This window comes from Pristiophorus japonicus, chromosome 9, assembly GCF_044704955.1.
Source record: "Pristiophorus japonicus isolate sPriJap1 chromosome 9, sPriJap1.hap1, whole genome shotgun sequence".
In the NCBI taxonomy this organism is placed as follows: Eukaryota; Metazoa; Chordata; class Chondrichthyes; family Pristiophoridae; genus Pristiophorus; species Pristiophorus japonicus.
In genome coordinates, this window is record NC_091985.1 from 193,155,596 (window position 1) to 193,227,684 (window position 72,089).

General features: G+C 51.7%; 1 long non-coding RNA gene across 1 annotated transcript; it reads right to left on the reverse strand.

Moving 5' to 3' along the window:
* Positions 1-12,764: 12,764 nt before the first annotated feature.
* On the reverse strand, positions 12,765-27,392 carry LOC139272805 (uncharacterized). The gene is made up of 3 exons (XR_011594967.1): positions 27,271-27,392; positions 14,827-14,916; positions 12,765-12,782 (listed from the first exon to the last, which is right to left on the reverse strand). It is a non-coding gene; the product is annotated as an uncharacterized lncRNA (long non-coding RNA).
* Between the last annotated feature and the right edge of the window lie 44,697 nt (positions 27,393-72,089).

The window sequence follows — 72,089 nt, forward strand, 5'->3', positions numbered from 1 at the left end:
TTAAAAAGTGGGGTTACATTGGCTACCCTCCACTCGATAGGAACTGATCCAGAGTCAATGGAATGTTGGAAAATGACTGTCAATGCATCCGCTATTTCCAAGGCCACCTCCTTAAGTACTCTGGGATGCAGTCCATCAGGCCCTGGGGATTTATCGGCCTTCAATCCCATCAATTTCCCCAACACAATTTCCTGACTAATAAGGATTTCCCTCAGTTCCTCTTCCTTACTAGACCCTCTGACCCCTTTTATATCCGGAAGGTTGCTTGTGTCCTCCTTAGTGAATACCGAACCAAAGTACTTGTTCAATTGGTCCGCCTTTTCTTTGTTCCCTGTTATGACTTCCCCTGATTCTGACTGCAGGGGACCTACGTTTGTCTTTACTAACCTTTTTGTCTTTACATACCTATAGAAACTTTTGCAATCTGTCTTAATGTTCCCTGCAAGCTTCTTCTCGTACTCTATTTTCCCTGCCGTAATCAAACCCTTTGTCCTCCTCTGCTGAGTTCTAAATTTCTCCCAGTCTCCGGGTTCACTGCTATTTCTGGCCAATTTGTATGCCACTTCCTTGGCTTTAATACTATCCCTGATTTCCCTTGATAGCCACGGTTGAGCCACCTTCCCTTTTTTATTTTTACGCCAGACAGGAATGTCCAATTGTTGTAGTTCATCCATGCGGTCTCTAAATGTCTGCCATTGCCCATCCACAGTCAACCCCTTAAGTATCATTCGCCAATCTATCCTAGCCAATATTAGTTAGACACAAAATAAAACAGACCCGTTTCTTGTTGAGATTTACGTGGATGTTGCCTGGACTGGAGAATTTTAGCTATGAGGACAGATGGGATAGGCTGGGTCTGTTTTCTTTGGAACAGAGGAGGCTGAGTGGAGACCTGATTGAGGTGTATAAAATGATGAGGGGCCTGGATCGAGTGGATAGGAAGGACCTGTTTCCCTTGGCGGAGGGGTCAATAACCAGAGGTCATAGATTTAAAGTAATTGGGGGAAGGTTTAGAGAGGATTTGAGGGGAAATGTCTTTACCCAGAGGGGGTCTGAAACTCAGTGCCTGAAAGGGTGGTAGAGGCAGAAACCCTCACCACATTTAAACAGTACTTGGATGTACACTTGAAGTGCTGTAACCGACAGGGCTACGGACCCAGAGCTGGAAAGTGGGATTAGGCTGGGTAGCTCTTGGTCGGCCGGCACGGACACGATGGGGCCGAAATGGCCTCCTTCCCCGCTGTCAACTTCTCTGATCCCATGATTCTAAAGCTAAAAAGTACGAGATTGTCTGTGTCGAAGAACTCGGAGAAAAACGGCTCCTTCGACAAAAAAGGGAGCCGAGCATGGTAACAGTTGACTGAGCTGTTGAAGGTTGGGAGGTGTTTGAGTTAAGAACAAGAGTATTGCAATGACATGCGAAGCTCAAACAGCTGCCAGCTATCACAGCATTTGAAAGGGAAGAAAAGGTATGAGAGAAGAGCTATTGAACCCTGAAGGCGGCGTGAACACGGAGGAAGACTGGGAGAGAACGAGAGTGAATGAAAGACAGCAAGAGACCATGCCAGTCACTCAGAGGGCTTCTGCTGAAGTTTCAAGGACCAGCTGTCGACTATCGCCTTAGTATTATTTTTTTGCACTGGAAGTAAACCACTTAATAAAATCTGATGTGCTTACAAACAATATCATCAACAAAGGCAATGCCTCGGAATCGAGGAAGACTTGCTTCCACTCTAAAAGTGAGTTCTCAGGTGACTGTACAGTCCAATGTGGGAATTACAGTCTCTGTCACAGGTGGGACAGACAGTGGTTGAGGGAAACGATGGGTGGGGAGTCTGTTTTGCCGCACGCTCCTTCCGCTGTCAGCGCTTGATTTCTGCATGCTCTCGGCGTGGAGACTCGAGGTGCTCAGCGACCTCCCGGATGCACTTCCTCCGCTTAGGGTAGTCTTTGGCCAGGGACTCCCAGGTGTCGGTGGGGGATGTTGCATTTTATCAGGGAGGCTTTGAGGGTGTCCTTGTAACGTTTCCTCTGTCCACATTTGGCTTGTTGGCCGTGAAGGAGTTCCGAGTAGAGCGCTTGCTTTGGGAGTCTTGTATCGGGCATGCGGACAATGTGGCCTGCCCAGCGGGGCTGATCGAGTGTGGTCAGTGCTTCAATGCTGGGGATGTTGGCCTGGTCGAGGACGCTGACGTTGGTGTGTCTGTCCTCCCAAGGAATTTGCAGGATCTTGCGGAGACATCGCTGGTGGTATTTCTCCAGCGACTTGAGGTGTCTCCTCTATATGGTCCACGTCTCTGATCCATACAGGAGGGCGGGTATTACTACAGCCCTGTAGACCATGAGCCTGGTGGTAGCTTTGAGGGCCTGATCTTCGAACACTCTCGTTCTCAGGTGACCGAAGGCTGCGCTGGCGCTCTGGAGGTGGTGTTGGATCTCGTCGTCAATGCCTGCCCTTGTTGATAGGAGGCTCCCGAGGTATGGAAAGTGGTTCACGTTGTCCAGGGCAGCGCCGTGGATTTTGATGAGCTGTGGGGAGCAGTGCTAAACAATACACCTTAGCATGGTTTGTTGTGGTCACGGAATGTCTGCTCTGTCAGACCTTACAGTGTAATATTACATGCGCAGCACAGATAGATTGTGGAGTATCGTATTATCTAAGCTGTGACTGATACTAACCAGGCCCGTGCTCTATCTCAGTACCTGGTATTGCTGGCTGCGTATCTTTCTGATTTCCACCCTCCACATTCTCATACTCCTCAACCGGCAGTGTACTTGCAGAACTCTGTAATTCATTCAGCAGCGGAACAGCTGAAAAAAAAGAGTTGTGAAAATAAGCCTCAGGGTCAGCAGCATGACTGAAATCTATTCCCTTCCCCCAGCACCCTGTGTTACTGACTGTATCTGTACTGATGTTAATCCAGCTCCCTCACACTGTCACTCACTAACCCCTCTCCCCCAGCACCCTGTGTCACTGACTGTATCTGTACTGATGTTAATCCAGCTCCCTCATACTGTCACTCAGTAACCCCTCTCCCCCAGTGCCCTGTGTTACTGACTGTATCCCTACTGATGTTAATCCAGCTCCCTCACACTGTCACTCAGTAACCCCTCTCCCCCAGCGCCCTGTGTCACTGACTGTATCCCTACTGATGTTAATCCAGCTCCCTCACACTGTCACTCAGTAACCCCTCTCCCCCAGCACCCTGTGTCACTGACTGTATCCCTACTGATGTTAATCCAGCTCCCTCACACTGTCACTCAGTAACCCCTCTCCCCCAGCACCCTGTGTCACTGACTGTATCCCTACTGATGTTAATCCAGCTCCCTCACACTGTCACTCAGTAACCCCTCTCCCCCAGCACCCTGTGTCACTGACTGTATCTGTACTGATGTTAATCCAGCTCCCTCACACTGTCACTCAGTAACCCCTCACCCCAGCGCCCTGTGTTACTGACTGTATCTGTACTGATGTTAATCCAGCTCCCTCACACTGTCACTCAGTAACCCCTCTCCCCCCAGCACCCTGTGTCACTGACTGTATCTGTACTGATGTTAATCCAGCTCCCTCACACTGTCACTCAGTAACCCCTCTCCCCCAGCTCCTTCACAGTATCAGGTAGGTATGAGTCTCTGTGCCCCTACTGTTTACAGTTTTGGTCTCCATACCTAAGGAAGGACACACAACGAAGGTTCACCAGACTGATTCCTGGGATGGGGGATTGTCCTATGAGGAGAGATTGAGCAGACTAGTCCTATATTCTCTAGAGTTTAGAAAAATGAGAGGTGATCTCACTGAAACATACAAAATTCTCACTGTGCTTGACAGGGTAGATGCAGGGAGGATGTTTCCCCCGGGCTGGGGAGTCTAGAACCAGGGGTCATATTCTCAGGATAAGGGGTCGGCCATTTAGGACTGAGATGAGGAGAAATTTCTTCACTCAGAGGGTGGTGAATCTCTGGAAATCTCTACCCCAGAGGGCTGTGGAGGCTCAGTGTTCAGTATATTCAAGGTTGAGATCAATAGATTTTTGAATATTAAGGGAATCAAGGGAGATGGGGATAGTGCAGGAAAGTGGAGTTGAGCTGAAAGATCAGTCATGATCTCATTGAATGATGGAGCAGGCTCGAGGGGCCGAAGGACCTACCCCTGCTCCTGTGTGTTATGTTACCCAGTAGAAGAGACTCTCTCTGTCTCCCTTACCCAGTAGGAGTGACTCTCTCTGTCTCCCTTACCCAGTAGGAGTGACTCTCTCTGTCTCCCTTACCCAGTAGGAGTGACTCTCTCTGTCTCCCTTACCCAGTAGGAGTGACTCTCTCTCTGTCTCCCTTACCCAGTAGGAGTGACTCTCTCTCTCTCTCCCTTACCCAGTAGGAGTGACTCTCTCTGTCTCCCTTACCCAGTAGGAGTGACTCTCTCTCTGTCTCCCTTACCCAGTAGGAGTGACTCTCTCTCTCTCTCCCTTACCCAGTAGGAGTGACTCTCTCTCTCTCTCCCTTACCCAGTCGGAGTGACTCCCTCTGTATCCCTTACCCAGTAGGAGAGACTCTCTCTCTGTCTCCCTTACCCAATAGGAGTGACTCTCTCTCTGTTTCCCTTACCCAGTAGGAGTGACTCTCTCTCTCTCTCTCTGTCTCCCTTACCCAATAGGAGTGACTCTCTCTCTCTCTCTCCCTTACCCAGTAGGAGTGACTCTCTCTGTCTCCCTTACCCAGTAGGAGTGACTCTCTGTCTCCCTTACCCAGTAGGAGTGACTCTCTGACCCAGTAGGAGTGACTCTCTGCCTGTCTCCCTTACCCAGTAGGAGTGACTGTCTCTCTCTCCCTTACCCAGTAGGAGAGACTCCCTCTGTATCCCTTACCCAGTAGGAGTGACTCTCTCTCCCTTACCCAGTTGGAGTGACCCCCTCTGTCTCCCTTACCCAGTAGGAGTGACTCTGTCTCCCTTACCCAGGAGGAGTGACTTGCTGTCTCCCTTACCCAGTAGGAGTGACTCTCTCTCTGTCTCCCTTACCCAGTAGGAGTGACTCTCTCTCTGTCTCCCTTACCCAGTAGGAGTGACTCTCTCTCTGTCTCCCTTACCCAGTAGGAGTGACTCTCTCTCTGTCTCCCTTACCCAGTAGGAGTGACGCTCTCTCTGTCTCCCTTACCCAGTAGGAGTGACTCTCTCTGTCTCCCTTACCCAGTAGGAGTGACTCTCTCTGTCTCCCTTACCCAGTAGGAGTGACTCTCTCTGTCTCCCTTACCCAGTAGGAGTGACTCTCTCTGTCTCCCTTACCCAGTAGGAGTGACTCTCTCTGTCTCCCTTACCCAGTAGGAGTGACTCTCTCTGTCTCCCTTACCCAGTAGGAGTGACTCTCTCTGTCTCCCTTACCCAGTAGGAGTGACTCTCTCTCTCCCTTACCAAGTAGGAGTGACTCTCTCTGTCTCCCTTACCCAGTAGGAGTGACTCTCTCTGTCTCCCTTACCCAGTAGGAGTGACTCTCTCTGTCTCCCTTACCCAGTAGGAGTGACTCTCTCTCTCCCTTACCAAGTAAGAGTGACTCTCTCTGTCTCCCTTACCTAGTAGGAGTGACTCTCTCTCTCCCTTACCCAGTAGGAGTGACTCTCTCTCTCTCCCTTACCCAGTAGGAGTGACTCTCTCTCTCTCCCTTACCCAGTTGGAGTGACTCTCTCTGTCTCCCTTACCCAGTAGGAGAGACTCCCTCTGTGACTCCCTTACCAGTAGGAGTGACTCTCTCTCTCTCTCCCTTACCCAGTTGAAGTGACTCCCTCTGTCTCCCTTACCCAGTAGGAGTGACTCTGTCTCCCTTACCCAGTAGGAGTGGCTCTCTCTCTGTCTCCCTTACCCAGTAGGAGTGACTCCCTCTCTCTCCCTTACCCAGTAGGAGTGACACTCTGTCTCCCTTACCTAGTAGGAGAGACTCTCTCACTCTCTCTCCCCCTTACCCAGTCGGAGTGACTCCCTCTGTATCCCTTACCCAGTAGGAGTGACTCTCTCTCTGTCTCCCTTACCCAGTAGGAGTGACTCTCTCTCTGTCTCCCTTACCCAGTAGGAGTGACTCTCCCTCTCTCTCCCTTACCCAGTAGGAGTGACACTCTGTCCCCCTTACCCAGTAGGAGAGACTCTCTCGCTCTCTCTCCCCCTTACCCAGTAGGAGTGACTCTCTCTCTGTATCCCTTACCCAGTAGGCGTGACTCTCTCTCTGTCTCCCTTACCCAGTAGGAGTGACTCTCTCTGTCTCCCTTACCCAGTAGGAGTGACTCTCTCTGTCTCCCTTACCCAGTAGGAGTGACTCTCTCTGTCTCCCTTACCCAGTAGGAGTGACTCTCTCTCTCTCTCTCCCTTACCCAATAGGAGGGACTCTCTCCGTCTCTCTTACCCAGTAGTTGTGTCTCTATCTGTGGTTGTTGTCCGAACTGCTTGGTGTTCTCGTACCACTCACAGGAAGACGTACTCGAGCTCTCTACTGATTTCTTGTACAAGGGATGTCGCCTCCACCCTGGAAAAAAAGCGATAGTTTATGGCAGAGCCAGGATCGTTCTGCTGGCACATGAGTCTCTGTTACCCGTCAATCACTGTGACAGTCCAGAGACTAGTGGGGGGGGCTTTACTGTCTGGGACCAGCCGTCACCTGCACACTAACATGATTTTACTTGAACGCAGTGGGTATGATTAAGAAGTTTGCGGATGAAACAAAAACCGGCTGTGTGGTTGATAATGATTGGAGTTTATAAGAATGAGAGGTGATCTTATTGAAATGTATAAGATTCTGAGGAGGCTGACAGGGTAGATGCAGAGAGAGGGAATCTAGAACTAAGGGGCATAGTTGCAGAATAAGGGATCACCCATTTAAAACTGAGATGAGGAGGAATTTCTTCTCTCAGAGGGTTGTAAATCTGTGGAATTCTCTGCCCCAGAGAGCTGTGGAGGCTGGGTCATTGAATATATTTAAGGTGGAGATAGACAGATTTTTGAGCGATAAGGAAGTGAAGGGTTATGGGAAGTGGAACTGAGTCCATGATTAGATCAGCCATGGTCTTATTGAATGGCGGAGATGGCTCGAGGGGCCGAATGGCCGACTCCCGCTTCTATTTCTTATGTTCTTATGTTAAAAATAAAAACAGAACAAGCGACTGTGAGGGAGACAGAAGGAGTCTGAGACAGAGGAGAGAATGAAAGAGATATGGAGATCGGTCTCTGGCTCAAAAGGGTGTGCACTCGAGTACAATCTGACTCCTTTAATTATGCTTGAACTGTATAAAACACTGGTTCGACCACAGCTAGAGTACTGCGTGCAGTTCTGGTCACCACATTACAGGAAAGATGTGATTGCACTGGAGAGGGTACAGAGGTGATTTACCAGAATGTTGCCCAGACAGGAGTATTTTGGCCATGAGGACAGATTGGAGTTGCTGGGTCTAGTTTTCTTTATAACAGAGGAGGCTGAGGAGAGACCTGATAGAAGTGTATATAGTTATGAGGCCGAGATCATCATAGGCAGTCCCTCGAAACGAGGATGACTTGCTTCCACGCCAAATAAGGACGAGTTCACAGGTGTTTCGGATGAAGGACCCGAACTATATATTGAAGGGTGGAAGATGCCTGTGCGTGGGTTTTTTTTAACGTGGGGTGACCGTTGCACACCAGACACCACACGGGGCTTGACAGAGCTGGGTCTTGGTCCAGTGGCAAGGGTTAACCAAGACGACTGGAGACCAGCTCTGCTGCACGGACATAGTGCGCCCACACGTATCGCAGTGTGGGCTGGGCCCGTGCTGACCCCTCTGGGCCCCTCGGCTCTTCTGGGCCCCGAACTCGCGCCTCTCCTGGGCCCCCGGCCACGTCCCTCTACAATCTCTCGCCGCTCCTTCGCCCCGACCTCGCCGCTCCTGCTGTACCTGCCCACGCTCCGATCACCGCCCCGGACCTTGGTGATGCCCCCCTTCGCTGCCGTCGCCCTCCTGCGGCAGCTCGCGCTGCTCCCTGGAGTAGTAGGCCGCCACGCTGCACCGTTTATGGCCCCGACCTGCCGCTGGTCGAGTGGCGGTAAAACCAGGCCGGCGGCTGGAAGGATGGAAGCCAAATCATTGCTGAAACAAAACATCAATTGGAGCTCGTGCACACGTTGTCATTCTGATGACACTTGACCGTAAAAAGAATCTCTGATACTCACAAGAGCGGTAAATGAAGATTGGAAAATCACCTCCAATATCGTTTATTTACTGGAATATCATGCCCAATTCTAAATTATCCACAGTACAATTACAACATTCCCAATCCAAAATCATTGTTATAAACTTGCATTTGGCTAGTGCCTCTCATGGCCTCAGGGTCTCCCAGTGCGCATGACAGCCAATGAAGTACTTTTGAAGATGTTACGGAGGAACGACAGAAAATGCTGCAAAACACTCGGCAGGTCAGGCAGCATCTGTAGCGAGAGGCCTAGGAGTGGATAGGAAGGGCCTGTTTCCCTCGGCAGAGGGGTCAACAACCAGGGGGCTTAGATTTAAAGTAATTGAGGGAAGGTTTAGAGGGGATTTGAGGGGAAATGTCTTCACCCAGAGGGTGGTGGGGGTCTGGGGCGGAGCTCACTGCCTGAAAGGGTGGTAGAGGCAGAAACTCTCACCACATTTAAACAGTACTTGGATGTGCACTTGAAGTGCTGTAACCTACAGGGCTACGGACCCAGAGCTGGAAAGTGGGATTAGGCTGGGTAGCTCTTGGTCGGGCGGCGCGGACACGATGGGCCGAAATGGCCGCCTTCCGTGCTGTAAATTTCTGCGATTCTACTCTAACCTGCACGGGTCTAGCTTGAGGAGATTGCCGAATCTATGTCGCTCTCCACAATCATCCCCTCTGCCTCAACCTGGAATTGAGCCCATCTCCATTCTGGTCTACCCCAGAGTTTCTCAACCTCACGTTAACAAACTATAGGCTGATTGGTCAAAAAGAGACCAACACCTTTCATTTTTACAGCGCCTTTAATGTAGTAAAATTGCCCAAAAGCGTTTCACAGGTGTGTAATTCAAGAATTGGCACGGAGCCACAGCAGTACATGTCAGGACAGGTGACCAAAAGCTTGGTCAAACATGTAGCATTTAAGGAGCGCCTTAAAGGAGGAATGAGAGAGGTGGAGAGGTTTAGGGACCGAATTCCAGCACTTAGGGCCAATGCCACTGAAGGCAAAGCGATGGATCGAAGGATGTTAAAGAGGCCAGAATTGGTGGGGCAGAGATCTTGGAGGGTTGTGGGGACAGCAGATGGTTACAGAGATAGGGAGGGTTGTAGGGGTTGGAGGAGGTTACAGAGATAGGGAGGGTTGTAGGACTGGAGGAGGTTACAGAGATAGAGAAGGTTGTAGGGGCTGGAGGTGGATACAGAGATAGGGAGGGGTGTAGGAGGTTACAGAGATAGGGAGGGTTGTAGGGCTGGAGAATGTTACAGAGATAGGAAGGGTTGTAGGGGCTGGAGGAGGTTATAGAGATAGGGAGGATTGTAGGGGCTGGAGATGGATAAAGAGATAGGGAGTGTTGTAGGGGCTGGAGGAGGTTACAGAGATAGGGAGGGTTGTAGGGACTGGAGGAGGTTACAGAGATAGGGAGTGTTGTAGGGGCTGGAGGAGGTTACAGAGATAGGGAGGGTTGTAGGGGCTGGAGATGGATAAAGAGATAGGGAGTGTTGTAGGGGCTGGAGGAGGTTACAGAGATAGGGAGGGTTGTAGGGGCTGGAGATGGATAAAGAGATAGGGAGTGTTGTCGGGGCTGGAGGAGGTTACAGAGATAGGGAGTGTTGTAGGGGTTGGAGGAGGTTACAGAGATAGGGAGTGTTGTAGGGGCTGGAGGAGGTTACAGAGATAGGGAGGGTTGTAGGGGCTGGAGATGGATAAAGAGATAGGGAGGGTTGTGGGGCCTGGAGGAGGTTACAAAGATAGGGAGGGATGTAGGGGCTGGAGGAGGTTACAGAGATAGGGAGGGTTGTGGGCCCTGGAGGAGGTTACAGAGATAGGGAGGGTTGTAGGGTCTGGAGGAGGTTACAGAGATAGGGAGGGTTGTAGGGTCTGGAGGAGGTTACAGAGATAGGGAGTGTTGTAGGGGCTGGAGGAGGTTACAGAGATAGGGAGGGTTGTAGGAGCTGCAGGAGGTTACAGAGATAGAGAGGGGTGTAGGGGCTGGAGGAGGTTACAGAGATAGGGAGGGTTGTAGGGGCTGGAGGAGGTTACAGAGCTAGGGAGGGTTGTAGGGCTGGAGGAGGTTACAGAGATAGGGAGAGTTGTAGGGGCTGGAGGAGGTTACAGAGATAGGGAGAGTTGTAGGGGCTGGAGGAGGTTACAGAGATAGGGAGGGTTGTAGGGTCTGGAAGAGGTTACAGAGATAGGGAGGGTTGTAGGGGCTGGAGGAGGTTACAGAGATAGGGAGGGTTGTAGGGCTGGAGGAGGTTACAGAGATAGGGAGGGTTGAAGCGCTGGAGGAGGTTACAGAGCTAGGGAGGGTTGTAGGGCTGGAGGAGGTTACAGAGATAGGGAGGGGTGTACGAGCTGTAGGAGATTACAGAGATAGGGAGGGGTGTAGGGGCTGGAGGAGATTACAGAGATAGGGAGGGGTGTAGGGGCTGGAGGAGATTACAGAGATAGGGAGGGGTGTAGGGTCTGGAGGAGGTTACAGAGATAGGGAGGGGTGTAGGGGCTGGAGGAGGTTACAGAGATAGGGAGGGTTGTAGGGGCTGGAGGAGATTACAGAGATAGGGAGGGGTGTAGGGTCTGGAGGGGGTTACAGAGATAGGGAGTGTTGTAGAGGCTGGAGGAGGTTACAGAGATAGGGAGGGTTGTAGGGGCTGGAGGAGGTTACAGAGATAGGGAGGGTTGTAGGGGCTGGAGATGGATAAAGAGATAGGGAGGGTTGTGGGGCCTGGAGGAGGTTACAAAGATAGGGAGGGATGTAGGGGCTGGAGGAGGTTACAGAGATAGGGAGGGTTGTAGGGGCTGGAGGAAGTTACAGAGATAGAGAGGGTTGTAGGGGCTGGAAGAGGTTACAGAGCTAGGGAGGGTTGTTGGGGCTGGGGCAGGTTACAGAGATAGGGAGGGTTGTCGGGTCTGGAGGAGGTTACAGAGATAGGGAGGGTTGTAGGGTCTGGAGGAGAATACAGAGATAGGGAGGGTTGTAGGTCTGGAGGAGGTTACAGAGATAGGGAGCGGTGTAGGGTCTGGAGGAGGTTACAGAGATAGGGAGGGGTGTAGGAGCTGGAGGAGGTTACAGAGATAGGGAGGGGTGTAGGAGCTGGAGGAGGTTACAGAGATAGGGAGGGGTGTAGAGGCTGGAGGAGATTACAGAGATAGGGAGGGTTGTAGGGTCTGGAGGAGATTACAGAGATAGGGAGGGGTGTAGGGTCTGGAGGAGGTTACAGAGATAGGGAGGGGTGTAGGGGCTGGAGGAGGTTACAGAGATAGGGAGGGTTGTAGGGGCTGGAGGAGGTTACAGAGATAGGGAGGGTAGTAGGGTCTGGAGGAGGTTCCAGAGATAGGGAGGGGTGTAGGGTCTGGAGGAGGTTACAGAGATAGGGAGGAGTGTAGGGTCTGGAGGAGGTTACAGAGATAGGGAGGGGTGTAGGGTCTGGAGGAGGTTACAGAGATAGGGAGGGGTGTAGCGTCTGGAGGAGGTTACAGAGATAGGGAGGGGTGTAGCGTCTGGAGGAGGTTACAGAGATAGGGAGGGGTGTAGCGTCTGGAGGAGGTTACAGAGATAGGGAGGGGTGTAGCGTCTGGAGGAGGTTACAGAGATAGGGAGGGGTGTAGCGTCTGGAGGAGGTTACATAGATAGGGAGGGGTGTAGCGTCTGGAGGAGGTTACAGAGATAGGGAGGAGTGTAGGGTCTGGAGGAGGTTACAGAGATAGGGAGGAGTGTAGGAGCTGGAGGAGGTTACAGAGATAGGGAGGGGTGTAGAGGCTGGAGGAGATTACAGAGATAGGGAGGGTTGTAGGGTCTGGAGGAGATTACAGAGATAGGGAGGGGTGTAGGGTCTGGAGGAGGTTACAGAGATAGGGAGGGGTGTAGGGTCTGGAGGAGGTTACAGAGATAGGGAGGGGTGTAGCGTCTGGAGGAGGTTACAGAGATAGAGAGGGGTGTAGCGTCTGGAGGAGGTTACAGAGATAGGGAGGGGTGTAGCGTCTGGAGGAGGTTACAGAGATAGGGAGGGGTGTAGCGTCTGGAGGAGGTTACAGAGATAGGGAGGGGTGTAGCGTCTGGAGGAGGTTACATAGATAGGGAGGGGTGTAGCGTCTGGAGGAGGTTACAGAGATAGGGAGGAGTGTAAGGTCTGGAGGAGGTTACAGAGATAGGGAGGGGTGTAGGGTCTGGAGGAGGTTACAGAGATAGGGAGGGGGGAACGAGGCCATGGCGGGATTGAAAATTGGTTCGCTGCCAGACAGGGAGGCTATGTGGGTGGAGAGAGAGAGGTGGGCTGTGGGGTGGGCGGGGGGGGAGTTGATGGGAGAACAGGACTGGGTGCGGGTCAGATTCTGGAGCTAGCGGAGATTTGGATGAGCTCTGACATGCAGCGATTGGCGTGCGAGCGGAAGGTGGGGAGATTCTTGGCCTGAGAGGAATGGAAAGTGTGTTCTCCCCCTCGGCCGCTCCGCGCCGCGACACGAAGGGAGCGCGCTCACGTTGCGAGCCGGGTTTCGCCGTCCCACGTCCTCCCCAGGCGCTGGTGGTCGCCGCATCCTCCTCCCCGGAAGAGCTGACGTTGTCCTCCGGGCTCCTGTGGCGGGCGTCCGACCTTCGACCTGCGGCGGGAAAGAGGTAGTGAGGCGGGGGCTTCGTGCCGAGATCGCGTCCCGGGGCGGCCGGTCAATGGGGAACGGGGGGAAAACGGCCGTCAGAACGAGGGCTCGAGGGCAAGGATGCCATTAGCGTACAAAGACCTGGAAACCACGGCGCAGGAACAGGCTGTCCCGGTGTTTCTGCTTCGCACGGGCATGAACCCACCCTCATTACCCAATCACCGATAGGACTTGATTTACCCACACTGAGTCCCGTTCAGTCATAACCCCCACTGTGCTACACCCCTCCCTATCTCTGCAGCCTCCTCCAGCCTCCACAACCCTCCCTATCTCTGTAACCTCCTCCAGCCCCTACACCCCTCCCTATCTCTGCAGCCTCCTCCAGCCTCCACAACCCTCCCTATCTCTGTAACCTCCTCCAGCCCCTACACCCCTCCCTATCTCTGTAATCTCCTCCAGCCTCTACACCCTCCCTATCTCTGTAACCTCCTCCAGCCCCTACACCCCTCCCTATCTCTGTAATCTCCTCCAGCCTCTACACCCTCCCTATCTCTGTAACCTCCTCCAGCCCCGACAACACTCCCTATCTCTGTAATCTCCTCCAGCCTCTACACCCTCCCTATCTCTGTAACCTCCTCCAGCCCCGACAACACTCCCTATCTCTGTAACCTCCCCCAGCACCTACAATCTTCCCTATCTCTGGAACCTCCTCAAGCCCCTACATCCTGCCTATCTCTGGAACCTCCTCAAGCCCCTAAATCCTGCCTATCTCTGTAACCTCCTCAAGCCCCTACATCCTGCCTATCCCTGTAACCTCCTCAAGCCCCTACATCCTGCCTATCTCTGGAACCTCCTCAAGCCCCTACATCCTGCCTATCTCTGTAACCTCCTCAAGCCCCTACATCCTGCCTATCTCTGAAACCTCCTCAAGCCCCGACAACCCTCCCTATCTCTGTAACCTCCTCCAACCCCTACAACCCTGCCTATCTCTGTAACCTCCTCAAGCCCCTACATCCTGCCTATCTCTGAAACCTCCTCAAGCCCCTACATCCTGCCTATCTCTGTAACCTCCTCAAGCCCCTACATCCTGCCTATCTCTGTAACCTCCTCAAGCCCCTACATCCTGCCTATCTCTGAAACCTCCTCAAGCCCCTACATCCTGCCTATCTCTGTAACCTCCTCACGCCCCGACAACCCTCCCTGTCTCTGTAACCTCCTCCAACCCCTACAACCCTGTCTATCTCTGTAACCTCCTCCAGCCCCTACATCCTGCCTATCTCTGAAACCTCCTCAAGCCCCTACATCCTGCCTATCTCTGTAACCTCCTCAAGCCCCTACATCCTGCCTATCTCTGTAACCTCCTCAAGCCCCTACATCCTGCCTATCTCTGAAACCTCCTCACGCCCCGACAACCCTCCCTGTCTCTGTAACCTCCTCCAACCCCTACAACCCTGTCTATCTCTGTAACCTCCTCCAGCCCCTACATCCTGCCTATCTCTGAAACCTCCTCACGCCCCGACAACCCTCCCTATCTCTGTAACCTCCTCCAGCCCCACAACCCTGCCATCTCTGTAACCTCCTCCAGCCCCTACCACCCTCCCTATCTCTGTAACCTCCTGTAGGGCTGGAGGTTAAGAGATAGGGAGGGGAGTAGGGGCTGGAGGAGGTTACAAAGATAGGAAGGAGTGGGTGACGCTATGGAGGGATTTGAACACGAGGCAGGGCGTTTTAAATTCGCTTCATCCACGAAATCACAGGGCAACATTAAAGGACCGGTGATCCGGGTCTCCGCCCCTTTCTACCTGACCTTTGCTGTCTCCGCCCCTTTCTGCCTGACCTTTTCTGTCTCCGCCCCTTTCTGCCTGACCTTTTCTGTCTCCGCCCCTTTCTGCCTGACCTTTTCTGTCTCCGCCCCTTTCTGCCTGACCTTTGCTGCGTGCATCCCTTTCTCCCTGACCTGTGAGCCAGGAGGAACTGAGCACTTCCAGGGGAACCCTGGGGGGGAGTTTGGAGCGAAAGCGGACCCCTTCACTGTCCCGAAGCCTACCTGTATTGTTTCCATCCCTCTGAGCCTCTGGGAACGTCTCTGGGGCATTGCTGGGGGGATTCCTCCTCTGCGATTGGTTGCGGACAGAAGCTGGAAGCAAACAACAGACAGCAAAAAGACATGAAGGAAAGAGAGAGCAAACTTTGATTTCTATAGCATCTTTCACACCCTCAGGACATCCCAAAGTGCTTTACAGCCAATGTGGGAGGAGATTCATTGGGTGGGTAGAGTCAGTGATAGGGGGGAGTGTACATGGCTAGTGGGAGGGCTGGACTGATGATCCAGACACCCGGGTTTAAATCCCACCATGGCATTAACCGAGGCCACACCTAGAGTTCTGCGTGCAGTTTTGGTTTTCATATTTACAAAAGGATATACTTGCTTTGGAGGCAGTTCAGAGAAGGTTCACTCAGTTGATTCCGGGGATGAGGGGGTTGACTTATGAGGAAAGTTTGAGGAGGTTGGACCTCTACTCATTGGAATTCAGAAGATTGAGAGGTAATCTTATCGAAACGTATAAGATTATGAGGGGGCTTGAGAAGGTGGATGCAGAGAGGATGTTTCCACTGGTGGGGGAGACTAGAACTATAGAGGGCATGATCTTAGAATAAGGGGCCGCCCATTTAAAACTGAGATGAGGAGAAATTTCTTCTCTCAGAGGTTGTGAATCTGTGGAATTTGCTGCTTTAGAGAGCAGTGGAAGCTGGGACATTGACTAAATTTAAGACAGAAATAGACAGTTTCTTAAATGATAAGGGGATAAGGGGTTATGGGGAGTGGGCGGGGAAGTGGAGCTGAGTCCACGATCAGATCAGCCATGATCTTATTGAATGGCGGAGCAGGCTCAAGGGGCCCAATGGCCTACTCTTGTTCAATTTCTTATGTTGTTATTAAATGGGTGGGTAGTCCATGATAGGGGAATGTGTACATGGGGAGTGGGAGAGGATTGAATGGGTGGGTGGTCCATGATATGGCAGCAACATAGTAACATCAGGGGCAGGAGGAAGCCACTTTGACCCTCGAGCCTGTTCCACCTTCAGATTGAGCATGATTGAACTGTATCTCAATTCCATTACCCCGCTTTGCTGCATTTCCCCCAATACCCTTATCCAACAAAATTCTACCGATCTGTCTTGAAATTTCTAATTGTTTCCCCCAGCACTTGCCGCCTTTTTGGGGGAGGGAGTTCCAGATTCCCACCGCCCTTTGTGTGAAGAAATGCTTCCTGACATCAGCCCTGAACGGCCTGGCTCTAATCTTAAGGTGATGTCCCCTTGGTCTGGTCTCCCCCCACCAGAGGAAATGGTTTTACATAAGAACATAAGAAATAGGAGCAGGAGTCGGCCATTCGGCCCCTCGAGCCTGCTCCGCCATTCAATAAGATCATGGCTGATCTGATCATGGACTCAGCTCCACTTCCCTGCCCGATCCCCATAACCCTTCACTCCCTTATCGTTCAAAAATCTGTCTTTCTCCACCTTAAATATATTCAATGACCCAGCCTCCACAGCTCTCTGGGGCAGAGAATTCCACAGATTTACAACCCACTGAGAGAAGGAATTCCTCCTCATCTCAGTTTTAAATGGGCGGCCCCTTATTCTGAAACGATGCCCCCTCGTTATAAATTCCCCATCAAGGGGAAACATCCTCTCTGCATCCACCCTGTCCAGCCCCCTCAGAATCTTATGTTTCAATAAGATCACCTCTCATTCTTCTAAACTCCAATGAGTATAGGCCCAACCTGCTCAACCTTTCTTCATACGACAACCCCTTCATTTCAGGAATCAACTGCTATGAATGGAGAAAGAGTCAGACTGAACACTGTGAGCTCAAAGTAAAGTGTGACCTTAGTCTTTTATTGCAGGTCTCCAGTGTACCTCTCCAACCTGTGAGGCCTCCTTAAATATCTGTGCTCCCATGGGATTGTGGGATCCCTTGGGACTCCAGGGGATGAGCCCTCTGGTGGCTGTACAGAGTAAATACAAGTTTACATATATAACATCAATCTCTTGAACCTTATCTGAACAGCCTCCAATGCAAGCATATCCCTCCTTAAATAAGAAGACCAAAACTGTACGCAGTACTCCAGGTGTGGCCTCACCAATACCCTGTACAGGTGTAGCAGGACTTCTCTGCTTTTATACTCTATCCCCCTTGCAATAAAGGCCAACATTCCATTTACCTTCCTGATCACTTGCTGTATATGTTTTGTCCCTTATCTATTCAATCAAATCATTTCAACATTTTAAACACCACAATTAGATGGACCCTAAGTCTTCTCTATTCAAAGGAATGCAAGCTTAGTTGATGCAACCTGGCCATATAAGTTAAGCCTTCTATCCCCGGTATCGATCTGGTAAATCTGCGCTGCTCCCCCATCACAGCCAATATATCCTTCCTCAGGTGCTTTGCCGCCGAGAACTGCACTGAACGCAGCGCTCCAGATAGGGTCAGACATAACATCCACCCTTTGCATTCCAGCCCTCTTGATATAAAGGCCAACGTTCCACTCGCCTTTTTGATTGCTTTTTGTACCCGCCCATGAGCTTTTAGTGAGCTGTGAACTTGAGGTTAAGATCGGAGGAGCGGCGAGAGGTCGTGGTGGAGGAGCGGCGAGAGATCGTGGCGGAGGAGCGGCGAGAGATCGTGGCGGAGGATCGGCGAGAGATCGTGGCGGAGGAGCGGCGAGAGATCGTGGTGGAGGAGCGGTGAGAGATCGGGACGGAGGAGCGGCGAGAGATCGTGGCGGAGGAGCGGCGAGAGATCGTGGTGGAGGTTTGGCGAGAGATCGTGGTGGAGGAGCGGCGAGAGATCGTGGTGGAGGTTTGGCGAGAGATCGTGGTGGAGGAGCGGCGAGAGATCGTGGAGGAGGAGCGGCGAGAGATCGTGGAGGTGGAGCGGCGAGAGATCGTGGCGGAGGAGCGGCGAGAGATCGTGGCGGAGGAGCGGCGAGAGATCGTGGTGGAGGAGCGGCGAGAGATCGGGACGGAGGAGCGGCGAGAGATCGGGACGGAGGAGCGGCGAGAGATCGTGGCGGAGGAGCGGCGAGAGATCGTGGTGGAGGAGCGGCGAGAGATCGGGACGGAGGAGCGGCGAGAGATCGTGGCGAAGGAGTGGAGAGAGATCGGGACGGAGGAGCGGCGAGAGATCGTGGCGGAGGAGCGGCGAGAGATCGTGGCGGAGGAGCGGCGAGAGATCGGGACGGAGGAGCGGCGAGAGGTCGTGGTGGAGGAGCGGCGAGAGATCGGGACGGAGGAACGGCGAGAGATCGTGGCGGAGGAGCGGTGAGAGATCGTGGCGGAGGAGCAGCGAGAGATCGGGACGGAGGAGCGGTGAGAGATCGGGACGGAGGAGCGGCGAGAGATCGTGGAGTAGGAGCGGCGAGAGATCGTGGCGAAGGAGCGGCGAGAGATCGGAACGGAGGAGCGGCGAGAGATCGGGACGGAGGAGCGGCGAGAGATCGGGACGGAGGAGCGGCGATAGATCGTGGCGGAGGAGCGGCGAGAAATCGTGGCGGAGGAGCGGCGAGAGATCGTGGCGGAGGAGCGGCGAGAGATCGGGACGGAGGAGCGGCGAGAGATCGTGGCGGAGGAGCGGCGAGAGATCGTGGCGGAGGAGCGGCGAGAGATCGTGGCGGAGGAGCGGCGAGAGATCGGGACGGAGGAGCGGCGAGAGATCGTGGCGGAGGAGCGGCGAGAGATCGTGGCGGAGGAGCGGCGAGAGATCGGGACGGAGGAGCGGCGAGAGATCGGGACGGAGGAACGGCGAGAGATCGTGGCGGAGGAGCGGTGAGAGATCGTGGCGGAGGAGCAGCGAGAGATCGGGACGGAGGAGCGGTGAGAGATCGGGACGGAGGAGCGGCGAGAGATCGTGGAGGAGGAGCGGCGAGAGATCGTGGAGGAGGAGCGGCGAGAGATCGTGGAGGAGGAGCGGCGAGAGATCGTGGCGGAGGAGCGGCGAGAGATCGTGGCGGAGGAGCGGCGAGAGATCGTGGTGGAGGAGCGGCGAGAGATCGGGACGGAGGAGCGGCGAGAGATCGGGACGGAGGAGCGGCGAGAGATCGTGGCGGAGGAGCGGCGAGAGATCGTGGTGGAGGAGCGGCGAGAGATCGGGACGGAGGAGCGGCGAGAGATCGTGGCGAAGGAGTGGAGAGAGATCGGGACGGAGGAGCGGCGAGAGATCGTGGCGGAGGAGCGGCGAGAGATCGTGGCGGAGGAGCGGCGAGAGATCGGGACGGAGGAGCGGCGAGAGATCGGGACGGAGGAGCGGCGATAGATCGTGGCGGAGGAGCGGCGAGAAATCGTGGCGGAGGAGCGGTGAGAGATCGTGGTGGAGGAGCGGCGAGAGATCGGGACGGAGGAGCGGCGAGAGATCGGGACGGAGGAGCGGCGAGAGATCGGGACGGAGGAGCGGCGAGAGATCGGGACGGAGGAGCGGCGATAGATCGTGGCGGAGGAGCGGCGAGAAATCGTGGCGGAGGAGCGGCGAGAGATCGTGGCGGAGGAGCAGCGAGAGATCGTGGCGAAGGAGCGGCGAGAGATCGGAACGGAGGAGCGGCGAGAGATCGGGACGGAGGAGCGGCGAGAGATCGGGACGGAGGAGCGGCGATAGATCGTGGCGGAGGAGCGGCGAGAAATCGTGGCGGAGGAGCGGCGAGAGATCGTGGCGGAGGAGCGGCGAGAGATCGGGACGGAGGAGCGGCGAGAGATCGTGGCGGAGGAGCGGCGAGAAATCGTGGCGGAGGAGCGGCGAGAGATCGTGGCGGAGGAGCGGCGAGAGATCGGGACGGAGAAGCGGCGAGAGATCGTGGCGGAGGAGCGGCGAGAGATCGTGGCGGAGGAGCGGCGAGAGATCGTGGCGGAGGAGCGGCGAGAGATCGGGACGGAGGAGCGGCGAGAGATCGTGGAGTAGGAGCGGCGAGAGATCGTGGCGAAGGAGCGGCGAGAGATCGGAACGGAGGAGCGGCGAGAGATCGGGACGGAGGAGCGGCGAGAGATCGGGACGGAGGAGCGGCGATAGATCGTGGCGGAGGAGCGGCGAGAAATCGTGGCGGAGGAGCGGCGAGAGATCGTGGCGGAGGAGCGGCGAGAGATCGGGACGGAGGAGCGGCGAGAGATCGTGGCGGAGGAGCGGCGAGAGATCGTGGCGGAGGAGCGGCGAGAGATCGTGGCGGAGGAGCGGCGAGAGATCGGGACGGAGGAGCGGCGAGAGATCGTGGCGGAGGAGCGGCGAGAGATCGTGGCGGAGGAGCGGCGAGAGATCGGGACGGAGGAGCGGCGAGAGATCGGGACGGAGGAACGGCGAGAGATCGTGGCGGAGGAGCGGTGAGAGATCGGGACGGAGGAGCGGCGAGAGATCGGGACGGAGGAGCGGCGAGAGATCGTGGCGGAGGAGCGGCGAGAGATCGGGACGGAGGAGCGGCGAGAGATCGGGACGGAGGAGCGGCGAGAGATCGGGACGGAGGAGCGGCGAGAGATCGGGACGGAGGAGCGGCGAGAGATCGGGACGGAGGAGCGGAGAGAGATCGTGGCGGAGGAGCGGCGAGAGATCGGGACGGAGGAGCGGCGAGAGATCGGGACGGAGGAACGGCGAGAGATCGTGGCGGAGGAGCGGTGAGAGATCGGGACGGAGGAGCGGCGAGAGATCGGGACGGAGGAGCGGCGAGAGATCGTGGCGGAGGAGCGGCGAGAGATCGTGGCGGAGGAGCGGCGAGAGATCGGGACGGAGGAGCGGCGAGAGATCGGGACGGAGGAACGGCGAGAGATCGTGGCGGAGGAGCGGCGAGAGATCGTGGCGGAGGAACGGCGAGAGATCGAGGCGGAGGAACGGCGAGAGATCGTGGCGGAGGAGCGGCGAGAGATCGTGGCGGAGGAGCGGCGAGAGATCGTGGCGGAGGAACGGCGAGAGATCGTGGCGGAGGAGCGGCGAGAGATCGTGGCGGAGGAGCGGCGAGAGATCGTGGCGGAGGAACGGCGAGAGATCGGGACGGAGGAACGGCGAGAGATCGTGGCGGAGGAGCGGTGAGAGATCGTGGCGGAGGTGCCACGAATGAGGGTTCGGGGCCCAGAAGAGCCGAGGGCCCAGGGGCAGCACAGGCCCAGCCCACACTGCGATATGTGAGCGCACTAGATCTGTGCAGCAGAGCTGGTCTCCAGTCGTCCTGGTTCAACCCTTGCCACTAGACCAAGACCTAGCTCTGTTGAGCCCGTGTGGTGGCTGGTGTGTAATGGCCACCACAGGTTAAAACAATTCACGCACAGGCATCTTCCACCCCCTCAACTGGAGTTCAGGACTGGAACATCGGGTCATTCATTGAAACATTTGCGAACTCATGTGGAATCAAGTCATCCTCATTCCAGGGACCGCCTATGATGATGAAGATCGTGAATCAAAGGAACATAGGAAATTAGGAACAGGAGGAGGCCACCCAGTCCCTCAAGCCTGTTCTGCCCTTCAATGAGATCATAGAATTAGGGCTCATGGGATTGGCTCATGGGATATTAGGCTCAGGCCTCAGGAAGATGCCAGATTCTGGAGACTAAATCTTAAAGCACAACCAACCACGGTTTGGAATTGATGAAGGTCATTGATACGGGACATTGGGATGTTTTGAAGCTTTTCTGATTGACTATGAAAAGGAGCATTCGTGGAAATATGTGGCCTGGAATCTTGTGCAAGCCTCGATTTATTTCGATGGGAGAAATTAGCATTTGGACAATGCTCTCGGTTTCACTCAAACAACGGGGTCTGATTTACTTCATGGCCTGAATCAGAAAAACGTTTATCTGCGAGCCTACAACCAGAAACACCTATCGACAGTGAGAGGAAACCACATTCAATGTGTATTTCAGGGAGTGGGAAAGAAAGAGGGGTCATCTTCAATCTCGCAGACTCTGCTTAATAAGAACATAAGAACATAAGAAATAGGAGGAGTCGGCCATTTGGCCCCTCGAGCCTGCTCCACCATTTAATAAGATCATGGCTGATCTGATCATGGACTCAGCTCCACTTCCCCGCCCGCTCCCCATAACCCCTTATCGGTTAAGAAACTGTCTATTTCGGTCTTAAATTTATTCAATGTCCTATTTTCCACAGCTCTCTGAGGCAGCGAATTCCACAGATTTACAACTCTCAGAGAAGAAATTTCTCCTCATCTCAGTTTTCAATGGGCGGCCCCTTATTCTAAGATCATGCCCTCTATAGTTCTAGTCTCCCCCATCAGTGGAAATATCCTCTCTGCATCCACCTTGTCAAGCCCCCTCATAATCTTATACGTTTCGATAAGATCACCTCTCATTCTTCTGAATTCCAATGAGTAGAGAGGCCCAACCTACTCAACCTTTCCTCATAAGTCAACCCTCTCATCCCCGGAATCAACCGAGTGAACCTTCTCTGAACTGCCTCCAAAGCAAGTATATCCTTTCGTAAATATGGAAACCAAAACTGCACGCAGTATTCCAGGTGTGGCCTCACCAATACCCTGTATAACTGTAGCAAGACTTCCCTGCTTTTATACTCAATCTCCTTTGCAATAAAGGCCAAGATACCATTGGCCTTCCTGATCACTTGCTGTACCTGCAGACTATCCTTTTGTGTTTCATGCGCAAATACCCCAAGGTCCCGCAGTACTGCAACACTTTGCAATCTTTCTCCATTTAAATAATAACTTGCTCTTTGTGTGAATGGCAGCCATTCAGAAGACCAGCAACTGAACTGCGGTTGGGGAAGGGCTTTGTGACAAAGAGACTTTAAGACGGAAGGACATGGACAGTGAAACACACAAGAAGACACTCTCTCACTCTCGAGGACTGCGGCAGTCAGGTGGAGACGGATTGGGACCACTCATTCCCAGCTCCAGGGACCACAATCCACATCGGTGACCACCAGCCCGATTAGCTGATTGTATATTTCAACCAAATCTCGCTGTGTGTTGCTGGTTTTAATAAACTAATAGTTTTGGGTTGTGCCTAAACCTGCGTGTCATGTATATTTTGTTCCTGTGAATCCCAGAGTCAAAGAACTGTAGTAAGGACAAGGAAAGCAAAAACCTTACATTGGACTGAGGCTTGGTTAACGGACAGAAAACAGAGAGTAGGAATAAACAGATCATTTTGGGGTTGGCAGGCTGTGACTAGTGGGGTACCGCAAGGCTCAGTGCTTGGGCCTCAGCTATTCACAATATAGGTCAATGATTTGGATGAGGGGACCAAATGTAGTATATCCAAGTTTGCTGATGACACAAAGCTAGGTGGGAATGTAAGTTGTGAGGAGGCAGCAAAGAGGCTTCAAGGGGATATAGACAGGCTAAGTGAGTGGGCAAGAACATGGCAAATGGAATATAATGGATTTCCAGGAGACAGTCGATAAGGTACCACATAAAAAGTTACTGCACAAGATAAGAGCTCACGGGGTTGGGGGTAATATATTACCTTGGATAGAGGATTGGCTGACTAACAGAAAACAGAGAGTCGGGATAAATAAGTCATTTTCAGGTGGGCAAACGATAACTAGTGGGGTGCTGCAGGGATCAGTGCTGGGGCCTCAACTATTTACAATCTGTATTAATAACTTGAATGAAGGGACCGAGTGTAATGTTGCCAAGTTTGCTGATGATACAAAGATGGGTGGGAAATTGTGGGGATGACACAAAAAATCTGCAAAGGGATATAGACAGGCTAAGTGAGTGGGCAAACATTTGGCAGATGGAGTATAAAGTGCGAAAATGTGAGGTTATCCACTTGGTAGGAAACATAAAAAAGGAAGTTATTATTTAAATGGAGAGAGACTACAAAACACTGCAGTACAGAGGGACCTGGGGGTCCTTGTGCATGAAACACAAAAAGTTAGTATGCAGGTACAGCAAGTGATCAGGAAGGTAAATGGAATGTTGGCCTTTATTGCAAGGGGGATAGAGTATAAAAGCAGAGAAGTCCTGCTACACCTGTACAGGGTATTGGTGAGGCCACACCTGGAGTACTGCGTACAGTTTTGGTCTCCGTATTTAAGGAAGGATATACTTGCATTGGAGGCTGTTCAGAGAAGGTTCACGAGGTTGATTCCTGAGATGAAGGGGTTGACTTATGAAGAAAGGTTGAGCAGGTTGGGCCTCTACTCATTGGAGTTTAGAAGAATGAGAGGTGATCTTATTGAAATGTATAAGATACTGAGGAGGCTGGACAGGGTAGATGCAGAGAGGATGTTTCCCCTCGTGGGGGAATCTAGAACTAGGGGGCATAGTTTCAGAATAAGGGGCCGCCCATTTAGAACTGAGATGAGGAGGAATTTCTTCTCTCAGAGGGTTGTAAATCTGTGGAATTCTCTGCCCCAGAGAGCTGTGGAGGCTGGGTCATTGAATATATTTAAGACGGAGATCGACAGATTTTTGAGCGATAAGGGAGTGAAGGGTTATGGGGAGCGGGCTGGGAAGTGGATCTGAGTCCATGATCAGATTAGCCATGATCCTACTGAATGGTGGAGCAGGCTCGAGGGACCAGGAGGCCGACTCCTGCTCCAATTTCTTATATTCTTATGTGAGGAAATATGATGTCATCCGCTTCAGTAGGAAAAATAGAAAAGCAGATTATTTTTTAAATGGTGAGAGATTGAGAAATGTTGGCGTTCCGAGGGACCTGGGTGTCCTTGGACACAAATCACTGAAAGTTAACATACAGATACAGCAAGTGATTAGGAAAGCAAATGGCATGTTGGCCTTTATTACAAGAGGGTTTGAGTATAAAAGTAAAGATGTCTTACTGCAATTATACAGGGCCCTGGTGAGACCACACCTGGAGTACTATGTGCAGTTTTGGTCTCCTTACCTAAGGAAGGATATACTTGCCATAGAGGGAGTGCAAAAAAGGTTCACCAGACTGATTCCTGGGATGGGGGGATTGTCCTATGAGGAGAGATTGAGTAGACTAGGCCTATATTCTCTAGAGTTTAGAAGAATGAGAGGTGATCTCATTGAAACATACAGAATTCTTACAGGGCTTGAAAGGTAGATGCAGGGAGGATGTTTTCCCCCGGGTTGGGGAGTCTAGAACCAGGGGTCATATTCTCAGGATAAAGGGTCGGCCATTTAGGACTGAGATGAGGAGAAATTTCTTCACTCAGAGAGTGGTGAATCTTTGGAATTCTCTACCCCAGAGGGCTGTGGAGGCTCACTGACTATATCCAAGGCAGAGATCAATAGATTTTTGGATGTTAAGAGAATCGAGGGATACGGGGATTGGGTGGGGGGGGTGGGGGAAGCTGGAGTTGAGGTAGAAGATCAGCCGTGATCTTAATGGCCTACTCCTGTTCCTATTTCTTATGTTCTTATGGCTGATCTGTTACCGAACTCTACAGGCACACATTTGCCCCGTACTCTTCAATAACCTTGGTTATCAAAAATCTATCGATTTTAAAATCAGCTGCCGTTTGCAGAAGAGAGTTCCAAACTTCTAGCGGTCCTTTGTGTTTGGAACTGTTTCCTAACTTCAGTCCTGAAAGGCCTGGTTCTAATTTACAGGCTCTGCCCCTTAGTCCTAGTCTCTCCAACCAGCAGCAATAGTCTCTCTGGCAGTTCCACTTGATATCTTGAAAACTTCCATCAAATCACCCCTTTATCTGTCAATCTATCAATCAATCAGCAGGCCGGGGCCATTGGAGGGAGCAGTGCGGGCAGGCACAGCAGGAGGGGCGAAGGAGCGGCGAGAGTCTGTAGAGGGACATGACCGGGGCCCAGGAGAGGCGTGAGTCTGGGGCCCAGAAGAGGCGAGGGCCAAGGGTCAGCACAGACCAGCCCACACTGCGATATGTGAGCGCGCTAGGTCCATGCAGCAGAGCTGGTCTCCAGTCGTCCTGGTTAACCCTTGCCACTGGACCAAGACCTAGCTCTGTCAAGCCCCGTGTGGTGGCTGGTGTGCAATGGTCACCCCACGTTAAAAAAATCCACGCACAGGCATCTTCCACCCTTCAGGGTATAGTTCGGGATCTGGAATATTAGGTCCTTCATCGAAACATCTGTGAACTCATCCCTTAGTGGCGTGGATACGAGAGACTGCCTATGATGATGATGATGGTTATTATTTTTTAAATTCTGGGGAATACAAAACCTAGTTTGTGCACCAGGGATGTGGGACCTCAGTTACATGGAGAGACTGGTGAAGCTGGGGTTGTTCTCCTTAGAGCAGAGAAGGTTAAGGGGAGATTGACCAGAATGGTACCGGGGATGTGGGACCTCAGTTACATGGAGAGACTGGAGAAGCTGGGATTGTTCTCCTTAGAGCAGAGAAGGTTAAGGGGAGATTGACCAGAATGGTACCAGGGATGTGGGACTTCAGTTACATGGAGAGACTGGAGAAGCTGGGATTGTTCTCCTTAGAGCAGAGAAGGTTAAGGGGAGATTGACCCAGAATGGTACCAGGGATGTGGGGACCTCAGTTACATGGAGAGACTGGAGAAGCTGGGGTTGTTCTCCTTGGATCAGAGAAGGTTAAGGGGAGATTTAATCGAGGTGTTCAAATCATGCAGGGTTGTGATAGGAGAAACCGATTCCAGTTGCAAAAGAATTAGTAACCAGAGGACACTGCTTTTGAAGCAGTAATCGACTGACACTGCCAAAGATGCAAATCCCTTCAGATTTTGGCAGATGGCATGATAATATGCTATAGTAATACTAAACCATAGACCAATATGGCCACTGTATCACACTCCCACCAGTGAAATGCCCTTCGCCCGGAGTATAACTCTGTAACATCGCCTGCCTCTGCCCCGTGCCTCAGCTCATTTGCTGCTGAAGCCCTCGTCCATGCCTTTGTTACCTCCTAGACTTGACTATTCCAACTCACTCCTGGCTGGCCTCCCACATTCTACCCTCCGTGATCCAAAACCCGGCTACCCCCGTGTCCTAACTCGCACCGAGTCCCGCTCACCCATCACCCGCTGCGCTCGCTGACCTACGTTGGCTACCGGTTAAGCAACGCCTCGATGTCAAAAATTCTCATCCTTGTTTACAAATCCCTCCGTGGCCCTCGCCCCTCCCTATCTCTGTAATCTCCTCCAGCCCCACAAACCCCTCCCGAGATGTCTGCGCTCCTCTAATTCTGCCCTCCTGACCATCCCTGATTATAATCGCTCCACCATTGATGGCCATGCCTTCTGTTGCCTGGGACCCAAGCTCTGGAACTCCCTCCCTAAACCGCTCCGCCTCTCTACCTCTCTTTCCTACTTCAAGACGCTCCTTAAAACCGACCTCTTTGACCCAGCTTTTGGTCAACTGCGCTAATTTCTCCTTATGCGGCTCGGTATCAAATTTTTTAAATCTCACAATGGTCCTGTGAAGCGCCTTGAGACGTTTCACTACGTTAAAGGCGCTATATAAATACGAGCTCTTATTGTTGTTGTTACTGACCATTGGCTGTTGTCACCAGACTCGTGCCTTGCACAATAACCAATGCTTACATTTGAAGGTGGAGAAGTTGAGAGCGGGGTTGGGTGCAAAAGTGTCATAGTCTTCATAATCATCTTCAAAGGAATCTGAGTCTTCATTAATCCGGACTGCGGCCAGGCCAACTGGAACAGAAAGCGGGTACACAACAGATTGGTAGATGCAAATCCCTCTGGGAGGACAGACGCACCAACGCCAGTGTTCTCGCTCAGGCCAACATCCCCAGCATTGAAGCACTGACCACACTCGACCAGCTCCGCTGGGCAGGCCACATAGTTTGCATGCCCCCGACACGAGACTCCCAAAGCAAGCGCTCTACTCGGAACTCCTTCACGGCAAACGAGCCAAAGGTGGACAGAGGAAACGTGACAAGGGACACCCTCAAAGCCTCCCTGATAAAGTGCAACATCCCCCACCGACACCTGGGAGTCCCTGGCCCAAAACTGCCCTGAGTGGAGGAAGTGCATCCGGGAGGGCGCCGAGCGCCTCGAGTCTCCTCGCCGGGAGCACGCGGAAGCCAAGCGCAAACAGCGGAAGGAGCGCATGACAAACCGAGGCACCTCACCCACCCGTCCCTCCAACCACCCTCCTCCGCCTGTGATAGACTGTAGTTCCCGCATTGGACTGTTCAGTCATCTGAGAACTCATGTCAATGTGGGAGCAAGTCGCCCTCGACCCCGAGGGACTGGCTCAGAAGAAGAAGATGCGAATGCTATGGATATGAGGTTACTCCAGGTAAACATGGGTACATAGAGAATGCGACATGTAAATGCTACAGATAGAGATTGGTCTCTGCACGCTGGGTATAGATAAAAGATTCGTTAGATCTCTGCTGGAGTATTGTGTCCAATTCTGGGCACCACACTTTAGGCAGGATGTGAAGGCCTGGGAGAGGGTGCAGAGGGATATTGACCCAGAATGGTACCGGTGATGTGGGACTTCAGTTACATGGAGAGACTGGAGAAGCTGGGATTGTTCTCCTTAGAGCAGAGAAGGTTAAGAGGAGATTGACCAGAATGGTACCGGGGATGTGGGACTTCAGTTACATGGGGAGACTGGAGAAGCTGGGATTGTTCTCCTTAGAGCAGAGAAGGTTAAGAGGAGATTGACCAGAATGGTACCCGGGATGTGGGACTTCAGTTACATGGGGAGACTGGAGAAGCTGGGATTGTTCTCCTTAGAGCAGAGAAGGTTAAGAGGAGATTGACCAGAATGGTACCGGGAATGTGGGACCTCAGTTACATGGAGAGACTGGAGAAGCTGGGATTGTTCTCCTTAGAGCAGAGAAGGTTAAGGGGAGATTGACCAGAATGGTACCAGGGATGTGGGACTTCAGTTACATGGAGAGACTGGAGAAGCTGGGATTGTTCTCCTTAGAGCAGAGAAGGTTAAGGGGAGATTGACCAGAATGGTACCAGGGATGTGGGACTTCAGTTACATGGAGAGACTGGAGAAGCTGGGGTTGTTCTCCTTGGAGCAGAGAAGGTTAAGGGGAGATTGACCAGAATGGTACCAGGGATGTGGGACTTCAGTTACATGGAGAGACTGGAGAAGCTGGGATTGTTCTCCTTAGAGCAGAGAAGGTTAAGGGGAGATTGACTCAGAATGGTACCGGGGATGTGGGACTTCAGTTACATGGAGAGACTGGAGAAGCTGGGGTTGTTCTCCTTAGAGCAGAGAAGGTTAAGGGGAGATTTGATTGAGATGTTGAAAACCATCAAGGGTTTTGATCGAGTAAATAAGGAGGAACAGTTTCCTGTGTCGGGAGGGTGGGTAACCAGAGAACACAGATTGAAGGTAATTGGGAAAAGACCCAGAGGGGGAGATGGGGAGAGATGTGTTGACGCAGCGAGTTGTGATCGGGAACGCGCTGCCTGAAAGGACGGTGGGAGCAGGTTCAATAGTGACTTTCAAAAGGGGGTTTGGATAAATAATAGAAGGAGGAAAATTCACAGGGCTACGGGGAAAGGGCAGGGGGCAGTGGGACTAACTGGAGAGCTCTTTCAAAGGTCTGGCACAGGCACGATGGGCCGAATGGCCTCTTTCTGTGCTGTATCAGTCGATGATTCCAAGCAAACTCGGTACACAAAGATTGCTGCATGCAAATGGTATCGATTAGAGATTGGTACATGCAAACTGGATACAATAGGGATTGGTGAAGACGTAACCAATATGAAAGAGATTGGGCGTTTCTTCACTATACAGAGGGTTACAGCATGTAAGGAGGCCATTGGGCCCATCGAGCCCGTGCCGGCTCTCTGCAAGAGCAAGTCAGCCAGTCCCATTCCCCCGCCCTGTCTGTCACTCTCAATTTTTTCCCTTCAGGTACTTATCCAACTCCCTTTTGAAGGCCACCATTGAATCGGCCTCCATCACCCTCTCAGGCCGCGCATTCCAGATCCTAACCACTCGCTGCGTAAAATAGTTTTCCTCATCTCGCCTTTGGTTCTTCTGCCAATCACCTTAAATCTGTGTCCTCTGGTTCTCGACCCTTCCACCAATGGGAACACCTTCTCTCTATCCATATTAAAACCCTTCATGATTTTGAACACTTCTATTAAATCTGCCCTTAACCTTCTCTGCTCTAAGGAGAACAACCCCAGCTTCTCCAGTCTCTCCATGTAACTGAAGTCCCACATCCCCGGTACCATTCTGGTCAATCTCCCCTTAACCTTCTCTGCTCTAAGGAGAACAATCCCAGCTTCTCCAGTCTCTCCATGTAACTGAAGTCCCACATCTCCGGTACCATTCTGGGCAATCTCCCCTTAACCTTCTCTGCTCTAAGGAGAACAATCCCAGCTTCTCCAGTCTCCCCATGTAACTGAAGTCCCACATCTCCGGTACCATTCTGGGCAATCTCCCCTTAACCTTCTCTGCTCTAAGGAGAATAATCCCAGCTTCTCCAGTCTCTCCATGTAACTGAAGTCCCACATCCCTGGTACCATTCTGGTCAATCTCCCTCTACACCCTCTCCAAGGCCTTCACATCTTGCCTAAAGTGTGGTGCCCAGAACTGGACACAATACTCCAGTTGAGGCCAAGCCAGTGCCTTATAAAGGTTTATCATAATTTCCAAGCGTCTGTACTCTTATACCTCCATTTTGATGAAAGTGTTAATCCCCTTGGCTGGAATAGGCGATCCAAATGCCTGACTGTAAGCAGGAGTCAGTCCGAGCCCGGTGGTTTCCATGGAGCCATGGACGATGCATGGTGGTGCAACTCAACATTCAGACTTGGGCTGACAAGTGGCAAGTAACATTCACGTCACACAAGTGGCAGGCAATGACCATCTCCAACAAGCGAGAGTCTAGCCACTGCCCCTTGATATTCAGTGACATTACCATCGCCAAATCCCCCACCATCAACATCCTGGGGGTCACCATTGACCAGAAACTTAACTGGACCAGCCACATAAATACTGTGACCACAAGAGCGGGTCAGAGGCTGGGTATTCTGTGTCGAGTGTCTCACCTCCTGACTCCCCAAAGCCTTTCCACCATCTACACGGCACAAGTCAGGAGTGTGATGGAATACTCTCCACTTGCCTGGATGAGTTGCAGCTCCAACAACACTCGAGAAGCTCGACACCATCCAGGACAAAGCAGCCCGCTGGATTGTCACCCCATCCACTACCTTCAACATTCACTCCCTCCACCACCGGCGCACCGTGGCTGCAGTGTGTACCATCTACAAGATGCACTGCAGCAACTCGCCAAGGCTTCTTCGGCAGCACCTCCCAAACCCACGACCTCCACCAGCTAGAAGGACAAGGGCAGCAGGCGCATGGGAAGACCACCACCTCCACGTTCCCCTCCGAGTCACACACACCATCCTGACTTGGAAATATATCGGCCATTCCTTCATTGCTGGGTCAACATCCTGGAACTCCCTCCCTAACAGCACTGTGGGAGCACCTTTTTATGGCCGTGACATGTCGCTGATGATTCCTCGCAGGTCGGGGCCATAAAAGGGGAGCGGCGAGAGGCCCTGGAACCAGGGTGCGGCGTACCACTTCAGGGAACAGCACGAGCTGGTGCAGGAGAGCGACGTCCTGGAGGAGGGGACTGGATTGGACGTCACCAAGGTCCAGGGCGGTGATTGGAGCGTGGGCAGGTACAGCAGGAGCGGCGAGGTCGGGGCGAAGGAGCGGCGAGAGATTGTACAGCGAAGTGACCGGGGGCCAGGAGAGGCGTGAGTTCGGGGCCTAGAAGAGTCGAGGGACACAAAGATTAGTGGGAAAGCGGGTTGTGTAGAGGACACAGGGAGGCTGCAGAGAGATTTGGATAGGTTAAGCGAACGGGTTAAGGTTTGGCAGATTGAATATAAAGTCGGAAAGTGTGAGGTCATCCACCTTGGGAAAAAAAAACAGTAAAAGGGAATATTATTTGAATGGGGAGAAATTACAACATGCTGCGGTGCAGAGGGACCTGGGGGTCCTTGTGCATGAATCCCAAAAAGTTAGTTTGCAGGTGCAGCAGGTAATCAGGAAGGCGAATGGGATGTTGGCCTTCATTGCGAGAGGGATGGAGTACAAAAGCAGGGAGGTCCTTCTGCAACTGTATAAGGTATTGGTGAGGCCGCACCTGGAGTACTGCGTGCAGTTTTGGTCACCTTACTTAAGGAAGGATATACTGGCTTGGGAGGGGGTACAGAGACGATTCACTAGGCTGATTCCGGAGATGAGGGGGTTACCTTATGATGATAGATTGAGTAGACTGGGTCTTTACTCGTTGGAGTTCAGAAGGATGAGGGGTGATCTTATAGAAACATTTAAAATAATGAAAGGGATAGACAAGATAGAGGCAGAGAGGTTGTTTGCACTGGTCGGGGAGACTAGAACTAGGGGGCACAGCCTCAAAATACGGGGGAGCCAATTTAAAAGCGAGTTGAGAAGGAATTTCTTCTCCCAGAGGGTTGTGAATCTGTGGAATTCTCTGCCCAAGAAAGCAGTTGAGGCTAGCTCATTGAATGTATTCAAGTCACAGATAGATAGATTTTTAACCAATAAGGGAATTAAGGGTTATGGGGAGCGGGCGGGTAAGTGGAGCTGAGTCCACGGCCAGATCAGCCATGATCTTGTTGAATGGCGGAGCAGGCTCGAGGGGATAGATGGCCTACTCCTGTTCCTAATTCTTATGTTCTTATGGGCAGCACGGGCCCAGCCCACACTGCGATATGTGTGCGCACTAGGCCCGTGCAGCAGAGCTGGTCTCCAGTCGTCTTGGTTAACCCTTGCCACTGGACCAAGACCTAGCTCTGTCAAGCCCGTGTGGTGGCTGGTGTGCAACGGCCACCCCACGTTAAAAAAATCCACGCACAGGCATCTTCCACCCCTGGAGTTCAAGACTGGAATATTGAGTCCTCCATTGAAACATCTATGAACTCATCCCTTTGGTGTGGAACCAAGTCATCCTCGTTCGAGGGGCCGCCAATGAGGATGATGAAAACTTTTAATCTGAGGGGACAGGGTTCAAGACCTTGTTTTATGCTACTTTCAAATCGTCATTTCCAATTCCCGCTTTCAGGAAGCACCATGAAACATGCACAATTCTCTGTGATCGTTCCTGCTGTCTCAAAAGAGCCCATAGAATAGATGTCGTTAACTTGCATCGAATCTGAAACTTTCTCAGTCCTGAATGGTTCAAGTGTCCGACTTTCCAGAGTCGTTTTGAGGACTGAGTTCCAATTTCCGATGACCCATCTGGTGACACATTACTTCAGCTCGGCTGGGCAGGCCACATTGTCTGCATGCCAGACACGAGACTCCCAAAGCAAGCGCGCTGCTCGGAACTCGTCCACGGTAAACGAGCCAAAGGCGGGCAGAGGAAACGTTACAAGGGCCTCCCTGATAAAGTGCGACATCCCCACTGACACCTGGGAGTCGCTGCCATAGACCACCCTAAGTGGAGGAAGTGTATCCGGGAGGGAGGTGAGCACCTCGAGTCTCGTCGCCAACAGCATGCAGAAATCAAGCGCAGGCAGCGGAAGGAGCATGCGGCAAACCTGTCCCACCCTCCCTTTCCTTCAACCACTGTCTGTCCCGCCTTTGACAGAGACTGTGGTTCTCATATTGGACTCTTCGGTCACCTAAGAACTCATGCTAAGAGTGGAAGCAAGTCTTCCTCGATTCCAAGGGAGTGCCTATGAATGAATGAACTTCATGAATTCGCCCCTCAATGTCCCTTTTTAGATTTTAAGATAATTTCCCCTTGTTTTTGTGAAAACATCTATAGTATGAGGCAGTCTCTCGTATCGAGGATGAATTGCTTCCACACCAAACAGGGATGAGTTCACAGGCGTTTCAATGAGGGACCTGACAATCGAGGTCCCGATCTACATACCAAAGGTTGGAAGATGCCTGTGGGTGGATTTTTTTAACGTGGGGTGACCGTTGTACACCAGCCACCACACGGGGCTTGACAGAGCTTGGTCTTGGTCCAGTGGCAAGGATTAACCAAGATGACTGGAGACCAGCTCTGCTGCATGGACCTATTGCGCCCTCACATATCGCAGTGTGGGCTGGTCCGTGCTGCCCCTGGGCCCTCGCCTCTCCTGGGCCCCGAATCCTCGCCTCTCCTGAGCCCCGATCACGATGCTCCTGGGCCCCAAACTGCTGAAACACCAGCGAGTTCACACTGGGGAGAGGCCGTTCACCTGCTCTGAGTGTGGGAAGGGATTCACTTGGTCATCTAACCTGCTGAAACACCAGCGAGTTCACACTGGGGAGAGGCCGTTCACCTGCTCTGAGTGTGGGAAGGGATTCACTCGGTCATCCACCCTGCTGAAACACCAGCGAGTTCACACCGGGGAGAGACTGTTCACCTGCTCTGAGTGTGGGAAGGGATTCACCCGATCATCCACCCTGCTGAAACACCAGCGAGTTCACACTGGGGAGAGGCCGTTCACCTGCTCTGAGTGTGCGGAGAGATTCACTCGGTCATTCAACCTGCTGAGACACCAGCGAGTTCACAAGTGCCTGCAGGGTTTGGATTCTGCTGTTGTTGCTGCTGTTATTCACATCCTACTGAATCGTGTTCATTCTGTTAGTTGCCGTTTGTTTCTGCTGATGTTAATGACCCTTCAACTGGGCTGGAGTTTAATATTTTGATATTTCAAAGAACAGCGTGTCGATATTTGATGTCTCAAGATAAGAGGAGACCAATTGATGCCCTGTTACTGACTGCTCCATTTTTGATCGGGGCGGGGGAGCAGTGTGAAAACTTCTGCAGCCTCATTGAGAATAGGTGTGGAGATTTCCCAATACACTTTGTGTATTGAACAATGCTTCCAAATTTCGCCCCCGAATGGCGTCGATCCATGTTTGATAGCTTCTCTGTTTGCACCCGATCAAATCGTTTTAACGTTTTAACCGGCTTGATCAGATCACCACTCAATCTTATATATTCAAGCGAATACCAGCATCTTCCATCCACCCTTCAACAAGAGGTTCGGGACCTGGAACACTAGGTCCCTCATTGAAACACCCGTGAACTCGTCAAACTCGTCCCTTTCTGGTGTGGAAGCAAGTCTTCCTCGATTCCGAGGGACTGCCTATGATGATTGTTGTAGAGAGTCGAAAGATATATATAGACTTAGGCATTAGGCACCTGCTGGATATTTAGAACTCACATAAGCTTAAATGGACACACACATAAAATGGCTGCCCAGGCATTATGGGAAATCAGGTAGTCAAACTGTGAACTGTTGAACGTTCACTGACCGAGCAATAACCCTGTGAGGCCCACTGTAGGAATGCCTGGGAAGACAGAGATAAGAAGGAAACCATCTCCTGTGAACAAGGCCATGAAACCAATTATTTCAGGAAGAAAGATAAGAGGGAAACCATTTGCTGTAAACAAGGCTATATACCAATTATTTCTCCCAGATGAAAGAACTAGGGAGAGAACCTATAAAGCCATCAATCAGCCCAAGCTGACAAAAGACGAACACATGGTTCCTGAGACATAAGGGGAATTCTATTGGGTTAAAATAACCTATATGTAATCTATAATCATTGTGATTGGCTTGTGTCCAGCCGTGATGGGCTGTGTAACTGTAGTAAACTGTTTTGTAACTGTTGTGAAACATATAAAGGTGCATGTAACCCTTTGTTCTGTGAAGAGAAACCTGGATACGGTCCTGAGTTTTTCCTTCCCGCTGAGCGTAATAAAAGCTGCTTCAGCATTGGAACCGACCCTGAGTGTTGAGTGATTCTTCTAAGAAAACACTAACGCTAACAATGATGATTGTAAAGTCCTGTCCCCTCAGTACAGATTCACACGAGGCACGGAGTGAAGTCAAGGCCACTCTGGACCTGCACCTTTTATTTCACAGCTCTGGAATGCTGCACTTGCCTGAGACTTGTCCTTATATACCTGTCTCTTGCAAGTGCACCCCCGGTGGTAAGGTATGCTGGTGGTTACAGGTCATATCGCATTACAGTCATGTATAGCATGTCGGGATACAGTTATGTATAATAATGTCAGATACATGAGCACACGGACTGCAGCGGTTCAAGAAGGAGGCTCATAGCCACCTTCTCGAGGGCATTGAGGGATGGGCAACAAACGGCGGCCTTGCCAGCGACGCCCACATCCCGCGAACGTAAAAAAGAAACAAACGCCACACGTACCGTTCCGCGAGGGGGGCTTGACGTGATTGGTTGCTGGCGTGGCAGACACCTCCCTGTATTCGTTGGTTGAGACGATGGAGTCGTTGTGCACAGGATGGGCGAGGTGCATCACTGCAACCAGAGAATCAGTCACGATTAAAGAGGACATTTCAAGCGCTCAACCCCTCAACCCCTCCCCACCCCAAAACCCCCACCCTCCATCATCATCCGTTGATTGACGAAGGTATTTACATCCTCGCTTTGAAGTTTTGGGAGGACGGAACACGTAACGATCAGCATGTTGCCCTCACGGGGCCCTCACGAGCACCACGAACAACTGGTGACAGCCACGCCTCACTGCGTAGCTCACTCGCCTCTGAGTCAAAAGGTAGTGGGGGTTCAACTCCCACTCCACAGACACGAGCCCTCGAGCCCAGGCTGACACTCCCCACTGCCAGTACTGAGGGATCGCTACACCGTCGGAGGGGCAGTACTGAGGGAGCGCTGCACTGTCGGAGGGGCAGTACTGAGGGATCGCTACACCGTCGGAGGGGCAGTACTGAGGGAGTGCTGCACTGTCGGAGGGGCAGTACTGAGGGAGCGCTGCACTGTCGGAGGGGCAGTACTGAGGGAGTGCTTCACTGTCGGAGGGGCAGTACTGAGGGAGTGCTGCACTGTCGGAGGGGCAGTACTGAGGGAGTGCTTCACTGTCGGAGGGGCAGTACTGAGGGAGTGCTGCACTGTCGGAGGGGCAGTACTGAGGGAGTGCTGCACTGTCGGAGGGGCAGTACTGAGGGAACACCGTACTGTCGGAGAGGCAGTACTGAGGGAGTGCTGCACTGTCGGAGGGGCGGTACTGAGGGAACACCGCACTGTCGGAGGGGCACTACTGAGGGAGCATTGCACTGTCGGAGGGGCAGTACGGAGGGAACACCGCACTGTCGGAGGGGCGGTACTGAGGGAACACCGCACTGTCGGAGGGGCACTACTGAGGGAGCATTGCACTGTCGGAGGGGCAGTGCTGAGGGAGCACCGCACTGTCGGAGGGGCAGTGCTGAGAGAACACCGCACTGTCGGAGGGGCAGTACTGAGGGAGCACCTCACTGTCGGAGGAGCAGTACTGAGGGAGCACCTCACTGTCGGAGGAGCAGTACTGAGGGAGCACCACACTGTCGGAGGGGCACTACTGAGGGAGCATTGCACTGTCGGAGGGGCAGTACTGAGGGAGCACCGCATTGTCGGAGGGGCAGTGCTGAGGGAACACCGCACTGTCGGAGAGGCAGTACTGAGGGAACACCGCACTGTCGGAGGGGCAGTGCTGAGGGAACACCGCACTGTCGGAGAGGCAGTACTGAGGGAGTGCTGCACTGTCGGAGGGGCAGTACTGAGGGAGTGCTGCACTGTCGGAGGGGCAGTACTGAGGGAGTGCTGCACTGTCGGAGGGGCAGTACTGAGGGAGTGCTGCACTGTCGGAGGGGCAGTACTGAGGGAGTGCTGCACTGTCGGAGGGGCAGTACTGAGGGAGTGCTGCACTGTCGGAGGGGCAGTACTGAGGGAGCGCTCTGCTCTCACTGCCTCGGATCCTAAGCTCTGAAAATTCCTTTCTGCACCTCGCCGCACTCCCTCCTCGTTGAAGGCACTGCTCAAAAAGCACCTCTCTGACCAAACTCCTGGTCACTTGTCCCTACCATCTCCTTATGGCGCTTGGTGTCACAATCGTGTTTGTTTAGTGCTCCTGTGAAGCGCGCTGGGACATTTTACTGCATTAAAGGCGCTATTTAAATGTAAATAGTTGTTGTTCAGATGGTGGGTTGACGGGGGCGGTGGGGTTGGCGGCGAGGCAATGGAGGGGTCGGAACGGGAGTTTGAGACTTTTACAATTGGGGCGGACACACAGCGGGGTTTTGATATCGGGTTTGGAAGGGCATTAGACGGACTGATACGCACCCATCCTCCGTTTCATCTTGAAGTCGTTAACTACGAACAGGACGCAGACAATCACCAGCAGGAACACCAGCAGGCCGATGATGAGCAGCAAGAAGTCGTCACTGTGGGGTGGGGGCCCTTTAGCTCCCACTGGCATGGAAGGAAAATCACGACAGAATTATTCAGTGGGACACACACAACCGTGAGCCTGCCTTCGTATTTCCATGCTCCCCGCTCCTGCAGTTCCTGATCCTTCTGCTGGCTCCCGTCCCATAGTTCCCAACACCTCTGCACTAACTGACAAGTTGTCGGTGGCATATTCGACTATGAAGGCATCGCCGGCCAGCACAATTCTGACCTCTTCCGACATCTGCGCACGCACTATCTGGCAGGGGTCACTGGTCACTGATCAGGAGCAGGAACCCTGGCTGATTTCCCCCTCTCTCTCACTCAGGGGTCACTGGGCAGTGATCAGGAGCAAGAACCTTGGCTGATTTCCCCTCTCTCTCACTCAGGGGTCACTGGGCAGTGATCAGGAGCAGGAACCCTGGCTATTTTCCCCTCTCTCTCTAACCCAGGGGTCACTGGACAGTGATCAGGAGCAAGAACCTTGGCTGATTTCCCCTCTCTCTAACCCAGGGTTCACTGGACAATGATCAGGAGCAGGAACCCTGGCTATTTTCCCCTCTCTCTAACCCAGGGGTCACTGGAGAGTGATCAGGAGCAAGAACCCTGGCTGATTTCCCTTCTCTCTAACCCAGGGGTCACTGGACAGTGATCAGGAGCAGAAACCCTGGCTGATTTCCCCCTCTCTCTCACTCAGGGGTCACTGGGCAGTGATCAGGAGCAGGAACCCTGGCTATTTTCCCCTCTCTCTAACCCAGGGGTCACTGGACAGTGATCAGGAGCAAGAACCTTGGCTGATTTCCCCTCTCTCTAACCCAGGGTTCACTGGACAATGATCAGGAGCAGGAACCCTGGCTATTTTCCCCTCTCTCTAACCCAGGGGTCACTGGACAGTGATCAGGAGCAAGAACCTTGGCTGATTTCCCCCTCTCTCTCACTCAGGGGTCACTGGGCAGTGATCAGGAGCAGGAACCTTGGCTGATTTCCCCCTCTCTCTAACCCAGGGATCACTGGACAGTGATCAGGAGCAAGAACCTTGGCTGATTTCCCCTCTCTCTAACCCAGGGGTCACTGGACAGTGATCAGGAGCAAGAACCTTGGCTGATTTCCCCTCTCTCTAACCCAGGGGTCACTGGACAGTGATCAGGAGCAAGAACCTTGGCTGATTTCCCCCTCTCTCTCACTCAGGGGTCACTGGGCAGTGATCAGGAGCAGGAACCCTGGCTTTTTTCCCCTCTCTCGAACCCAGGGGTCACTGGACAGTGATCAGGTGCAAGAACCTTGGCTGATTTCCCTTCTCTCAAACCCAGGTGTCCCTGGACAGTGATCAGGAGCAGGAACCCTGGCTGATTTCCTCTCTCTCTAACCCACGGGTCACTCATCATCATAGGCAGTCCCTCGGAATCGAGGAAGACTTGCTTCCCGTCTGAAAATGAGTCCTTAGGTGGCTGAACAGTCCAATACGAGAGCCACAGTCTCTGTCACAGGTGGGACAGACCGTGGTTGGAGGAAGGGGTGGGTGGGACAGGTTTGCCGCACGCTCCTTCCGCTGCCTGCGCTTGATTTCTGTATGCTCTCGGCAACGAGACTCGAGGTGCTCAGCGCCCTCCCGGATGCACTTCCTCCACTTAGGGCGGTCTTTGGCCAGGGACTCCCAGGTGTAGGTAGGGCTGCTGCACTTTATCAGGGAGGTTTTGAGGGTGCCCTTGCAACGTTTCCTCTGCCCACCTTTAGCTCGTTTGCCGTGTAGGAGTTCCGAGTAGAGAGCTTGCTTTGGGAGTCTCGTGTCTGGCATGCAGGACAATGTGGCCTGCCCAGCGGAACTGATCAAGTGTGGTCAGTGCGTCAATGCTGTGGAGTGATCAGGAGCAGGAATTGTGGCTGATTTCCCCACACTCTAAGCCAAGGTGATGTTGCCAAATGTAATTTGTGCAACCAGCCCGCTATAACCAGCTCGCTCAAAAGTAACCTGTGACGATTTGACCCAGTATTGACCAACCCATTCAATCAGGGCCCTCACACATTGTACCTGTTGTCATCCAATCGGTGGTGACGTTAGGAGGACGTCCAGTCAGATTTAGTGAGCCTGTAAGTACAGTAAAATATTACAGTCAGTGTACAGCTATCTCCCTGAGAGAGAGGGACTGAGATACAGCAGTCAGTGTACAGATATCTCCCCGAGAGAGAGGGGACTGAGAGACACCAGTCAGTGTACAGATATCTCCCTGAGAGAGAGGACACTGAGAGACACCAGTCAGTGTACAGATATCTCCCTGAGAGAGAATGGACTGAGACACACAAGTCAGTGTACAGATATCTCCCTGAGGGAGAGGGGACTGAGAGACACCAGTTAGTGTACAGATATCTCCCTGAGGGAGAGGGGACTGAGAGACACCAGTCAGTATACAGATATCTCCCTGAGGGAGAGGGAACTGAGAGACACCAGTCAGTGTACAGATATCTCCCTGAGGGAGAGGGGACTGAGAGACACCAGTCAGCGTGCAGATATCTCCCTGAGAGAGAATGGACTGAGAGACACCAGTCAGTGTTCAAACATAGAAACATAGAAAATAGGTGCAGGAGTAGGCCATTCGGCCCTTCTAGCCCGCACCGCCATTCAATGAGTTCATGGCTGAACATGCAACTTCAGTACCCCATTCCTGCTTTCTCGCCATACCCTTGATCCCCCGAGTAGTAAGGACTTCATCTAACTCCCTTTTGAATATATTTAGTGAATTGGCCTCAACTACTTTCTGTGGTAGAGAATTCCACAGGTTCACCACTCTCTGGGTGAAGAAGTTTCTCCTCATCTCGGTCCTAAATGGCTTACCCCTTATCCTTAGACTGTGACCCCTGGTTCTGGACTTCCCCAACATTGGGAACATTCTTCCTGCATCTAACCTGTCTAAACCCATCAGAATTTTAAACGTTTCTATGAGGTCCCCTCTCATTCTTCTGAACTCCAGTGAATACAAGCCCAGTTGATCCAATCTTTCTTGATAGGTCAGTCCCGCCATCCCGGGAATCAGTCCGGTGAACCTTCGCTGCACTCCCTCAATAGCAAGAATGTCCTTCCTCAAGTTAGGAGACCAAAACTGTACACAATACTCCAGGTGTGGCCTCACCAAGGCCCTCTACAACTGTAGCAACACCTCCCTGCCCCTGTACTCAAATCCCCTCAATATGAAGGCCAACATGCCATTTGCTTTCTTAACCGCCTGCTGTACCTGCATGCCAACCTTCAATGACTGATGTACCATGACACCCAAGTCTCGTTGCACCTCTCCTTTTCCTAATCTGTCACCAGTCAGATAATAGTCTGTCTCTCTGATTTTACCACCAAAGTGGATAACCTCACATTTATCCACATTATACTTCATCTGCCATGCATTTGCCCACTCACCTAACCTATCCAAGTCAACCTATGCAGTCTCATAGCATCCTCCTCGCAGCTCACACTGCCACCCAACTTAGTGTCATCCGCAAATTTGGAGATATTACATTTAATCCCCTCGTCTAAATCATTAATGTACAGTGTAAACAGCTGAGGCCCCAGCACAGAACCCTGTGGTACCCCACTAGTCACTGCCTGTCATTCTGAAAAGTCCCCATTTACTCCTACTCTTTGCTTTCTGTCTGACAACCAGTTCTCAATCCATGTCAGCACACTACCCCCAATCCCATGTGCTTTAACTTTGCACATTAATCTCTTGTGTGGGACCTTGTCAAAAGCCTTCTGAAAGTCCAAATGTACCACATCAACTGGTTCTCCCTTGTCCACTCTACTGGAAACATCCTCAAAAAATTCCAGAAGATTTGTCAAGCATGATTTCCCTTTCACAAATCCATGCTGACTTGGACCTATCATGTCACCTCTTTCCAAATGCGCTGCTATGACATCCTTAATAATTGACCGGTCTATAATTCCCTGTTTTCTCTCTCCCTCCTTTTTTAAAAAGTGGGGTTACATTGGCTACCCTCCACTCGATAGGAACTGATCCAGAGTCAATGGAATGTTGGAAAATGACTATCAATGCATCCACTATTTCCAAGGCCACCTCCTTAAGTACTCTGGGATGCAGTCCATCAGACCCTGGGGATTTATCGGCCTTCAATCCCATCAATTTCCCCAACACAATTTCCCGACTAATAAAGATTTCCCTTAGTTCCTCCTCCTTACTAGACCCTCTGACCCCTTTTGTATCCGGAAGGTTGTTTGTGTCCTCCTTAGTGAATACCTAACCAAAGTACTTGTTCAATTGGTCTGCCATTTCTTTGTTCCCCGTTATGACTTCCCCTGATTCTGACTGCAGGGGACCTACGTTTGTCTTTACTAACCTTTTTCTCTTTACATATCTATAGAAACTTTTGAAATCCGTCTTAATGTTCCCTGCAAGCTTCTTCTCGTACTCCATTTTCCCTGCCCTAATCAAACCCTTTGTCCTCCACTGCTGAGTTCTAAATTTCTCCCAGTCCCCGGGTTCGCTGCTATTTCTGGCCAATTTGTATGCCACTTCCTTGGCTTTAATACTATCCCTGATTCCCCTTGATAGCCACGGTTGAGCCACCTTCCCTTTTTTATTTTTACGGCAGACAGGGATGTACAATTATTGTAGTTCATCCATGCGGTCTCTAAATATCTGCCATTGCCCATCCACAGTCAATCCCTTAAGTATCATTCGCCAATCTAGCCTCACTAATTCACGCCTCTACCTTCAAAGTTACCCTTCTTTAAGTTCTGGACCATGGTCTCTGAATTAACTGTTTCATTCTCCACCCTAATGCAGAATTCCACCATATTATGGTCACTCTTCCCCAAGGGGCCTCGCACAACGAGATTGCTAATTAATCCTCTCTCATTACACAACACCAGTTTAAGATGGCCTCCCCCCTAGTTGGTTCCTCGACATATTGGTCTAGAAATCCATCCCTTATGCACTCCAGGAAATCCTCCTCTATCGTATTGCTTCCAGTTTGGCTAGCCCAATCTATGTGCATATTAAAGTCACCCATTATAACTGCTGCACCTTTATTGCATGCACTCCTAATTTCCTGTTTGATGCCCTCCCCAACATCACTACTACTGTTTGGAGGTCTGTACACAACTCCCACTAACGTTTTTTGCCCTTTGGTGTTCTGCAGCTCTACCCATATAGATTCCATATCATCCAAGCTAATGTCTTTCCTAACTATTGCATTAATCTCCTCTTTAACCAGCAATGCTACCCCACCTCCTTTTCCTTTTATTCTATCCTTCCTGAATGTTGAATGCCCCTGGATGTTGAGTTCTCAGCCCTGATCATCCTGGAGCCACGTCTCCGTAATCCCGATCACATCATATTTGTTAACATCTATTTGCACAGTTAATTCATCCACCTTATTACGGATACTCCTAAGACACAAAGCCTTCAGGCTTGTTTTTTTAACACCCTTCGTCCTTTTAGAATTTTGCTGTACAGTGGCCCTTTTTGTTCTTTGCCTTGGGTTTCTCTGCCCTCCACTTTTCCTCATCTCCTTTCTGTCTTTTGCTTTTGTCTCCTTTTTGTTTCCCTCTGTCTCCCTGCATTGGTTCCCATCCCCCTGCCATATTAGTTTAACTCCTCCCCAACAGCACTAGCAAACACTCCCCCTAGGACATTGGTTCCGGTCCTGCCCAGGTGCAGACTGTCCAGTTTGTACTGGTCCCACCTCCCCCAGAACCGGTTCCAATGCCCCAGGAATTTGAATCCCTCCCTGCTGCACCACTGCTCAAGCCACGTATTCATCTATCAGTGTACAGCTATCTCCCCGAGGGATAGGGAAAGGAGGGACACCAATCAGTGTACAGATATCTCCCCGAGGGATAGGGGACGGAGGGACACCAGTCAGTGTACAAATATCTCCCTGAGGGAAAGGGACTGAGACACCAGTCAGTGTACAGATATCTCCCTGAGAGAGAGGGGACTGAGAGACACCAGTCAGTGTACAGATATCTCCCTGAGAGAGAGGGGACTGAGAGACACCAGTCAGTGTACAGATATCTCCTTGAGGGAGAGGGACTAAGAGACACCAGTCAGTGTAGAGATATCTCCCTGAGAGAGAGGGGACTGACAGACACCAGTCAGTGTACAGATATTTCCCTGAGAGAGAGGGGACTGAGAGACACCAGTCAGTGTACAGATATCTCCCTGAGGTCGAGGTGACTGAGAGACAACAGTCAGTGTACAGATATCGCCCTGAAGGACTGAAAGACATCAGTCAGTGTACAGATATATCCCTGAGAGAGTGGGACTGAGAGACACCAGTCAGTGTTCAGATATCTCCCTGAGCGAGAGGGGACTGAGAGACACCAGTCAGTGTCCAGATATCTCCCTGAAGGACTGAGAGACATCAGTCAGTATACAGATATCTCGCTGAGGGAGAATGGATTGAGAGACACCAGTCAGTTTACAGATATCTCCCTGAGGGAGAGGAGCGGAGAGACACCTGTCAGTGTACAGATATCTTCCTGAGAGAGAGTGACTGAGAGACACCAATCAGTGTACAGATATCTCCCTGAGGGAGAGGGGACTGAGAGACACCAGTCAGTGTACAGATATCTCCCTGAGGGAGAGGGGACTAAGAGACACCAGTCAGTGTACAGATATCTCACCAAGGGAAAGGGACTAAGAGACACCAATCAGTGCACAGATATCTCCCTGAGGGAGAGGGACTGAGAGACACCAGTCAGTGTACAAATAACTCCCTGAGGGAAAGGGACTGAGAGACACCAGTCAGTGTACAAATATCTGCCTGAGAGAGAGGGGACTGAGAGACACCAGTCAGTGTACAGATATCTCCCTGAGAGAGAGGGGACTGAGCGACACCAGTCAGTGTACAGATATCTCCTTGAGGGAAAGGGACTAAGAGACACCAGTCAGTGTACAGATATCTCCCTGAGAGAGAGGGGACTGAGAGACAACAGTCAGTGTACAGATATCTCCCTGAAGCACTGAAAGACATCAGTCAGTGTACAGATATCTCCCTGAGAGAGTGGGACTGAGAGTCACCAGTCAGTGTTCAGATATCTCCCTGAGGGAGAGGGGACTGAGAGACACCAGTCAGTGTCCAGATATCTCCCTGAAGGACTGAGAGACATCAGTCAGTGTACAGATATCTCCCTGAGGGAGAATGGATTGAGAGACACCAGTCAGTTTACAGATATCTCGCTGAGGGAGAGGAGCTGAGAGACACCAGTCAGTGTACAGATATCTTCCTGAGAGAGAGTGACTGAGAGACACCAATCAGTGTACATATATCTCCCTGAGGGAGAGGGGACTGAGAGACTGAGTTTTGGTCACCTTACTTAAGGAAGGATATACTAGATTTGGAGGGGGTACAGAGACGATTCACGAGGCAGATTCCGGAGATGAGGGGGTTACCTTATGATGATAGATTGAGTAGACTGGGTCTTTACTCGTTGGAGTTCAGAAGGATGAGGGGTGATCTTATAGAAACATTTAAAATAATGAAAGGGATAGACAAGATAGAGGCAGAGAGGTTGTTTCCACTGGGGAGACTAGAACTAGGGGGCACAACCTCAAAATACTGGGGAGCCAATTTAAAAGTGAGTTGAGGAGGAATTTCTTCTCCCAGAGGGTTGTGAATCTGTGGAATTCTCTGCCCAAGGAAGCAGTTGAGGCTAGCTCATTGAATGTATTCAAGTCACAGATAGATAGATTTTTAACTAATAATGGAATTAAGGGTTACGGGGAGCGGTCGGGTAAGTGGAGCTGAGTCCACGGCCAGATCAGCCATGATCTTGTTGAATGGCGGAGCAGGCTCGAGGGGATAGATGGCCTACTCCTATTCCTAATTCTTATGTTCTTATGTTCTTATGACACTAGTCAGTGTACAGATATCTCCCTGAGGGAGAGGGACTGAGAGACACCAGTCAGTGTACAGATATCTCCCTGAGAGAGAGGGGACTGAGAGACACCAATCAGTGCACATATATCTCCCTGAGGGAGAGGGACTGAGAGACACCAGTCAGTGTACAGCTATCTCCCTGAGAGAGAGAGGGGACTAAGAGACACCAGTCAGTGTACAGATATCTCCCTGAGAGAGAGAGGTGACTGAGAGACACCAGTCAGTGTACAGATATATCCCTGAGAGAGAAGGGACTGAGAGACACCAGTCAGTGTACAGATATCTCCCTGAGGCAGAGGTGACTGAGAGACACCAGTCAGTGTACAGATATCTCGCTGCGGGATAGGGGACTGAGAGACACCAGTCAGTGTACAGATATCTCCCTGAGAGAGAGGGACTGAGAGACATCAGTCAGTGTAGAGATATCTCCCTGAGAGAGTGGGACTGAGAGACACCAGTCAGTGTACAGCTATCTCCCTGAGGGAGAGGGGACTGAGAGACACCAGTCAGTGTACAGCTATCTCCCCGAGGTAGAGGTGACTGAGAGACACCAGTCGCTGTACAGATATCTCCCTGAGGAAGAGGGGACTGAGAGACACCAGTCAGTGTACAGCTATCTCCCTGAGGGAGAGGGACTGAGAGACACCAGTCAGTGTACAAATATCACCCTGAGAGAGTGGGACTGAGAGACACCAGTCAGTGCACCAGATGCTGCGTAAACACATCTCCTCATCTTCCCCTCTGGGTCTTTTCCCAATCACCTTCAATCTGTGTCCTCTGGTTACTGACCCTCCTGACACAGGAAACTGTTTCTCCTTATTTACTCTATCAAAACCCTTCATGATTCTAAACACCTCGATCAAATCTCCCCTTAACCTTCACTGCTCTAAGGAGAACAACCCCAGCTTCTCCAGTCTCTCCATGTAACTGAGGTCCCACATCCCCGGTACCATTCTGGTCAATCTCCCCTTAACCTTCTCTGCTCTAAGGAGAACAATCCCAGCTTCTCCAGTCTCCCCATGTAACTGAGGTCTCACATCCCCGGTACCATTCTGGTCAATCTCCCCTTAACCTTCTCTGCTCTAAGGAGAACAATCCCAGCTTCTCCAGTCTCCCCATGTAACTGAGGTCTCACATCCCCGGTACCCTTCTGGGTAATCTCCCTCTGTACCCTCTCCAAGACCTTCACATCCTGCCTAAAGTGCGGTGCGCAAATAACAACGGATTAGACGACGGCTTTGAGTCCGGCGCGCCCGCATTTATTTCTTTACCGGTGCAAACCACGCCCGCTGCCCTGTCGATGTCGCACGCGTTCCTGGGCAGCGAGTGGAGGCAGGCGGGTATCTCACTGGCGTTGTCCTGGCACATGTCGCCCCAGGTGTGCCCGCTTGTCAGCTTGTAGCTCTGGTCCAGCCTCGAGGCGTTGCCGCAGCCCAGGTAACGGCAGATCCCGTGGGCCAGGGTCAGATCCCACACCGTGTCGCACAGCGAGCCCCACGTCCCCTGGTCACGCACGCTGACCCGCCCCTGGCAGGGGTCCTGACCTCCGGTCAAGCGGATTTCCCGGTGCCCTGTCGAGAGACGGCGGAAGGGGTGGTGGGTGGGGAGGGGGGGGGGGGGCAGGTGCGGGGAACAGAAAAAAACCAAGTTTTTCCACAATGAAAATCTGAGACTTCAGGAAGATATCAACTGCCGTCAGCCTAACATCGGCGTTGGGAAAATTATTGGGACAATTCCCGAGGGGCAGTATAATTCTTCATTTAGAAAGACACAGATTAATCAAGGACAGTCGGTATGGATTTGTTCGGGGGAGGTCGTGTCTGACTAACCTGATTGTATTTTGAGGAGGTAACCAGGAGGGTTGATGAGGGTAGTGCGCACGATGTAGTCTATATGGATTTTAGCAGGGCTTTTGATAAGGTCCCACATGGCAGATTGGTCACAAAAGTAAAAGAGATCCAGGGCAAAGTGGCAAGTTGGATCCAAAGTTGGCTCAGAGGCAGGAAGCCAAGGGTAATGGTTGATGGGTGTTTTTGTGACTGGAAGGCTGTATCCAGTGCGGTTCCACAGGGCTCAGTGCTGGGTCCCTTGCTTTTTGTGGTATAGATCAATGATCTAGATTTGAATGTAGGGAGTATGATTAAGAAGTTTGCAGATGATACTAAAATAGGCCGTGAGGTTGATAATGAATCAGAAAGCTGCAGACTGCAGGAAGACATCAATGAACTGGTCAGGTGGGCAGAACAGTGGGAAATGGATTTCACTTCGGAGAAGTGTGAGGTAATGCATTTGTGGAGGTCTAACAAGGCAAAGGAATACACATTAAATGGTAGGACACTGAGAAGTGTAGAGGAACAGAGGGACCTTGGAGTGCATGTCCACAGATCCCTGAAGGTAGCAGGCCCAGTAGATAAGGTGGTTAAGAAGGCATACGGGATACTTGCCTTTATTAGCCGAGGCATAGAATACAAGAGCAGGGAGATTATGCTTGAACTGGATAAAACACTGGTTCGACCACAGCTGGAGTACTGCGTGCAGTTCTGGTCACCACATTACAGGAAGGATGGGATTGCACTGGAGAGGGTACAGAGGAGATTTACGAGGATGTTGCCTGGACTGGAGAATTTTAGCTATGAGGGAAGATTGGATCGGCTGGGTTTGTTTTCTTTGGAACAGAGGAGGCTGAGGGGAGACCTGATTGAGGTGTAATTATGAGGGGCCTGGAGAGAGTGGTTAGGACGGACCTGTTTCCCTTGGCAGAGGAGACATAGATTTAAAGTAATTGGGGGGAGGTTTAGAGGGGATTTGAGGGGAAATTTCCTCACCCAGAGGTCGGTGGGGGTCTGGGGCGGAACTCACTACCTGAAAGGGTGGTAGAGGCAGAAACCCTCACCACATTTAAACAGTACTTGGATGTGCACTTGAAGTGCTGTAACCTACAGGGCTACGGACCCAGAGCTGGAAAGTGGGATTAGGCTGGGTAGCTCTTGGTCGGCCGGCACGGACACGATGGGGCCGAAATGGCCTCCTTCCGTGCTGTAAACTTCTCTGATTGTGTGATTCTATAGGGAACTATTTCCTCTGGAGGGGGGAGTCCAGAACAAGGGGACATCACCTTAAGATTAGAGCCATGCCGTTCAGGGGCGATGTCAGGAAACACTTCGTCACACAAAGGACAGTGGGAATCGGGAACTCTTCCCCCCCCCCCAAAGGGCTGTGGATGCTGGAGCTTCCAGGACTGAGGTCGATAGATTTATGTTGGGTAAGGGCATCGAGGGATATGGGGCAAAGGCAGGTAAATGGAGTTGAGGTACAGATCAGCCGTGATCTGATTGAATGGCGGAGCAGGCTCATAGAAATTTACAGCGCGGAAGGAGGCCATTTCGGCCCATCGTGTCCGTGCCAGCCGACCAAGAGCTACCCAGCCTAATCCCGCTTTCCAGCTCTGGGTCCGTAGCCCTGTCGGTTACAGCACTTCAAGTGCACATCCAAGTATTGTTTAAATGTGGTGAGGGTTTCTGCCTCTACCACCCTTTCAGGCAGTGAGTTCTGCCCCAGACCCCTACAACCCTCTGGGTGAAGACATTTCCCCTCAAATCCCCTCTAAACCTCCCCCCCAATTACTTTAAATCTAAGCCCCCTGGTTGTTGACCCCTCTGCCAAGGGAAACAGGTCCTTCCTATCCACTCTATCCAGGCCCCTCATCATTTTATACACCTCAATCAGGTCTTCCCTCAGCCTCCTCTGTTCTAAGGAAACCAAATCCAGCCTATCCCATCTGTCCTCATAGTTACGATTCTCCACTCTCGGCCTCTCCTTGTTCATATTGTCTCTGCTCATTGTTCCTTCCCAAATGCATCTCTTCACATTTCTCTGCCTTAAATTGCATCTGCCACCAGTCTGTCCATTTCACCAGTCTGTAACTGTAGACTTTGAAAGTGATGTTAATGTAAATGGTTAATGGATATCCCTAATTGGGCAAATTAAGTGACTGCCTATTTCAAAAAGGATGTTTGAAGCGGTGAGGACTGTACTGAGACAGAAATTAAATGGCTGCTTAAAAAACAGAACGGGAAAACATTTTGAGCAAATTATGGGAAACCAGAGTGTGACAATCGCAGTTAAGAGTTTAAACGGGCAACTGCAATTAAAACTGTGGGCCTAGGCATATATGTTGGAAAGACTGATACAAAGAGCCCAGAGGAGACATTCCCCCACAGCAACACACAGGGCCCATCCCCCAAAGCAACATAGGGCACAACCCCACAGCAACACACAGAGCCCATCCCCCATAGCAACGCATAGCCCATCCCCCATAGCAACACACAGGGTCCATCCCCCATAGCAACACACAGCCCATCCCCCATAGTAACACACACCCCACCCCCCCATAGCAACACACAGGGTCCATCCCCCATCGCAACACACAGGGTCCATCCCCCATAGTAACACACACCCCACCCCCCCCATAGCAACACACAGGGTCCAACCCCATAGCAACACACAGGGTCCATCCCCCATAGCAACACACAGCCCACCCCCCATAGCAACACATAGGGTCCATCCCCCATAGCAACACACAGCCCATCCCCATAGCAACACAAAGCCCATCCCCCATAGCAACGCACAGCCCATCCCCCATAGCAGCACACAGCCCAACCCCCATAGCAACACACAGCCCATCCCCCATAGCAACACAAGGCCCATCCTCCATAGCAACACAAGGCCCATCCCCCATAGCAACATAGGCCCCAACTCCATAGCAACACACAGGGCCCATCCCCCACAGCAACACACAGGGCCCATCCCCCGTAGCAACACACCACCCATTCCCCATAACAACACACAGGCCCATCCCCCATAGCAACATCATCATCATAGGCAGTCCCTCGGAATCGAGGAAGACTTGCTTCCACTCCCAAAGTGAGTTCTTCGATGGCTGAACAGTCCGATACGAGAGCCACAGACCCTGTTACAGGTGGGACAGACATTCGTCGAGGGAGGGGGTGGGTGGGGCTGGTTTGCCGCGCGCTCCTTCCGCTGCCTGCGCTCGGCCTCTTCACGCTCTTTGTGTTGAGACTCGAAGAAGTCAACGCCCTCCCGGATGGACTTTCTCCACCTCGGGCGGTCTGCGGCCAGGGTCTCCCAGGTGTCAGTGGTGATGTCGCACTTTACCAGGGCGGCTTTGAGGGTGTCCTTGTAACGTTTCCGCTGCCCACCTTTGGCTCGTTTACCCTGAAGGAGCTCCGCATAAAGCATTTGTTTAGGGAGTCTCGTATCTGGCATGTGAACTATGTGGCCTGCCCAGCGAAGCTGATCGAGTGTGGTCAGTGCTTCAATACTGGGGATGTTGGCCTGGTCGAGGACACTGATGTTGGTGCGTCTGTCCTCCCAGGGGATTTGCAGGATATTGCAGAGATATTGTTGGCCTCAATCTTTCTCACCGCCATGCTCCACCTCACAGTCAACGAGCTCCCCGCTGGAGTAGAACTAAACTACAGAACCAGTGGGAAGCTGGTTAACCTACGCCGCCTCCAGGCCAGGTCCAAGATCACCCCAACCTCTGTCGTTGAGCTGCAGTATGTGGACGACGCCTGCGTCTGTGCACATTCAGAGGCTGAACTGCAGGATAGAGTCAGTGTATTCACTGAGGTATATGAAAGCATGGGCCTTAAGCTTAACATCCGTAAGACAAATCCAGTCCTCCACCAGCCTGTCACCGCCGCTCAGCACTGCCCTCCAATCATCAAGATTCACGGCGCGGCCCTCGACAACGTGGACCATTTCCCATATCTCGGGAGCCTCTTATCAACAAAGGCAGACATTGATGCGGAGATTCAGCATCGCCTCCAGTGCACCATTACAGCCTTCGAACTTCTGAGGAAAAGAGTGTTTGAAGACCAGACCCCCAGATCTACCACCAAACTCATGGTCTACAGGGCTGTAGTAATACCCACCCCACTGTATGGATCTGAGGTATGGACGATGTATAGAAGGCACCTCAAGTCGCTGGAGATATATCACCAACGATGTCTCCGCAAGATCTATAGCAACAGCCTCCACAGCAACAGAGGGCCCACTGCCCCATAGCAACACAGGTCCCAACCCCCATAGCAACACTCAGCCCATCCACCATAGCAACACAGGTATATCAGCCATAGTAATGGAGTAATCCCCCATAGCCACATAGCCCATCACCTGCATCAACATTGGGACATTCCCATGGCAACACACAGCCCAATCCCCATAGCAACACACAGCCCAACCCCCCCATAGCAACACACAGCCCAACCCCCATAGCAACACACAGCCCAACCCCCATAGCAACACACAGCCCAACCCCCATAGCAACACACAGCCCATCTCCATAGCAACACACAGCCCCAACCCCAACAGCAACACACAGCCCCAACCCCCATAGCAACGCAGGGCTCAACCCCCATAGCAACACACAGCCCATCCCTATAGCAACACATAGCCCACCCCCATAGCAACACATAGGGCCCATCCCCCATAGCAACACATAGGGCCCATCCCCCATAGCAACACATAGGGCCCATCCCCCATAGCAACACACAGCCCACCCCCATAGCAACACACAGCCCAACCCCCATAACAACACACAGCCCAACCCCCATAACAACACACAGCCCCAACCCCCATAGCAACGCAGGGCTCAACCCCCATAGCAACACACAGCCCATCCCTATAGCAACACATAGCCCACCCCCATAGCAACACATAGGGCCCATCCCCCATAGCAACACATAGGGCCCATCCCCCATAGCAACACACAGCCCACCCCCATAGCAACACACAGCCCAACCCCCATAACAACACACAGCCCAACCACCATAACAACACACAGCCCACCCCCCATAGCAACGCAGGGCTCAACCCCCATAACAACACACAGCCCACCCCCATAACAACACAAAGCCCAACCCCCATAACAACACACAGCCCATCCCCATAGCAACACACAGCCCAACCCCCATAACAACACATAGGGCCCAACCCCCATAACAACACACAGCCCACCCCCCATAGCAACGCAGGGCTCAACCCCCATAACAACACACAGCCCACCCCCCCATAGCAACACACAGCCCAACCCCCATAACAACACACAGCCCAACCCCCATAACAACTCATGGCCCAACCCCCATAGCAAGAGTGACCAACCCAATTCCCCAGCAAGATGTGAGGCGACACAGACAGGATGTGCACAATCTTATTAAGGCACCGTGAACAAAACGGCCACTCACCGGAACACTCCACCCCAGCGTCTTCCTTGTGGCCGCAGTCGTGCCGGAGCCAGGGGGCCGAGGGGCAGCTCCACAGGTAGGCCTCCGTCCCGCTGCAGTTCACCTGATCCAGGTAGATGTGGCCCCGGCCCTGCCCGAAGCGCGAGGCGTGGGCGGCGGAGATGGCGAAGCCGCAGCCCAGCTGCCGGCAGACCACGGCGGCATCGTGGAGGTCCCAGGAGTCGTCGCAGACCGTCCCCCACGTCCCGTTTGAGTGGATCTCCACTCGGCCAGCACACCGGCTGCCCCCGCCCACTAGCCGCATCTCCTTGTGCTCTGGGGAAGGGAGCGAGACAGGGCCGGGGTCAAAGGTCATAGCAACATCGGGTCACGGCGACATGGGGACATCGGGTTATGGTGACTGAAGTGAGACAAGTGGGCCTCGGCTAACACTATAATAGCAACGCTTGAATTGTTAGTATAGTGCATCTTTGAAATAAACGCTGTAGATGGTAATGGTTCTTCACTGAGGCATGATGGGATACTTGACCAAGGGTATCTTTAGAGACAGCTCGCTCATTTAGAAACTTGGGAAAATAAAGTGTTATTTCGCAGCTTGTGAAAATGACTCATTATTAGGTTCAGAACAAGAAGATCGGGAGAACGGAGGCTAAGTAGGAGTTGCCATGGGAACAGGAGGCCCAAGGCTAGGAGGAATTAAGATAACGGTAAGCACATGCTGGGCCTGAATAACTCCATTGAGTAACTTGGTTGTGAAGCTCGTCGTGTGAGAAAAGTGTTGGAATCGTGTGACATAGAGACATAGAGACACAGAGACATAGGGACATAGGGACATAGAGACATAGGGACATAGGGACATAGAGACATAGAGACATAGGGACATAGGGACATAGGGACGGGACATAGGGACATAGGGACATAGAGACATAGGGACATAGAGACAAAGGGACATAGAGACATAGGGACATAGGGACATAGAGACATAGACATAGAGACATAGGGACATAGAGACATAGAGACAAAGGGACATAGAGACATAGGGACATAGAGACATAGGGACATAGAGACATAGAGACATAGAGACATAGGGACATAGAGACATAGGGACATAGAGACATAGGGACATAGAGACAAAGGGACATAGAGACATAGGGACATAGAGACATAGGGACATAGGGACATAGAGACATAGAGACATAGACATAGAGACATAGGGACATAGAGACATAGAGACATAGGGACATAGGGACATAGAGACAAAGGGACATAGAGACAAAGGGACATATGGACATAGGGACATAGGGACATAGAGACAAAGGGACATAGAGACATAGGGACATAGAGACATAGGGACATAGAGACATAGACATAGAGACATAGGGACATAGAGACATAGGGACATAGAGACATAGAAACATGGGGCAACAGAGGGCCCACCTCCCCATAGCAACAGAGGGCCCACCTCCCCATAGCAACAGAGGGTCCAACTCCCCATAGCAACAGAGAGCCCAACTCCCCATAGCAACAGAGGACCCAACTCCCCATAGCAACAGAGGGCCCACCTCCCCATTGCAACAGAGGACCACCCTCCCCATAGCAACAGAGGACCACCCTCCCCATAGCAACAGAGGACCACGCTCCCCATAGCAACAGAGGGCCCACCTCCCCATAGCAACAGAGAGCCCAACTCCCCATAGCAACAGAGGGACCACCTCCCCATAGCAACAGAGGGTCCACCTCCCCATAGCAACAGAGGGCCCACCTCCCCATAGCAACAGAGGGTCTAACTCCCCATAGCAACAGAGGGCCCAACTCCCCATAGCAACAGAGGGCCCACCTCCCCATAGCAACAGAGGGCCCACCTCCCCATAGCAACAGAGGGTCCAACTCCCCATAGCAACAGAGGGTCCAACTCCCCATAGCAACAGAGGGTCCAACTCCCCATAGCAACAGAGGGTCCAACTCCCCATAGCAACAGAGGGCCCACCTCCCCATAGCAACAGAGGGTCCACCTCCCCATAGCAACAGAGGGCTCAACTCCCCATGGCAATAGAGGGTCCAACTCCCCATGGCAACAGAGGGCCCACCTCCCCATAGCAACAGAGGGCTCAATTCCCCATAGCAACAGAGGACCACCCTCCCCATAGCAACAGAGGGCCCACCTCCCCATAGCAACAGAGGACCACCCACCCCATAGCAACAGAGGGCCCACCTCCCCATAGCAACAGAGGACCACCCTCCCCATAGCAACAGAGGGCCCACCTCCTCATAGCAACAGAGGGCCCACCTCCCCATAGCAACAGAGGGCCCACCTCCCCATAGTAACAGAGGGTCCACCTCCCCATAGCAACAGAGGGCCCACCTCCCCATAGCAACAGAGGACCACCCTCCCCATAGCAACAGAGGGCCCACCTCCCGATAGCAACAGAGGACCACCTCCCCCACTCCTGGATTTGACCCCAGGTCCCATTGGGTGAACGTTATCTGAAACACCGATCCCAGTCAGACCCCTCGGACCGGAGCTGGAGTTGTGGGGTTGGAGAAACTTTTCGGGTGACACTGAGAAACAGTTCAGATCCCCCTCTGAAGAGTGGCTGAGCCCAAAACCTTAAAAGGCTCTTTTTCAATTGAAAGATGGGAAGCATGAGTCCTTGCCAATGTGTGCCCACAACCTTCTCATTCCCCTGGCCCTCATGGGTGTCAACCTTAGCTCAGTCGGAAACACTCTCCCCTTTCACAACATGAGAACATAAGAAATAGGAGCAGGAGTCGGCAATTTGGCCCCTCGAGCCTGCTCTGCCATTTTATCAGATCATGGCTGATCTTCTACCTCAACTCCACTTTCCTACACGATTCCCATATCCCTTGATTCCCTTAATATTCCCCAAATCTATCGATCTCTGTCTTAAATATACTCAACGACTGAACCTCCACAGCCCTCTGGGGTAGAGAATTCCAGAGATTCCCCACCCTCTGAGTGAAGACGTTTCTCCTCATCTCAGTCCTAAATGGCCGACCCCTTATGACAGGCCCATTCTTCTCAACCTCTCCTCAAGGTCGTGGCTTTGAACCGCTGGAGACTGTTGGTCCCTTCGAGCACGAGACCGGGTAATTAGTAATGGGGAACATGGAGATGGCAGAAACTCTGAACAAATATTTTGTATCAGTCTTTACGGTAGAGGACACTAACAATATCCCAACAGTGGATAGTCAAGGAGCTTTAGGCGGGGGAGGGAGGAACTTAACACAATCACAATCACTAAGGAGGTGGGACTCAGTAAGATAATGGGACTAAAGGCAGATAAATCCCCTGGACCCGATGGCTTACAGCCTAGGGTCTTAAGAGAAGTAGCGGCAGGGATAGTGGATGCATTGGTTGTAATTTACCAAAATTCTCTGGATTACTGGGGAGGTCCCAGCAGATTGGAAAACTGCAAGTGTGACTCCCCTATTTAAAAAAGGGGGCAGACAAAAAGCAGGAACTATAGACCAGTTAGCCTAACATCTGTGGTTGGGAAAATGTTGGAGTCCATTATTAAAGAAACAGTAGCAGGACATTTGGAAAAGCAAAATTCGGACAGGCAGAGTCAGCATGGATTTATGAAGGGGAAGTCATGTGTGACAAATTTGCTGGAGTTCTTTGAGGATGTAACGAACAGGGTGGATAAAGGGGAACCGGTGGATGTGGTGTAATTTGGACTTCCAGAAGGCATTTGACAAGGTGCCACATAAAAGGTTATTGCAAAAGATAAATGTTCACTGTGTTGGGGGTAATATATTAGCATGGATAGAGGATTGGTTAACTAACAGAAAACAGAGATAAATGGTTCATTCTCGGGTGGGCAATCATTAACTAGTGGGGTGCCCCAGGGATCAGTGCTGGGACCCCAACTATTTACAATCTATATTAACGACTTGGAAGAAGGGACTGAGTGTAACGTAGCCAAGTTTGCTGATGATACAAAGATGGGAGGAAAAGCAATGTGTGAGGAGGAAAAAAATCGAAGTGCAAGTTATTGTTTCAATGAAGAAAAATTGCAAAGTGCTGCAGTACAGCGGGACCTGGGGGTACTTGTGCATGAAACACAAAAGGATAGTATACAGGTACAGCAAGTGATCAGGAAGGCCAATGGAATCTTGGTCTTTATTGCAAAGGGGATGGAGTATAAAAGCAGGTATGTCTTGCTACAGTTATACAGGGTATTGGTGAGGCCACACCTGGAATACTGCGTGCAGTTTTGGTTTCCATATTTAAGAAAGGATATACTTGCTTTGGAGACAAGTCAGAGAAGGTTCACTAGGTTGATTCCGGAGATGAGGGGGTTGACTTATGAGGAAAGGTTGAGTAGGTTGGGCCTCTACTCATTGGAATTCAGAAGAATGAGAGGTGATCTTATCGAAACGTATAAGATTACGAGGGGGCTTGACAAGGTGGATGCAGAGAGGATGTTTCCACTGATGGGGAAGACTAGAACTTGGGGGCATGATCTTAGAATAAGGGGCCGTCCATTTAAAACTGAGATGAGGAGAAATTTCTTCTCTCAGAGGGTTGTAAATCTGTGGAATTCGCTGCCTCAGAGAGCTGTGGGAGCAGCGACATTGAATATATTGAAGACAGAAATAGAGTTTCTTAACAGATAAGGGAATAAGGGGTTATGGGGAGCGGGCAGCGAAGTGGACCTGAGTCCATGATCAGATTAGCCATGATTCTATTAAATGGCGGAGCAGTCTCGAGGGACCAAATGGCTCCTATTTCTTATGTTCTTATGTTTTTATAATCGATGCCGAAACTCTCCCAGTACCAGTACTGAGGGAGTGCTGCGCTGTTGGAGGGGCAGTACTGAGGGAGTGCTGCACTGTGGGAGGGGGCAGTACTGCGTGAGTGCTGCTCTGTCGGAGGGGCAGTACTGAGGGAGTGTTGCACTGTTGCGGGTGTAGGATATCGGATGAGTTGATAAACCAAAGCCCTGTCTACCCACTCGGGTGGCCGAGTGTCTCTCGGCCAATATTTTGAAGAAGAGCAGAGGGGTCATACCCAATGTCCTGTTGAATATAATGTTCCATCCGACAACATCACTAAAACAGATTATTCGGTCATTATCAGAGCGCTGAGGTACAGAGAGATCTGGGGGTCCTTGTACATGAAAAAAAAAAGTTAGCATGCAGGTACAGCAAGTGATCAGGAAGGCGAATGGAATGCTGGCCTTTATTGCAAGGGGGATAGAGTATAAAAGCAGAGAAGTCCTGCTACACCTGTACAGGGTATTGGTGAGGTCACACCTGGAGTACTGCGTATAGTTTTGGTCTCCGTATTTAAGGAAGGATATACTTGCATTGGAGGCTGTTCAGAGAAGGTTCACTCGGTTGATTCCTGAGATGAAGGGATTGTCTTATGAAGAAAGGTTGAGCAGGTTGGGCATATACTCATTGGAGTTTAGAAGAATGAGAGGTGATCTTATTGAAATGTATAATATTCTGAGGAGGCTGGACAGGGTAGATGCAGAGAGGATGTTTGCCCTCGTGGGGGAATCTAGAACTAGGGGGCATAGTCTCAGAATAAGAGGCCGCCCATTTAAAACTGAGATGAGGAGGAATTTCTTCTCTGAGGGTTGTAAATCTGTGGGATTCTCTGCCCCAGAGAGCTGTGGAGGCTGGGTCATTGAATATATTTAAGGCGGAGATAGACAGATTTTTGAGCGATAAGGGAGTGAAGGGTTATCGGGAGCGGGCAGGGAAATGGAGCTGAGTCCGTGATCAGATCAGCCATGATCTTATTGAATGGCGGAGCAGGCTCGAGGGGCCGAATGGCCGACTCCTGCTCCTATTTCTTTCCTTCTTTCCTTCTGACCATCTTACCTTCAACCTTCATTCCCTCCCTCCCCTTTACTGGTAGCCCACACGAGGAGGCTGCGTCACGTACCTGTGCAGGTGACGTCGGCGCTGAGGTTCCTGTCGCACGTGGTCCCGGCAGCCAATACTTTCTTGGGGCAGTCCCGCCAGTCCGCCTCGGCCCCCGTGCAGTTCATCAGGACCACCCAGAAGTGGGCGGGACCCCCCGCGCCCCCGGCCCGGCTGAGGGTGCGGGCCGAGCCGCAGCCCAGCTGGCCGCAGACCACGTCGGCTCCCTTGGACTCCCAGAACTCCCGGCACAGGGGCCGCCAGCCCCCCTGGTGGAACAGCTCCACCCGGCCCGAGCACTCGCTGCTTCCGTTCGCCAGCCGCACTGGAACCTCTGTAAGGAATGGGAGTGCAACCTCGTCAGAAACATAGAAACATGGAAAATAGGTGCAGGAGCAGGCCATTCGGCCCTTCGAGCCTGCACCGCCATTCAATGAGTTCATGGCTGAACATGCAGCTTCAGTACCCCATTTCTGCTTTCTCGCCATACCCCTTGATCCCCCGAGTAGTAAGGACTACATCTAACTCCTTTTTGAATATATTTAGTGAATTGGCCTCAACAACTTTCTGTGGTAGAGAATTCCACAGGTTCACCACTCTCTGAGTGAAGAAGTTTCTCCTCATCTCGGTCCTAAAATGCCTTGCCCCTTATCCTTAGACTGTGACCCCTGGTTCTGGACTTCTCCAACATCGGGAACATTCTTCCTGCATCTAACCTGTCCAATCCCGTCAGAATTTTAAACGTTTCCATGAGGTCCCCTCTCATTCTTCTGAACTCCAGTGAATACAAGCCCAGTCGATCCAGTCTTTCTTGATATGTCAGTCCCGCCATCCCGGGAATCAGTCTGGTGAACCTTCGCTGCACTCCCTCAATAGCAAGAATATCCTTCCTCAAGTTAGGAGACCAAAATTGAACACAATACTCCAGGTGTGGCCTCACCAAGGCCCTGTAGAACTGTAGCAACACCTCCCTGCCCCTGTACTCAAATCCTCTCGCTATGAAGGCCAACATGCCATTTGCCTTCTTCACCGCCTGCTGTACCTGCATGCCAACTTTCAATGACTGATGTACCATGACACCCAGGTCTCGTTGCACCTCCCCTTTTCCTAATCTGTCCCCATTCAGATAATATTCTGCCTTCCTGTTTTTGCCCCCAAAGTGGATAACCTCACATTTATTCACATTATACTGCATCTGCCATGCATTTGCCCACTCACCTAACCTGTCCAAGTCATCCTGCAGCCTCTGAGCGTCCTCCTCACAGCTCACACTGCCACCCAGCTTAGTGTCATCTGCAAACTTGGAGATATTACACTCAATTCCTTCATCTAAATCGTTAATGTATATTGTAAATAGCTGGGGTCCCAGCACTGATCCTTCCGATACCCCACTAGTCACTGCCTGCCATTCTGCTCCGGAGGGACCATATCAGGGGTGGACAGGAAACTTCCCGCGTGGGTAGGGAACAGGATGTCCTCCCATCGATCGAAAGAAAGAAAGCAAGACGTGCATTTATATCGCGCCTATTACAACTAGCGGACATCTCAAAGCACCAGCGCACAACAGTGGCCAATTTAGGTGAACACCTTTCTCCGTCTTAAAAAGGCGAAATATCGTTGAAAAAACGGGCGCAAGTCTGGCCAATTTCTCGCCCTCACTGTTGGAAAGACATGGATTTATATAACGCCTTTCACAACCTCAGGACGTCTCAAAGCGCTTTACAGCCAATGAAGTACTTTTTGAAGTGTTGTAATGTGGGAAACGCGACAGCCGATTTGCGCACAGCAAGCTCCCACAAACAGCAATGTGATAATGACCCAGATCATCTGTTTTTGTTATGGTGATTGAGGGATAAATATTGGCCCCAGGACACCGGGGATAACTCCCCTCTGTTCTTCTTTGAAATCGTGGCCGTGGGATCTTTTACATTCACATGAGGGGGCAGACGGGGCCACGGTTTAACACCTCATCTGAAAGACATCACCTTTTGGTCTCCGTATTTAAGGAAGGATATACTTGCATTGGAGGCTGTTCAGAGAAGGTTCACCAGGTTGATTCTGGAGATGAGGGGACTTATGAAGATAGGTTGAGTAGGTTGGGCTTGTACTTATTGGAGTTCAGAAGAATGAGAGGTGTTGTGTCCAATTCTGGGCACCGCACTTTAGGAAGGATGTGAAGGCCTGGGAGAGGGTGCAGAGGGAGATTGCCCAGAATGGTACCAGGAATGTGGGACTTCAGTTACATGGGGAGACTGGAGAAGCTGGGATTGTTCTCCTTAGAGCAGAGAAGGTTAAGGGGAGATTTGATCGAGGTGTTTAGAATCATGAACGGTCTGGACAGAGTAGATAGGGAGAAACTGTTCCCATTGGTGGAAGGGTCGAGAACCAGAGGACACAGATTTAAGGCGATTGGCAGAAGAACCAAAGGTAAGGTGGGGAAAAACAATTTTACGCAGCAAGTGGTTAGGATCTGAAATGCACGGGCCTGCTAGGATGGAGGAGCCAGATTCAATCGTGGCTTTCAAAAGGGAATTAGATAAGTACCTGAACGCTAAAAATTTGCAGGGCTACGGGGAAACGGCGAGCGAGTGGGATTAGGTGAAGTGCTCTTGCAGAGAGCCGGCACGGGCTTGACGGGCCCAATGGCTTCCCTCTGTACTGTAACCATTTTATGATTCTATGATAAGCCATTGTTTCCGGTCCCCGCCACAAACTCCGTTCCCTAGCCACTGACTCCATCCCTCTCCCCAACTCCTGTCTGAGGCTGAACCACGCTGCTCGCAACCTTGGTGTCATTATTTGACTCTGAAATTAGCTTTCAACCACATATCCGCAGCATAACTAAGTCCGCCTATTTCCACCTCATCGCCCATCTCTGCCCTTGCCTCAGCTCATCCGCTGCTGAAGCCCTCATGCATGCCTTAAAAGAGATTACAGAGATAGGGAGGGGCGAGGGCCATGGAGGGATTTGTAAACGAGAATGAGAATTTTAAAATCGAGGCGTTGCTTAACCGGGAGCCAATGTAGGTCAGCGAGCACAGGGGGTGATGGGTGATCGGGACTTGGTGCGAGTTAGGACACGGACAGCTGAGTTTTGGATCAGCTCTAGTTAACGAAGGGTAGAATGTGGGAGGCCAGCCAGGAGTGCGTTGTAATAGTCAAGTCTAGAGGTAGCAAAGGCATGGATGAGGGTAATCAGGAAATCAGGAAGGCGAATGGAATGTTGGCCTTCATTGCGAGAGGGATGGAGTACAAAAGCAGGGAGGTCCTGCTGCAACTGTACAGGGTATTGGTGAGGCCGCACCTGGAGTACTGCGTGCAGTTTTGGTCACCTTACTTAACGAAGGATATACTAGCCTTGGAGGGGGTACAGAGACGATTCACTAGGCTGATTCACTAGGGAGATGAGGGGGTTACCTTATGATGATAGATTGAGTAGACTGGGTCTTTACTCATTGGAGTTCAGAAGGATGAGGGGTGATCTTATAGAAACATTTAAAATAATGAAAGGGATAGACAAGATAGAGGCAGAGGGGTTGTTTCCACTGGTCGGGGAGACTAGAACTAGGGGGCACAGCCTCAAAATACGGGTGAGCCAATTTAAAACCGAGTTGAGAAGGAATTTCTTCTCCCAGACGGTTGTGAATCTGTGGAATTCTCGGCCCAAGGAAGCAGTTGAGGCTAGCTCATTGAATATATTCAAATCACAGATCGATGGATTTTTAACCAATAAGGGAATTAAGGGTTACGGGGAGCGGGCGGGTAAGTGGAGCTGAGTCCACGGCCAGATCAGCCATGATCTTTTTGAATGGCGGAGTAGGCTCGAGGGGCTCGATGGCCTACTCTTGTTCCTAATTCTTATGTTCTTATGTTCTTATGTAAGAGCTGAGGCAGGAGCGGAGGCGGGCGATGTTACGGAGGTGGATAAAGGCGATTTTAGTTATGCTGCGGACATGTGGCTGGAAAGCTCACTTCAGGGTCAAATATGACACCTAGGTTGCGAACAGTCTTGTTCCCCCTCAGATTGATGCTAAGGAGAGGGATTGAGTTGATGGCTAGGGAACGCAGTTTGTGGCAGGGACCAAAGACAATGGCTTCGGTCTTCCCAATATTCAATTGGAGAACATTTCTGCTCATCCAGAACTGGATGTTGGACAAGCAGTCTGACGATTTCGAGACCGTGGAGGGGTCGAGAGAAGTGGTGGTGAGGTGGAGCTGGGTGTCGTCAGCGTACATGTGGAAACTGACTCTGTGTTTTCGGATGATGTCGCCAAGGGTTACCATGTAGATGAGAAATAGGAGGGGGCCAAGGACAGATCCTTGGGGGACACCGGAGGTAATGATGCGAGAGTGGGAAGAGAAGCCATTGCAGGTGATTCTCGGGCTACGATTAGATAGATAAGAATGGAACCAGGCGAGTGCAGTCCCACCCAGCTGGACGACGGTGGAGAGGTATTGGAGGAGGAGATATTTGATGCCGAGGTGAGCTTCCGACCACATATCCGTGCCATCACCGAGATCACCTATTCCCACCTCCCTAATATAGCCCCACTGTAACCCTCGGCCCTGCCTCCACTCTGCTGATCTTCGCATTGTTATTGGCACCAATGGCATGGCTGAGAATGGTTGCGCGTGCAAAAGCAGAGAGTAAGGAAAAAGAATGTTGCCAGGACGTCCTTACCAGGAGGTGGGATAGTTGCGGCCGCAGTTGGTGAAACCATTGTGTTTGACGAATTCGAATCTGAAAGAAATATTCTGGAGTAAACAGGAAGTTGCAGTAGAATTTTAATTTGTAAGAACATAAGAAATAGGAGCAGGGGTCGGCCATTTGGCCCCTCGAGCCTGCTCCGCCATTCAATAAGATCACGGCTGATCTGATCACGGACTCAGCTCCACTTCCCCGCCCGCTCCCCATAACCCTTCACTCCCTTATCGTTCAAAAATCTGTCTATCTCCGCCTTAAATATATTCAATGTCCCAGCCTCCACAGCTCTCTGGGGCAGAGAATTCCACAGATTTACAACCCTCAGAGAGAAGAAATTCCCCTAGTTTTAGTTTCGCCTATGAGTGGAAATATCTTCTCTGTATCCACCTTGTCGAGCCCCCTCATTATCTTACATGTTTCGATAAGATCACCTCTCATTCTTCTGAACTCCAATGTGTATAGGTCCAAACTACTCAACCTATCTTCAGAAGACAACCCCTTCATCTCTGAAATCAACCTGGTGAACCTTCTCTGAACAGCCTCCAATGCAAGTATATCCTTCCTTAAATACGGAGACCAAAACTGTACGCAGTACTCCAGGTGTGGCCTCACCAATACCCTGTACAGTTGTCGCAGGACTTCTCTGCTTTTATCTCTTGCATGTCTCACCAATCAACAACATCCACTTGGTTTCTACCGACCCCTGCCCCTTGACCTCCTTCACCTGTTGACATTCTTGACCTCACAATGCCCTTTAACCTGACTTGGATTCGTCACATCACTTCCATCGCTCAACATTCTTGCTGGGAGCAAAACCCCTGCTGCCCCGTTGTCTAACCCACACAAGTCCAATCATCCCCTCCCTGTGCTCATCGACCTGCAATGGCTTCCGGTCCAGCAACACCTTGAGTTTAAAATTCCAATCCTTGTTTTCAAATCCCTGCATGGCCTCGTCCCTGCCTATCTCTGTAACCTCCTCCAGTCCTACACCCCTCCCTATCTCTGTAACCTCCTTCAGTCCTACAACCCTCCCTATCTCTGTAACCTCCTCCAGTCCTACAACCCTCCCTATCTCTGTAACCTCCTCCAGCCCCTACCCCCCTCCCTATCTCTGTAACGTCCTCCAGTCCTACACCCCTCCCTATCTCTGTAACCTCCTCCAGCCCTACACCCCTCCCTATCTCTGTAACCTCCTCCAGCCCCTACACCCCTCCCTATCTCTGTAACGTCCTCCAGTCCTACACCCCTCCCTATCTCTGTAACCTCCTCCAGCCCTACAACCCTCCCTATCTCTGTAACCTCCTCCAGCCCGACACCCCTCCCTATCTCTGTAACCTCCTCCAGTCCTACAACCCTCCCTATCTCTGTAACCTCCTCCAGCCCTACAACCCTCCCATTCTCGCTAACTTCCTCCAGCCCTACAATCCTCCCTATCTCTGTAACCTTTACCAGCCCCAACAACCCTCCCTATCTTTGTAACCTCCTCCAGTCCTACAACCCTCCCATTCTCGCTAACTTCCTCCAGCCCTACAACCCTCCCTATCTCTGTAACCTCCTCCAGTCCTACAACCCTCCCTATCTCTGGAACCTCCTCCAGCCCGACACACCTCCCTATCTATGTAACCTCCTCCAGTCCTACAACCCTCCCTATCTCTGGAACCTCCTCCAGCCCGACACACCTCCCTATCTATGTAACCTCCTCCAGTCCTACAACCCTGCCTATCTATTAACCTCCTCCAGCCCCTACAATCCTCCCTATCTCTGTAACCTCTACCAGCCCCAACAACCCTCCCTATCTCTGTAACGTCCTCCAGCCCCTTCAACCCTCCCTATCTCTGCAACCTCCTCCAACCCCAACAAACCTGCCTATCTTTGTAACCTCCTCCAGTCCTACAACCCTCCCATTCTCGCTAACTTCCTCCAGCCCTACACCTCTCCCTGTCTCTGTAATCTCCTCCAGCCCCTGCAACGGTCTCGATCTTTGTAAAATCCTTCAGCCCCTACAACCTTCCCCATCTCTGTAACCTCCTCCAGCTCTACAACCCTCCCTATCTCTGTAACCCCGTCCAACCCCTACAACCCTCCCTATCCCTGGAACCTCCTCCAGCCCCTACACCCTCCCTTTCTCTGTAACCTTCTCCAACCACTACGCCCTCCCTATCTCTGTAACCTCCTCCAGCCCCTACACCCCTCCCTATCTCTGTAACCTCCTCCAGCCCCTACAACCCTCCCTATCTCTGTAACCTCCTCCAGACCCTACACCCCTCCCTATCTCTGTAACCTCCTCCAGCCCCTACAACCCTCCCTATCTCTGTAACCTCCTCCAGACCCTACACCCCTCCCTATCTCTGTAACTTCCTCCAGCCCCTACACCCCTCCCTATCTCTGTAACCTCCTCCAGCCCCTACAACCCTCCCTATCTCTGTAACATCCTCCAGCCCTACAACCCTCCCTATCTCATAACATAAGAACATAAGAACTAGGAGCAGGAGTAGGCCATACGGCCCCTCGAGCCTGCTCCGCCATTCAATAAGATCATGGCTGATCTGATTGTGGACTCAGCTCCACTTCCCCGCCCGCACCCTAAATCCCCTTATCCCCTTATTAGTTAAGAAACTGTCGATTTCTGTCTTAAATATATTTAATGTCCCAGCTTCCACAGCTCTCCGAGGAGATTCCACAGATTTACAACCCTCTGAGAGAAGAAATTTCTCCTCATCTCAGTTTTAAATGGGCGGCCCATTATTCTAAGATCTAGTTCTAGTCTCCCCCATCAGTGGAAACCTCCTCTCTGCATCCACCTTGTCAACCCCCCTCATAATCTTATACGTTTCGATAAGATCACCTCTCAGTCTTCTGAATTCCAATGAGTAGAGGTCCAACCTACTCAACCTTTCCTCATAAGTCAAACCCCTCATCTCCGGAATCAACCTAGTGAACCTTCTCTGAACTGCCTCCAAAGCAAGTATATCCTTTCGTAAATATGGAAACCAAAACTGCACGCAGTATTCCAGGTGTGGCCTCACCAATACCCTGTACAGCTGTAGCAAGACTTCTCTGCTTTTATATTCCATCCCTTTGCAATAAAGGCCAAGATACCATTGGCCTTCCTGATCACTTGCTGTACCTGCATACTATCCTTTTGTGTTTCATGCACAAGTAACCCCAGGTCCCGCTGTACTGCAGCACTTTGCAATCTTTCTCCATTTAAATAATAACTTGCTCTTTGCTTTTTTTCTGCCAAAGTGCATGACCTCACACTTTCCAACTTTATACACCGTCTGCCAAATTTTTGCCCACTCACTTAGCCTGTCTATGTCCTTTTGCAGATTTTTTGTGTCTCTGTGATCTCTGCAGATCTCTGTGATCTCCTGCAGCTCCGACAACCGTCTGAAATCTCTGTGCTTCTACAATTCTGGCCTATATTCGATTAACACCCTCTGATTATAACTGCTCCAGAATTGGCGGCCGTGCCTTCAGCTGCCTGGACCACAAGCTCTGGAATTCCTTCCCGAAAGCTCTCCGCCTCTCGATCCTCATTTAAGAAGCTCCTTAAAACCTACCTGTATTTCTGTAAACCTGTAAATACCTTGTTTAACCACCAGAGGGCTCATTCCCTGGAGTCCCAAGGGATCCCACAATCCCTTGGGAGCACACGTACTTAAGGAGGCCTCACAGGCTGGAGAGGCACTCTGAGACCTGTACTAAGGTCATACATGACTTGGAGCTTACAGTATCTGGCCAGATTCTTTATTCAAGACTTAATACTACCTCGTTGAATAAACTTTTGGTCACCTGCCCCTAATATCTCTTTATATGGCTCGTTGTCAAAAGTTGCATGATTAACGCTGCTGTGAGGTGTCTTGGGACATTTTGCTATATTAAAGGTGCAATGTAAATATAATTGTTGTTGTGACAAATTGTTAGTATTTACAGCCCAGAAACAGGCCTTTCGGGCCCAACGGCTCCGTACCGGTGTTTGTGCTCCACACTCTCCTCCTCCCACATTCTCCATCTCACCCAATCAACATAACTTTCTATTCCTTCCCCCTCATGTGCTTATCTCACTTCCCCTTAAATGCATTGATACAATTCGTCTCAACTGCTCCCAGTTGTCGAGTTCTAAATTCTCACCACTCTCTGGGTAAAGAAGTTTCTCCTGAATTCTCTAATGGATTTATGAGTGACTATCTGATACTTATGGCCCCTAGGTTCTGGTCTCCCCCACAAGTGGAAACGTTTACCCGATTGACAACTTCATAAATTTAAAGTATGATATGGAGACCAGAACTGTACACAGTAACTCCCAGTGTGATATGGAGACCAGAACTGTACACAGTAACTCCCAGTGTGATATGGAGACCAGAACTGTACACAGTAACTCCCAGTGTGATATGGAGACCAGAACTGTACACAGTAACTCCCAGTGTGATATGGAGACCAGAACTGTGCACAGTAACTCCCAGTGTGATATGGAGACCAGAACTGTACACTGTAACTCCCAGTGTGATATGGAGACCAGAACTGTACACAGTAACTCCCAGTGTGATATGGAGACCAGAACTGTGCACAGTAACTCCCAGTGCGATATGGAGACCTGAACTGTACACATTAACTCCCAGTGTGATTATGGAGACCAGAACTGTGCACAGTAACTCCCAGTGTGATTATGGAGACCAGAACTGTGCACAGTAACTCCCAGTGTGATTATGGAGACCAGAACTGTGCACAGTAACTCCCAGTGTGATATGTAGACCAGAACTGTACACAGTAACTCCCAGTGTGATTATGGAGACCAGAACTGTGCACAGTAACTCCCAGTGTGATATGGAGACCAGAACTGTACACAGTAACTCCCAGTGTGATTATGGAGACCAGAACTGTACACAGTAACTCCCAGTGTGATATGTAGACCAGAACTGTACACAGTAACTCCCAGTGTGATTATGGAGACCAGAACTGTACACAGTAACTCCCAGTGTGATTATGGAGACCAGAACTGTACACAGTAACTCCCAGTGTGATATGGAGACCAGAACTGTACACAGTAACTCCCAGTGTAATTATGGAGACCAGAACTGTGCACAGTACTCCATTTTTTTTGTTTATAGTGAAGAAATATTGAAAGAGCTTACTTTGTCCAGGCTGAGCAATTGTCCCAGTCGTCGCTCGTACATAACGCGTAACAGCGAGGCAGGTCACCAGCCCTGGGAAAAGAAAATAGAAGCATTGACAACTATCGGCATCATCCAATGAACAAACTTGTAGGAGAGTGATCTGCTGGACTGCATCACATGAATAGGTAACAACACTGGGTTGACATATCACCTCTGAGACAGAAGACCATTGGTTTCCCAGAGACTCGAGCCTCATAATCCAGGCCAGCACTCCCCCCGTGCCGGTACTGAGAGAGTGCTGCCTCTCTGACACTGCAGCGCTCCCTCAGTACTACCCCTCCGACAGTACAGCACTCCCTCACTACTGCCCCTCCCACAGTGTGGCACTCTCTCAGCGTTGCCCCTCCAACAGTGCAGCACTCCCTCAGTACTGCCCCCTCCGACAGTGCGGCACTCCCTTAGTACTGCCCCCTCCAACAGTGCGGCACTCCCTCAGTACTGCCTCCTCTGACAGTGCGGCACTCCCTCAGTACTGCCCCCTCCGACAGTGCGGCACTCCCTCAGTACTGCCTCCTCTGACAGTGCGGCACTCCCTCAGCACTGCACTGGGAGTGTCAGGCTAGATTTATGTGCTCAAGTCCCGGGAGTAGGGATTGAACCCACAACCTTCTGACTCAGGCGAGAGTGCTCCCCACTGAGCCAAGCGGACACTGATGGGCAGAATGGCCTCCTTTGGTGCTGTATCATTCTATGAATGGGCTCGTGGATGCATCACTGGACAGCGAACACCCAGGAATGGTCGTGGAACCAATCGGATGTCATAGAGCCTTGCTAGATGGAAGGAGGTGGGCTGAATGGTCTCCCTCATCAATAACAACGTTTATTTATATACCCCCTTTAATGTAGTAAAACGTCCCAAGACAAGACAGATAAATTCGACACGGAACCACATAAGAAGAAATTACGGCAGATGACCAAAAGCTTGGTTAAAGAGGTCGGTTTTAAGGAGCGTCTTGAAGGAGGAGAGAGAGGTGGAGAGGTGGAGAGGTTTAGGGAGGGAGTTCCAGAGCTTGGGGCCCAGGCAGCTGAAGGCACGGCCATCGATGATGGAGTGATTATAATCAGGGATGGTCAAGAGGGCAGAATTAGAGGAGCGCAGACATCTCGGGGGGTTGTGGGGCTGGAGGAGATTACAAAGAAAGGGAGGGGCGAGGGCCATGGAAGGAATTGTAAACAAGGGATGAGAATTTTGGAACTGAGGCGTTGCTTAACTGGGAACCAGTGTAGGTCAGCGAGCACAGGGGTTGATGGGTGAGCGGGACTTGGTGCGAGTTACGACACGGGCACCCGAGTTTTGGCTCACCTCTAGTTTACGTAGGTTAGAATGTGGGAGGCCAGCCAGGAGTGCGTTGAATAGTCAAATCTAGAGGTAACAAAGAAGGAGAGAGGTGTAGAGAGGTGGAGAGGTTTAGGGAGGGAGTTCCAGAGCTTGGGGCCCAGGTAACTGAAGGCACGGCCACCGATGGTGGAGCGATTATAATCAGGGATGCTCAAGAGGGCAGAATTAGAGGAGCGCAGACATCTCGGGGGGTTGTGGGGCTGGAGGAGATTACAGAGATAGGGAGGGGCGAGGGCCATGGAGGGATTTGAAAACAAGGGATGAGAATTTTGAAATCATGCTTCATTATCTGATGAATTGATATCATGATATTGGGGCCACACAAAATACCGCTTGCAAATTTCTCTTTCCTGAAAGGGACTGTCCCTTTAAGATGATTGCACCCACATTGGCCAGTTTCTCCACTGCCCCCCCTCCCCCACTCCCCGACCTCCCTCTCCTACCACTCTCTGGGCTACATTCCTATTCATTTCACAACCTTGCCCATAAATTAATGGCCTACACACACGCCGCAAGCGTATTTCTGCTGTTTCTGCAAATTTCTGTGACAGTTCTCGACTGCCGTGTCTCAGTGGGCAGCACTCTCGTCTCTGAGTCAGAAAGTCATGGGTTCAAGCCCCCATTCCAGAGATTTGAGCATAAGAATCCAGGCTGACCACTCCCCACTGCGCTGTCGGAGGGTCAGTACTGAGGGAGCGATGCTCTGTCGAGGGGCAGTACTGAGGGAGTGCTGCACAGTGGTCGGGGCAACACTGAGGGAGTGCTGCACTGTCGGAGGGGCAGTACTGAGGGAGCGGTGCACTGTATGAGCGGCAGTACTGAGGGAGTGCTGCACTGTCGGAGGGGCAGTACTGAGGGAGCGCCGCACTGTCGGAGGGGCAGTACTGAGGGAGCGCCGCACTGTCAGAGGGGCAGTACTGAGGGAGCGGTGCACTGTATGAGGGGCAGTACTGAGGGAGTGCTGCACTGTCGGAGGGGCAGTACTGAGGGAGTGCTGCACTGTCGGAGGGGCAGTACTGAGGGAGCGGTGCACTGTATGAGGGGCAGTACTGAGGGAGTGCTGCACTGTCGGAGGGGCAGTACTGAGGGAGCGCCGCACTGTCGGAGGGGCAGTACTGAGGGAGCGCCGCACTGTCGGAGGGGCAGTACTGAGGGAGCGCCGCACTGTCGGAGGGGCAGTACTGAGGGAGCGCCGCACTGTCGGAGGGGCAGTACTGAGGGAGCGCCGCACTGTCGGAGGGGCAGTACTGAGGGAGTGCTGCACTGTCGGAGGGGCAGTACTGAGGGAGCGCTGCACTGTCGGAGGGGCAGTACTGAGGGAGCGCTGCACTGTCGGAGGGGCAGTACTGAGGGAGCGCTGCACTGTCGGAGGTTTCATGTATGTAACCATCATACAACTGTAACCTTTATGTAACCACACTGTACACTGTATACATCCTAGAAATGCACACCCTGACCACAGGGGGTGAACTTGTGGGAGACACTCCTCATCTGGGCATCCAGGTATTTAAAGGGAGGTCCCATGCAGGGTCAGCACACCTTGGTCCTGGAAATAAAGGTGAAGGTCACGTAGTGACTGCGTCTGCAGCACATGCCTCGTGTGATTATATTAGCAAGGTGCAGGGACACCACATTTGGCGACGAGAAACGGGAATCATCGAACCACGAGAATGGCCACCGGTAGCACAGAGGAACGGTACTGTGTGGGTGAGGACTGGGATGATTTCATTGAGAGGCTCCAACAGAGCTTTGTCGCGAAGCGGCTGACAAGTGGTAGGTGCGTCTACTGACCAGCTGTGGATCTAAGACGTACGCGCCGATGAATGCTCGCACCCGAGAAGCCGGCGGACAAGTCCTTTGAAGAGCTCAGCCAGCTGATCGGTGAGCACCTCAAACC